Here is a 69,680-nt window from a genome sequence, read left to right on the forward strand (position 1 = left end):
TCACAGAAGAATCGTAAAGTGTAAATGTACTCGTTATAACATCAGGAGATGAAGCTTTCGTACGAGCTCAGATGGCGTAGGCTCTGACAGGTTCTCTAGCCTCAGATCAAACAATAGTGTCTTTAGTCCCTTTTTAACTACCACTCACATTTCTCAGATTTTTTGGAGGTCTACCTCGAGCTGAAGTGTTACTAGGTCTCAGATTTTGTACAATTTCTTGCTCGACAGATTCGAGGCAATCACGGATGAAATGGTCTAATAATCCACATTTGAACCAAGCCCGATCATACAATATACAATTGTCGGGATGTCTTTTACCACAGTGTTTACACTCGGGTCAATCAGATCTAACATTTCCAACAATGGCAATAGATGTAGCTAGAGCTCTGAAGCTCGAATGTGATCTTGCACGATCTCTACTCGAATGTCCCACATTAGCCTTTGAATGGCTATAATTATCTCGAAACTTCTTTGATGCAGATTGATATGGCTTGGTCGATGAACTCTTTCGCACTTTTCTAGCTTCTGAATCAGCTTTTATTTTCTCTTTCCTGACCTCTTCAGCTTTACATGCTAGTTCAACAAGCACTACAAATTCTTTGATCTCAAGAATCTCGACTAGCAAACGAATATCTTCATTCAGACCATCTTCAAATCTTTTGCACATTATTGCTTCAGTATATACACATTCTTGAGCATAGTGATTCAATCTTACAAATTCTCACTTGTATTCTGTAACAGACATACGACCTTGTTTAAGCTTAAGAAACTCTTTACGTTTCTGGTCGCTAAATCTCTGACTGATGTATTTCTTTCAAAATTCAGCTTGAAAGAAATCCCAGGTGATTCGCTCTCTCGGAACCATTGATATCAAAGTCTTCCACCAGTGATACGCCGTATCTCTCAGAAGTGAAAAGACACATTTTATGCATTCATCCGGAGTCAAAGATAATTCATCAAACACTCATACTGTATTCTCTAACCAAAACTCGACTTTCTCAACATCATCACTAGTTGTAGCACGGAATTCTTTTTCCCCCATATTTTCTAATTTTATTAACCGGAGGCTTATTTAACTAAGTTGGATTAGCTTGTGGCATAACAGGGACTTGTTGAGGAACAGGTGGAATTAGGGGTTGTTGTATAGCCGGATTAGTTCTAATGTACTGACTGAACCAATCATTCATCATTTGATAGAAGGCTTGTCTAGCCTTTCCATCATGGCTACTCGTAGCCAGTCTAGAGTCGGATGGAGCTTTCTCTTGCGTGGGAGCAGGCGCATTACTTTCGACATCGTCAGCTATGGCTCGTTTGGGATCCATTTGCTACATAAAAACACATTTTCATTGTTTAGGATTCATCACACTATTGCAGTTCATAAATATGACATGTATAGCTAGACACATATACGATACGTTAGTCCTAGAATTGACTAAATCATAGCTGTGATACCAACCAAATGTAACACCCCTAACCCGTATTTGTCGCAGACTAGGGTTAAAGGCATTACCGAACGAATCAAAATATTTTACGAACAATTCACAAACATCATTCACACATAATCATACATCATTATAAAATCTCTTGTATAAGTCATCGAGACCTTAAACATGCATTAGAAATGGGTGGAGATCAAACCGAACACATACAAAAGTTTTCAAAACTTAAATAAATATTCAAAGTTACAGAGGTCACACGCCCGAGTGAATAGGTCATGTGCCTCAGACAGCATTAGATACGGTCAAATCAGGGCATACATACTTACTTAATCACACGGCCACAAGACATGCCCGTGGTCGAAACTGACTTGGGTCACACGGCTAGCCACATGCCCGTGTGCCTTGGCCATGCTCAAGACTGACTTAAAATTGTAGGGTACCCCAGAGGACATATGGTCGTGCAACATGACCATGTGTCACACACGGCTGAGACACACGCCCGTGTCTCTACCCGTGTGGACAAAAATAGGTAATTTTAAAAGCTAATTTGCCACTGAATTTGGGTCAAACCTACAAGCATCAAACCAAGCACATTTGCACTATAATTTCAACCAATTTTATGCTTAATAGTCATACCAAATTATGCCAAAACATAAGACAAAATCATATCTAAACATTTGTTTCATAACCTCATTTTATTTTCATTCGATCACATGCTATAAATTTACCAATTTCACAAATTTGCACATATCAAAACTTACCAAAATTAACCATTTCATTTGGTCATTCATAGACACATCACATAAGCATAATTTGCATCACATAACATATACCAAAATCAAACCGTAAGTTCAACAATAATTAAGCCATATCACATGGCTAAATATACACATCACAAAAAATATTCAACTACCTCTAGCCTATACATGCCATACTCCAATATTTACACTTTCAAAATGTACCAAAATAAAGTTTGATAGTGTGGTGATGATCCTCGACGATCCTTGAGCTCGCAGTAGCTTCGATATCTATAAAATAATGCAAACACACACAAAGTAAGCTTTCAAAAGCTTAGTAAGCCATATACAAATAAATTTAACAAATAAGATCAATTCATTCATAAAATTTAAGGCAAAATACATTCCCTTAGCCATATATCTATTATAATTCATTTGAACATAATTCAGATATACATATCATGACTCATTCTCATAGTAACTCATACTTATATCATATATTCATCAAGGTAAATATACTTACCTTTTATTCTCAAACATAATATACATTTCAAACGTACTTGAATTGGATACACAATTCATATATTCATTCATTTCTGGGAGTGCCCGTTGAATCGTTTAGAATCATAAAATGATGTGATGTCTTGTGATAAGATTTATATTTATGATTGATCGTACTTGAAAACTAACTATTATCACGATGAAGGCAAGCGCACCTATCGAACAGTAGTATAGTTTATAGCAAGACCAAAATGTCAAACCCATAGGTACTAAAAGTACTAGTATTAACTTTCTTTTTATTATCTAGCCTAAAAATAAGGGGATTTGTTTTATCTAAACTAATTAACTAAACTAAGAATGCACAGGAAGAAAACTAGGGAAATACTTTTGGGAAAACTGATTGATTTGGACAATACCCAAGGAAAAATCCACCTAGACTTCACTTGTTACTTGACTCTGAACCAGACGATTTATTCACTTGACTTGATCCGTAGAAATCCCTAAGTTATATTATTGTCTCTCTCGACTAACAACGTCTAACCCTAGGTTGATTAATTGAAATCTCTTTTTAATTAAAACCCCTAGTGTTGCATAAACTCGATCTATGGATTCCCTTATTAGGTTTGACCCTAATCCGACAGATTTATGTCACCCTATGTCTAGGGGTGCAATCAAATTTGCTTAATTATGCTAGATCCACTCTTAGACTGGGACTTTTGCTCATCTGAATAAGCACATCAATACTTGAATCAATATCCTGGAATATTAAGACAAGAACTAAGAACACATAATTAAGAACAAATCAAGTATTTATCATATAATTCAGAAAATAATGACAAGATCCGTCTTAGGTTTCATTCCCCTTAGGTATTTAGGGGATTTAGTTCATATGTGTAAAAGAAAACATCTCAGAAGAATAATAACAAAACATAAAGAAAACCACTTAAAGGAAATTGAAGGGAGATCTTCAGTCTTGATAGAGAATCTGGCTTCTGAGATGGATCAATCGGCTTTCTTCAAGTAATTCCTTGCCTTCTACTCCGTATGTCTTTTCTAGGTACTCCTGGGGTGTTTATATAGGCTTTAGAATACTTTAAAACCCTCAAGAGTGGCTTTTTCGAATAGGACTAAACTTGGGCTCGATATGGACACGCTAGTGTAACACACCCATGTGAGGTGGCTTAGGCCATGTTGCAATCTGTTAAATAGACACGGGCGTGTGAACTACCCGTGTGAGGAAGTCCTGGCCGTGTTGATTTCCCACGTTGACCCATTTTCTCTGTTTTTGGCCCATTTCTCGCTCTTTTTACTCTCCTATGTTCACTTAAGTATAAAAGATGAAATTAAAGGATTAGGAGCATCAAATTCCACAAATCTGATGATAATTCATCCAAAAATATGCTAGGCATGGAATACAAATATGTATAAATTACGACTTATCAAATACCTTCACACTTAAGCGTTTGCTTGTCCTCAAGCAAAATCCTCAACTCACAATCAAAATAAATTCTTCTCAATTTATAATTCTCATCAATAGTATCTTAAAATAATCCATAAGTAATCATGCATTGAAAATTCAACTCGAAGAACATCAAATTTTCAAACATTCCAAGTTGAGCATTTTATCACGAAAACATCATCTAAGTAATCACCTTTGATTCAAAATATCACAGAGTTTCATAGCCTCACTAAAGATTCACTCAAATCACTTGAGGTGTTTAAGGATAAGAAATTTAGCACTCAATAGTCAATATGAAAAGTTTTTACCTTAGGCTTGCGTGAACATGAAATCTCTACCACTATATATTGAGATGATACATCAATCAAAAGGTCTTGAGAAGGTTGTAACGTGGCTTTAGTTAGGGGGTGTGGTCACAAGCTAAAAGAAAAGGTTAGAATCGAGATTGAATTGAGAAATTACCTAACTTGAAAAAATACTAAAATTAACAAATTACATTCCTAATTAGAAGATCCTAGAATTGAGCTTTTCTTCATGGAATATGGAATTAAATACTTAAGCTCAAAAACAAAGAATTACTACTAATATGTACGTATGTAATTTTTTTTAAGAACTAATTATCAAAAATAAAACATAGCTAAGCAACTTATTCAAATCAAATCTCGACAAAAATAGGGATCAAATGATGGGATTTCAACAATAATGGGTTATGGATTAATATTAAGGGTAAATCAATGAATGGCTTGTTAGGCTCAAGTGGGTTCACTAAGGGTTAATTATGAAGGTAGACTTTTATGGAGTAAGTGGGTTAAACCTAAGTGTCTTTATCATCTCGACATATCAAATCAAATGGTGTGGTCTTGACATGCATAATCGAAGCAAGTTCTAGAATAACAAATCAATATTGATGCACTCATAGCAACAATAAAAGTGAGTATCAAAGAAATAATATATGCTCTAAAGGCTTAAGATCTCACATACATTATGGCTTTTTGATGTTAAACATGTGAATTTCAACTCAAGATAATACCTAAACTTGGGGAAACAACTTAAAAACTTTTTTTTTCTCAAAAATCAACTTATCATGCTTGATTCTCTAGTTTCTTAAAGTTTAAACAATCAATGCATAAAGTCCTATGTTTTAATTCAAGACATATCAATAAAAATCATAAATTAATCAAAATTTATTCTAATAGCGATATGAGTGAGTCACGTGAGAGTAAGACAAAATTCAGGGATTTTTCTGATAATGATATAAATAACCCCCCACACTTAAGATGTACATTTTCCTCAATTTACAAAGATAGATTTACTGAAAAATATAGATATAAGATCATAAGATAGGGAGAGAAGTGAAACTTCCTAAATGTTAAATGGAATCCTTGAATTGGATTCATGGAGAGTAGTCGGCTAAGGCAAGTATGAGATTGGAGGAGGATACTCTGGTGGTGGTAGAGGTTCGTTAGTCCATAAGTCCTTCTCCAAAAGAATATTATATCTGGTGGTAGCTATGGCCGTGGTCGAGCAAGACATGGCACTCGTGGAGAACCTTTTCTAGTAGAGTTGCAAATTCCTAAGTACTAGTGGGCTTTAGAGCTCTACATAACTGCGATAGAATCATTAACTCTTTAAGAAATATAAAGTAGCATGATTACTCGTAAAGAAATGGCCAAAAATATAAATTACTTAATATAAATTATAAAACCTAAAGATAAAGTAAAGTGGTCTTAAAAATAAAATAAAAAGTAATTTACAAAGGTAAATAAAGATAAAAGTAAACAAAAAAAAATAAAGTAAAGTCTTTAAAAATCCTCATCGTTGGATGGTTCGCGAGGTGGGGGTGGCGATGAGATGTGAAGGTGCTGACAAATCTGATGTAATGTTGCATCAATGTGATCGAAGCGCTGAAAACATTACTGATCAAATCGAGTTAGGCCCTTAGAGATGTCAGAGAGAGAAGCAGCCGCATGAACTGGGCGATGAATAGGTGGTGGCTGAGAGGGTGGATCCTCGTGAGGTGGTGGGACATCATCAGTAATGTCCTCTGGGTCTTCCTGCTCAGCTGACTAGATGAGACGGTACGGGGAAGGATCAAATCCACGTAGTCACTCTATCATCCTTATATGAGCATACTCAAGATGCCCTGTGGGGACATCTGACCAATGAGGGTGAGGGAGGATGCTTGCGCCACCGTGTTGAGGAGGCCGAAGTACCACGCCAGGTGAGTCACATAAGGGCCGATGGAAATGACTCCCTTCCTATGCCGCTCCGTCTGATTGCGAATGGCGTGGGCAATGAAATAGGTGAGGTTGAATACGTGCCCATGCACCATGCTCCATAAAAAATAGGCGCGTTAATGTTGACGATGGCGGTGCTCTCTCGCCGTCCTGTCAGGGTGTGGGCTAAGATGGCTTGTAGGTATCTTAGGGATGGAGTGAGAGCCAATGCCTTGGAGTGACTAGGGTCATAGGTGGCCGAAATAGGGACGAGGGCCCTCCAGCAGTTTGAAAGAGAGTAGTGGATGTGGCGGTGGAGGCTGGCGAAGTCGTCGTTGTCCATGAACTCCTCCGTGTATAGTCCTAACGCGACTCTGAACTCAGGCAAACTAAACTGCTGAGATGGAACTGGACCATTCAAGGATCATCGAACTCTATCATAACAACTTGAAGATAGAAGGTCGAACCGAGTTCGAGTGTGAGCTCGAGGTACATCGGCTCGATGATCTCGAAGAAGAGTCCTCACGGGTCAGTAGTCAGGAGAGCCCAGACTACGTCAGTGAGTTAGATTTGCTCTAGGAAGGTCTAATCAATGCAACGGCCCACACCTAGGGGTGGAGTCCGTAGTATCTGGAATAGTTCCTGTTGTCCCGGTGGAAATTGGAGGAATGGGTGTCTGATTTCGGTGGTAGGACCCGAGGAGGATGCTGCTCCTTTTCATTTCTTTAAGGAGGGGATGGCGGTTTTCTTACAACGTCGATTTGACATGGTATACCTGCAAGAAGAAAAGATTAAGTCAACAATAATTCTCACATCTTTAAGCAAAATCTGAATAATCCCAAAAATAATGACTTGCTAGTAAGATAATATGGATACACATTGAAGCATGCCAAAAACGTGATGATATCAATAGGCTAAATATGAGATGGTCAGAGTGCTAAGGCTAAACCAAGAGAATGCTAAAAGATCAATGAAGTTATATTAGCTAATACTAGAAATAGTGATTACTAAAAACTTGATGAATAAAACAATTGAAACATAAATAAGAATTATCAAGCATGCATTTTACTAAGAATAAAACAAGTATAAGTCAAGAATTAGAAAGAAATAAAATATAATCGGGTGAGAGGAAGACAAACAACAAATGAACGATGGTGATGTTTGACGGAGGAGGAGCGCGGCTTCTATGTGCAGCGGATGGCGATGGTGGTAGGGCTGGTGCGATGGCCACGGGCGTGGACAGTGAGGCCGTGGGGCACGCGAGGGTGAGAATAGAGGAGAGGGGAAAGAGATATGGGAGAAAATGGAAAAGAAAAGGGAGCTAGGGGTGGCCGGTTGGTGAGGGGAAAGAGATTTCGGCGGTTAGGGTTAGGGGTTTTGGGGAAGGGGATGATGAATAGTGGGGGTTTATATAGATTTTGGGGCACACAGCCATGTGGCAAGCCCGTGTGCCCTTATTTCAGCCTGTGTGTTTCGTGATTTTCAAATTTGGGCGCGTCTGAAATTTGGCCCACGCCCGTGTTCCTTGGGCGTGTTGGTATACACGGTCGTGTTCTACTTCGTTCACTTCTCCCATGCCCGTGTTATTTTGACAGTTTCGACCACAGGTGGTGGGCACAAGCGTGTCGCACGCTCGTGCTAATTTCTCAGTTTCTACCACGGCTTGTAGACACGGGCATGTCGCACGCCCGTGTTGATTTGGCATAATTGCCCACGGTCATGTCACACGATCGTGGCAACGTATTGAATCCCGTGTTTTAGGAAAAATTTACTCTATTTTCATACGGCCGTATTGCACGACTGTGTCTCTGCTCGTGGTACGCGCACAGCCTCAAGCACGCTCGTGTGCTTGACCGTGTGGATTTGGACCATCTGTGTTCAAGGATTCAGTTAATGATTTAGATCTTGAAAACTAAAATTTTAAAGAAATCAACACTGTTAGTGCTCGGGTTACCTCCCGATAAGCACTTATTTATAGTCTAAGCTAGACTTACCTCTCAGGTGCGTAGTCATGGTGGTGCGAGGAGTTTACACTCCTCATTCCTGTTATCAATCTCATTAAAATAAGGTTTTAGACGAGTATTATCTACCTTAAACGTGTCAAATTTGGAATGAGTTACCTCGACTGTACCGTATGGGAAAATGTTGAGTACTGTAAAAGGGATTGCTCCATTAGGTTCAGCAATGGCAATACGAGGGTCTACTGCATCCAATAGTACTTTGTCTCAAACCTTAAGTTGATTTGGTAAAACATTGAGCCCGTCATGGCGTGGTTTTGGTTTATTGTGTGTTCTCGATTTTTGTGTCCACCATTCATCTAGTTCCTCAATTTGTAGCCTTCGTTCTTCATAGATGGGTCCTTTGTTGTTACCTGAATATGGCTCATATATGCTCTTCAAATGTTTTTCCTGCAAAGAAGGTTGCACCACATGATCAGTATTAGTAGCATAACTTATACAACCACCCTCGATATCAAATGTGTTACTCGAATTACGAGCTTAAAGAGTGATTGTTTCATCACCCACACGAAGTGTGAGTTCACCTGTACCAACATCAATAATAGTTCTAGCAGTTGCTAAGAAGGGTCTTCCTAAAATTAAAGGCACGTCACTATCCTCTTCTATATCTAGAACAACAAAATCAATTGGGAATATAAATTTGTCAATTTTAACGAGTACATCTTCAATAATACCCCTAGGAAATCTGATTGTCTTATCTGCCAATTGAACGCTCATCCTAGTTTGTTTGGGTTTCCCAAGACCTAGTTGTTTAAACATTTTATAGGGCATGCCATTAATACTAGCCCCTAAATCAGTCAAAGCATTTTTAACTTTTAAACTACCAATTAAACAAGGAATTGTAAAACTTCCTGGATCTTTCAACTTGTTGGGTAGCTTATTCTGTAGAACGGCTGAGCAAACTGTGATTAACTCCACATGCGATTCCTCATCCAACTTCCGCTTGTTTGTTAAAAGCTCTTTTAAGAATTTAACTGCGTTCGGCATCTGCGAAAGAGATTCAATAAACGGTAAGTTAATACGTAATTTCTTTAATAGTTTAAAGAATTTACCAAATTGTTCATCCGTGTGGTCTTTCCTTGTTGCATTGGGGAATGGCACACAAGGTTTGTACTCTTTACTTACCGGTTTCTGCTCACTGTGGTCTACCTCATCCTTACCTTTACTTATCACAATTCCTTGCCTCGATTCTGGTTCAGGTTCAACTAACCCTTCTTTTTCTCGAACAGTAATTGCATTAAGTTGTTCCTTTGGGTTAGATTCAGTGTTACTTGGCAAGCTACCTTGTGGTTGTTCAGAAATCAATTTGGCATGTTGGCCTATCTGAGTTTCGAGCCCTTGGATCGGCACTTGTTGATTCTTAAGTGCTATTTTGGTATTCTGAAAACGATTCTCTGACACCGAGATAAATTTCGTTAGCATCTCCTCAAGGTTCGACTTCTTTTCCTGCTAGTAAGGTGGTTGTTGAAAACCTGGGGGATGTTGTGGCCTTTGATTTCCTTGACCACCCCATGAGAAATTGGGATGGTTCCTCCAACCTGCATTATAAGTGTTACTAAATGGGTTATTTTGAGGTCTAGAATTATTGTTACCCATATATTGAATTTGTTCCTCCTCGATGCTAGGGTTGAAGGATTGATATTCTGTGTGTACTCCTCCATTTGAATCGCACCTCATCATGGGATGTACCTGAGTAGAACCACACAAACCATCAATCTTTTTATTTAAAAGTTCTATATGGAAAGACAACATAGTAACCGCATCGAGGTTGAAAACACCGGCTGCTTTTGTCAGTTTTATTCTTATGACTTGCCACTGATAGTTATTGAGTGACATCTCTTCAATAAATTCGTAAGCCTCTTTAGGTGTTTTGTTATTCAAAGTTCCATCGGCGGTTGCGTCGATAAGTTACCTTGTTGAGGGGTTCACACCGTTGTAAAACGTCTGAACCTGTAGCCATAAAGGTAACCCATGGTGAGGGCACCTTCTCAATAGATCCTTTTATCTCTCCCATGCATCATAGAGTGTTTCTAGATCCATCTGTACAAAAGAAGAGATATCATTCCTCAACTTAGCCGTTTTAGCCGGCAGAAAATATTTAAGTAAAACTTTTCGGTCATTCATTCCCAAGTAGTGATTAACCCTCGTGGTAATGAGTTCAACCACTGTTTAGCCTTTTTCCTCAATAAAAAGGGAAATAACCGAAGGCGAATGGCATCATCCGAAATGCGATTAATCTTAAATGTGTCGCAAAACTCCAGAAAATTCGCCAAATGAGTATTTGGATCCTCATCTTGCAAACCATCAAACTGAACAAACTGTTGTATCATTTGAATTGTGTTAGGTTTCAGTTTAAAATTATTTGCAGCAATAGAAGGTCTAACTATACTCGATTCGGCTCCTGTTAAAGTAGGTTTATCATAATCGTTCATGGTACGAGGAGTAGGATTCTGATTTATTGGATCTACAGCAACCACAGGAGGAAGCAGATTATTCTGGTTTTCAGCCATCTCCTCGGTTGTATTATGGATATCTTCCTCTTGTCCTTCCTCTATGTTTCTTAGGTTTCGCCTTATTTCTCTTCAGTTTTTGCGAGCTATGCTTTCAATCTCACAGTCAAAAAGTAATGGTCCTGACGGGTTTCTTCTAGTCATAAACTATAAAAACCTGCCAGAAGAAAACTAAAGAAAATTTAGTAAAATTAACAAAACTAAAATAAAATTTAAATTGCAATAAAATAAATGGCTAAAGTAATAAAAATTAATGGTTCCTAATATTTTACTTCCCTGGAAACGGCGCCAAAAACTTGATGTGATGTCTTGTGATAAGTTTTATATTTATGATTGATCGTACTTGAAAACTAACTTTTATCACGATGGAGGTAAGCGCACCTATCGAACAGTAGTATAGTTTATAGCAAGACCAGAATGTCAAACCCATAGGTACTAAAAGTATTAGTATTAACTTTCTTTTTATTATCTAGCCTAAAAATAAGGGGATTTGTTTTATCTAAACTAATTAACTAAACTAAGAATGCACAGGAAGAAAACTGGGGAAATACTTTTGGGAAAACTGATTGATTTGGACAATACCCAAGGAAAAATCCACCTAGACTTCACTTGTTACTTGACTCTGAACCAGACGATTTATTCACTTGACTTGATCCGTAGAAATCCCTAAGTTATATTATTGTCTCTCTCGACTAACAACGTCTAACCCTAGGTTGATTAATTGAAATCTCTTTTTAATTAAAACCCCTAGTGTTGCATAAACTCGATCTACGGATTCCCTTATTAGGTTTGACCCTAATCGACAGATTTATGTCACCCTATGTCTAGGGGTGCAATCAAATTTGCTTAATTATGCTAGATCTACTCTTAGACTGGGACTTTTGCTCCTCTGAATAAGCACATCAATACTTGAATCAATATCCTGGAATATTAATACAAGAATTAAGAACACATAATTAAGAACAAATCAAGTATTTATCATATAATTCAGAAAATAATAGCAAGATTCGTCTTAGGTTTCATTCCCTTTAGGTATTTAGGGGATTTAGTTCATATGTGTAAAAGAAAACATTTCAGAAGAATAATAACAAAACATAAAGAAAACCCAAAAACCCCTGAAGGAAATTGAAGGGAGATCTTCAGTCTTGAAGGAGAATCCAGCTTCTGAGATGGATCAATCAGCTTTCTTCGAGTAATTCCTTGCCTCCTACTCCGTGTGTCCTTTCTAGGTACCTCCTGGGGTGTTTATATAGGCTTTAGAATGCTTCAAAACCCTCAAGAGTGGCCTTTTCCGAATAGGACTAGACTTGGGCTTGATATGGAGACGCCCGTTAACACGCCCGTGTGAGGTGGTTTAGGCCGTGTTGCAATCTGTTAAATAGACACGGGTGTGTGAACTACCCATGTGAGGAATTCTAGGCCGTGTTGATTTCCCACGTTGACCCATTTTCTCTATTTTTGGCTCGTTTCTCGCTCTTTTTACTCTCTGCTCACCTAAGTATAAAACATGAAATTAAAGGATTAGAAGCATCAAATTCCACAAATTTGATGATAATTCGTCCAAAAATATGCTAAGAATGGGATACAAATATGTATAAAGTACAACTTATCATAAAGATACGCGGATAGCTCGGAAAGCTCGTACAATGCCAACGTCCCAGATGTGGTCTTACATGTAATCAAATATCGATGCAATTGTCCTAGATAGGGTCTTACACGAAATCAAATACAATACCAACGTCCCAGACGTGGTCTTACACGTAAATCATAAGTCGATGCCAACATCCTAGATGTGGTCTTACACAATAACACATATCGGATCATATGTCATGACATATGTATCCTAACTATTCCTAAGGTTTGTACGGGGCTTTACGAAAGTCAAGACTTTGTTGATACTTTCTCGAATACCTCATTTTTCTCAACTCATATATTCATTTATCATAGTTCAATAACATATAATCGATAATAATTTAATTCAAAATGTATTTATTTGTATACAGACTTAGCTCGTACGAATTCAGATAGACAGAATCGGCTACTCGACGACTTTCGACTTTCCCCAATCTAATTCCGTTTTCTTAAATTCTTGATCTATATAAATTGAAATTCAATTCTTTTATACACCAAATTATTCAAATCAATCCATAAACACACATTTAGGGCATTTTACAAATTAGCCCTCATATTTTCATATTTTGACAATTTCGTACCTAATCACAAAAATCACAAAATTTGCATATACTTATGCTTAGCTGAATATTCATATCACTCATACAAGTACACATATTTCATTTATTTCACATTTTAGTCCCTCAATTTTTAAGTTTCACAGTTTATTCCAGATTACTTTAATTCATCAAAATTTCAAAGACAAAACTCAGTAATCTATCACATATCTTCCATTTACTAACATCAAACTCCATAAAACTCATAGTTTCATCAATGGCATAACTCAAAATCTTCAACAAAATTAGAAATTGAGACATTTGCTTGATAAAACTCTAAGAAACGATCACAAAAACATAGAAATTATTAAAAATCGAGTGAAAACCATACCTTAATCAAGCTTGGAAGTAGCCGAATATCTAAATACAAGAACCTAGCTTTTCTTTCTTTAATTTCGGTAACCAAGAAAATGAACACAAATTACATGTTTTGTTATAATTAATAACATTAATTTATACAATAACTAATATAACCTTATTAATATCATTAAAACTTCTATTAACTAATGTTGTAACACCCCTAACCCGTATCCGTCGCCGGAATGGGTTACAAGATATTACCAGAGGAGACATAGCTTTTAGACAATCACAAACATGCCCATATTGTAATTCCATTTCAAATCAAATATATAAACTTAAATAATCAATTTAATCTTTTTACGAACAATTTATAACATATTAATCAACTTGTATCTAATATTGCATCGTAAACAAATAATGTCAACTATATCATTTTATCACAAATCATATGCACATATCAAAGTCTTTATAAAATATCTTAAATCAATTATTATAAGCATGAAATATTAAAGAGTACATAAACCAGATTTGCATGCAAACCATTTAAACCTTATGAAACTAAAATCACTATTCATTTGATCACTTTTATAATCATTAGCTGATTACTAACATTCTTGACATATATTTATAACATTGCACAAAACTTGACCAAATCAACTTTTAAATATATATATCATATATATATAAGTTAACCCAAATATTTATAAAAAACTATACCATTTCAATAAACAAACCGAATCACCAATCTATATACAAGTTTTAACCACAATAAGTGATACACCTTTCACTAATCACAACAAGCAATAATCACATCTAACTATGCACATACATATTTCATAATCGAATATGCCAAACACATCCAAAAAATTTAGACCACATCATTTAATCAAAACATAAACCCATATTTAGCAAATGAACAAGCCATAGTCAGCTCAAACAAAACTATTCTTATCTATTAACACATAAGCGAATGACCTTCTTCTTTTATAGATATTTAACTAACACATATACGTTTATATTAATAATATATATATTGCCACCTAATTAAAAACCATATCATGACAAAATTATTTCATGTTCGACATAATAATCAACCTGTAAGCATTGAAACAATTATAATTCATTGACTTAAAACAACCACCTCAATCACTTATAACATATTCTATGAATACCTTAGCCGAAGCACTCATATATTCATTCAAGATCATTAACCATTTCCAAAACATAAAAATACCCATCATGAATAATATCATTTTATATCACATAGTAATATAACCAAAACAGTTTCAAGTCACAACCAAACATAATCAAAATCAAGCATAGAAAATTAAGCCATTTTCGCATGGCCTTTATACAAATTCAAAATCAACATTTCAAAAGTATGTTCCAGCCTATACATGCCATAGTTCAGGTTTAACTATATAAATAAAACAGTAGATAGTGTGATGAACTTTTCTGACGATCCCCGAACTCGTAACTTGCTTCAAAATCTATAAAACAGAGTAAGCTAACTTAGCTTAGTAAGCCTTAAGCAAATTAAACAATTAATGCATAATAACATCTCAATTACTAATCATTTCAATTAAATAAATCAACTTATGCATTTGTAATCACATTTAATTTCAAGCTTTTAATTCCACACATATATAACATATACTTTCATAGGACAATTTCTCTGTGGTCGAATATATATGTATATATCATCAATATATTCTCAAATTTCAAAACCATATTGTCTTATGTAATCGAATATACATATATATTTATAGACATATATTCATCACTCAAACTTTGACATTACATTCAAATACAACTATAAGGCCAAAAATGTTTCTCATATTAGCACATGTACTACATCAACTTCATATATCTTCTTTTTTTTTTTATCACATATCATGAAATCAATTCATCCTGTTTTCAAATAGGTAGCCAACTATCACGTACCTAATCATTTTAGCTCGTTTAATGTATTCAATTACCACATCAACATAAAGTCTTTTAAGCATAAACTTATAATAATTCACCGGCATAAAGCCTACTAGGCCTAAGCCTGTATCACACACCGACACAAGGCCTGCTAGACTCAAAGTCTGATTTTTTACACCGACAATAAGCCTGCTAGGCATAAAGCCCGATTTAATTCACCAGCACAAGGCTTGCTAGGCTCAAAGCCCGAATATCTCAATTATAAAGCTGTCTCATAAACAAGTCATATATCGAAAATTCCAAATATTCCATATAGTTCATACTGACTTTCAAATGTTATAACTCAGTCGAATTAAACTCAAATACGTTATTTCTATGCTTATTCACATTCGGCTACTCTACTATGAACTTATGAATTCTAAATCAACATATTAAACTGAGTTACATTCAAAATTAACAATGTTTAATTGCTTAAAGACTTACCTCGGATATCGACAAACAGTATTAATCGATTATTCGACTATTTTGGTCTTCCCCCGATCCAAATCTAATTTTCTATTTTCTTGATCTAAATTGATATAAATTAAACTTATTTAATCAAATTTTCAATCAAATTCATTCAAAAACACATAAATGGAAAAATTACACTTTTGCCCTAGACATTTTACACTTTTAACAATTTAATCCAAAATTCACAAAACACAAAACAAGCATAATTTACCCATGCCATGCTTAGGCTGAATACTCCCCATACACATACAAGTCCTCACATTTTGTTTATTTCATAATTTAGTCCTTAATTAGACACTTTGCAATTTAACCCTGTTTACTCAATTTCATCAAAATTCCAATACAAAAACTTGTTAATCCATCACATAACTTTTATTTAACAACATCAAACAAAAAATTCACCAAGCTATCAAAAATGGTAAAACTGAAAATATACACCAAAATCAGAAATTCAAGCATGAGTCAGGTAGTATTCGAACCAACGATCTCATAAACATAAAAATCATCAAAAATCAAGCTAGAACTTTCCTTGAATTAAGCTTTCAAAGTGCCGAACCCTAAGCTTCTTTATTTATTTTTATTTTCTTTAGTATTCGGTTGATAAACAAAGTGAGAAAAATGAATATGATGGCTTTATTTTAACTATTATATGTTTATTAATTAAATTACTTATATAATCTTAATAATATAATATAAAACCATTATAAACTTTGGCTATTGCCGTCCACCCATTATGTAAATGGTTTAATTACAACATAAAGCCTCCATATTAAAAGAACAACCACTATTCAGCCCTTTCACAACTAACCACCAAATTTTCATTATACGCGATTAAGTCCTTTTATTTAATGGGACACTCAAACGAAAAAATTAAATCATGAAAATTTCACACATACTAATTCACACATAATAAACATAGGAAATAATTTTAAAATATTTTTCTGACTCGGATTCGTGGTCCCGAAACCACCGTTTTGATTAGGGTCTAAATCGGGTTCTTACAAATGTCCATCAATGTCATTTATATAAACATGGTCTATTTGCATCATAAGGACCTTACATCTAAGAAGACACATCAATTAAGCCATCAAATAGTAGGCCACTTTTACACTTTATACGATTAGGTCCTTTTATCAAATTAAGCACACAAATGATCGAATTTTCATACGAAACTTTCACACATGCTAATTCACATATTATAAGCATGGAAAATAATATTAAAATATTTTTTGACTCAGATTTGTGGCCCCAAAACCACTATTCAGCTAGGATCTAAACTGGACTATTACAGCTTGTGTGAGCAGGCCCATTTCACAGCTCATGTGAGCATTGATGTAAAGGAAATGTTATGATTATATGTAAAGGCACACTATGTGTGAGCTTTCCTGAGTATTCGGTGTAATTCTAGATGGTTCACCGGGTAAGAAAAGGAAATGAAAATGGTAAGTATGCTAAAGGATTGAATCATGACCTTATGAAAAGATTTACGAGCTAAATGATGTATTTACATATGGAAATTTACTTATCTTATGGTTGATTTTATTTATATCATGGACAAGTATACCAACTTGTGAGCTTGATGATGTTGTATAGGCTTTTACTAAGCTTATGACATTGGTAATGATTTATGCTTAACTTATGAATTGTATAAATAACATGGTGGTTATGTTTAAGTTTGTACGAGCTTACTAAGCACTCGTTGCTTATGTATTTGTTTTCTTTTTTTTTATAGATTATCGGAAGATTGATCGGTTGGAAGCTTGTTGGAGACCTATCACACTATCCATCAATCCATTCGGTAATTTTTTAGTATTTTGGCCAAGGTTAATAATGGCATGTATAGGTTATTTTGTAATGGTATTTTGCTATGTATATACTTTGAAAATATGATGGTTTGGTGCATTTTAATGCCTTACCAAGTTGTGTCAAATTTGTCACTTTTAAGTACTTGTAAATAAGGTTCTTTTGGTATGTTGATGATGGCATGTATAGGTTCTTTGAAGTGCATATTTGAACTCGGTCTTTATGCATGAAATGAGGAAATGTTAACTTGTTTTGGTAAATGATGTTTTGACACAATTGTGGTGGCTTTGGATGACATATTGGTTATGTGATTTAGGATGTTTGAAATGGTATGTTTATGTGTGTTTGAATAATGTTTAAACCACATGATTGTGTGCCCAAATGGAATAGTTAATTATGCATGAATTGGACTTGAAATGGTTTGATTTAGGTAAATTTTTGGGTTTACATGGCTTGGGACACGAACTGTCACACAGCTTGGTGACACAGCCATGTGTCATTTGAAAGTTCTTAGTGTTTCAAGTCAGTAAGTTACATGACATGGCACACGAGCGTGTGGGGCAACTCAGTGAGTTACACGGGTGAGGATACGGGCTGGGACACGGTCATGTGTCCCTTGTTCAAATGTTACACGGCCTGGCCACACAGCCGTGTGACCCCTGTTTTCCAAATTTTGTAACTTTTTCTTAAAACTTCTATTTTGTTTCAAATTAGTCCCGAATTGTTTCAAAGCTATTTTTAAGGCCTTGAAGGCTCGATTTAAGGACAAAATGCTTATGTTTGATATGTTTTGAATGAGATTAATTTATTTAATGTTATTTTGATAAATGTTTTCTGATTGTATGCTAATGCTCTGTAACTCTAATCCGGCGATAGAGACGGGTTAAGGGTGTTATAGTTTATACCTCAGGGATCTTCCAAAACCGGCTAGAGTTTCTTCTTCCTTTTTGATCTTTTGTTTTTGTTCAATTCATAAACATGATTGCAACTGAATGTTTGATTATCAATATAATCATGGTTGCTTAAATTCGTTGGTGTTAGAATGATCTGATTTCCATAGTTTGTTTTATTCAATTATGTTAAAAAGTGTTCTGTGCTTTTGATCTTTTTACTCATGCTAGGAAAATCATAATTAAGTTTCTTATGCATGTTTAATATGAAGAAATGTATGAATAATTAATAAATTTAAACAATGTTTTAATTAATTGAGAAAATACTTGTATGGTGTATGTTTAATCAATTAGGGATTAAATTTGTAGTAATGTCAAAACTATTATTACCTTCCATAACCTTGTAAAATGTTTTGTTTATGAAATTATAAGTTTATCAACCATAGAAATATGCTAGGTAAACTTAGCAATTAAAATAAATTTAACATCTTTACCCAATTAAATGAAGGTTAGTAAACGATCAACTTGTCACGAAATCTCGATTTCATATAGAAAGTATAGATAGATTACTATGTATCGACTGAACCAATGACGATTCATGATTCCACGATTGAATCAATGCTCCAAACTAGAGGAATGTTATGGTAAAACTTCGTTTGAAACGATGTGGTAGAAAGCAATGTGCGACTTGAAGGACATGATCAGCTATGGATGTCAAAACCCACCACTTTTAGTTATGAAGAAATGAAGGTGCTTTTTGCTCGACATCCTTTGTTCTATTATAATCCGTCTTTTTGTTGGGTTGTAATGCAAATAGTATAGGATGAAGCTCGAAGAGAAACATCCATTTTTTAGAGGCAAGGATCTAGGGTTAGTTAATGGAAATCAATAAGTTGGAACAACTTCGTAAGTCTATTTGTGATATAGAAATCGAAAGGATCCTATTCAAACTATTTTCAAATCAAAAAGAAAAAGTATATTAGTCCACTCCGATGCCTAAGAAAAAGTATATCCCTAATTGAACTTAATAGACGGCATATTAGTCTTTCAATTGGTTTTCTCATTTCCAATTAGAATAAGGACATGTTGAGGTTCATCTACTAATATAAGTTATCTTTTCGTATTACGATCCGACCACATAATACCTCTTAGTATTAGTTTAAACATTAGACAACCAAAAAGCTAATATTTGCATCTATTTTTCTTTGAATGCAAAAACCACATAATGACAAATATATAAAGTATATAATGTAATCCTTGAATTTTTTTATTAATCAATCTATTCAAAATGATTATAGGTTTACAAACAAATATACTACACTCAGTGCATCAGATCCAACAAGGCCTAGCTAGAAAAGAAAAGTACTCTTTTATCTTTTGTGTGTTATGAATCCAATATGGTTGTTGTTTCACATAATGATTGGTGGATTAATTCTAGTTCTACAATCCATGTTTCAAACACTATGCAAGGTTTTTTCAATCTAAAGAAACTAATGGGAATTGACCGCAACATTTATTTAGGAGATAAGATGCCATCACATGCAGAAGGCATTGAAACATATCAATTATAATTAAGTACTAGTTTTATTTTAAATTTAGAATGGACGTTTTATATTTCTATTTTTTCAAGAAATTTAATTTCAATTTCAAGACTTGTACCATTTGGATATACTTTCAACTTTCTAAATGGTTCTTTTAATTTAATAAAGGATAACATTGTTGTTGGTTTTGGTGCAATGCTTGATGGTTTGTTCAAAAGTCTTTTACCTGATGATGTTCTATAAAGTTTAATGACTTTATATACTGGTGTTCGTAATAAAAAATGTCATTATGGATTAAAACTCACATCTTTTATGGTAAAAAAGATTAAGACATATCTCCATTGAGGTAATCAAATGTCTGGTAAATGAATGGGTTTTTGAAATCCTTTACTGATTTTAATACTTGTGTAGGTTGCATTATGGAAAAACATACTAACAAGAATAAGAAAGATGTTGAAAGGAGTTATAAAATTTTATAAATTATACAAATATGGATATCAACAGTTAGAAGTATCTTATTACCTTTATTGGTGATCACTCACAATAAATGTGTCCCTACTTGCTTCCTTATAAAAGTGAGACATTAAATGTTTTTTAGATATACAAAGCAAAAGAAGAGAAACAATACAGAAAGCAAATTAAGGTTGTGAGATCAGATAAAGGTGGTAAATATTTTAGTAGGTACACTTGTATAGGAGAAGCATGAGACCATTTGTTTCCTTTCTTAAAAAGCAAAGTGTTGTGGTTCAATACACCTTGCTTGGCACACTATTATAGAATAATGTTGTTGAACAAATAAATAGAAAGTTAATAGATATGGTAAGGATATGCTTAATAACATTAAGTTATCCCATTCCTTATTGTTTGAAGCTCTTAAAACATCAATGTATATCTTAAAATGAGTTCTGACTATGATGGTTCTCAAAACACCATTTGAGAAACGAAAAAGTTAAAAATCAAGTTTAAGACATTTACATGTATGGGGTTATCCATATGAAGTAAGAGCTTATGTTCAAGAAGAGAAAAAAATAGATCCTAGGACATAAGTTTGTATTTCATTGGATATATGGAAAATTCAAAGGATACAAATTTTATTATCCCAACCATTCCAATAGGATTGTGGAATCAAGGAATGCCAAGTTTCTTGAGAATGAGTTAGTTAGCGAGAGTGCTTCCACTAGAGACCAAAGTCGGATTCGTCAAGAGGGATTCGTCAAGCAACATTGAGAGATACAAGGCTAGGGTTATTGCTAAAGGATTAACTTAGAAAGAAGTGAGTGATTATACGGAAACATTTTCTCTTATTTTCAAAAAGGATTACTTTCGTATTATCATGGCATTAGTTACCAATTTTGACTTAGATTTTCATCAAATGGACGTGAAAATAACATTCCTCAATGGGGATTTAAAGGAAAAGGTTTATATGAAACAACCTAATGGGTTCATCTCAAGTGTTGATGAGTATTTACTTTGCAAGATTAAAAGGTCTATTTACTTACTCAAGCATGCTTCCAGTTAATGGGTAAGGCCTTTTTCGGCAATCTTAACTATATTTCCTCTTCCTTTGTTAAGTAGTAGATGGCTCTATTGGTTTTGTTGTTGTAGTCGGGTTGACTATTACATGGCAGAGTGCTACAACATCTGCTCTTTGAAGGATAGGCACCAATTTAATACAACCTCTGTAATATCCCTAAAACCCCCCTTGATCGTAAGTAGTGTTACTTTGGGAAAATATGTGTTCATTTTTTAGAGTAAATAAAATGCAATTTATCAGTGTTAGAAGAAAAGGTAATTGGATATTGGACAAAGTTGAAAAGGCTGATATGTTAAGAGATATTAATTTGGGATATGGACTAAATTGTAAAAAAAAAAGAAAAGTGAAGGGAACAAATCTTAAATATTCAAACGTTGAGGGATTAAATGGAAAATATGAAAAATTTGGACAAATTTGAAATTTTTCCAATAGTGTGAATGGTGAAATTGTAAGTATTAAAAAGTATCAAGGGCAAAATGGTTAGTTTGGAAAAAGAATATTTTTGGTAAAATTACCAAAATGCCTTTGGATATGTGTATTTAATTGGAGTCCTTGGATTTACTTGACAGAGATGGAATTAGTATAGGTCATTGGATCAAAGATATTATATTTATTCATGAAGTTGTTGGCAAATAATGACCCTTAGATCTTGATGAAAATAGTGAAGAAATAATGACTATTGGATTAAAATCATGAAAGTTAAGATTTTTATTGATATTTTACATATATTATAATAAATATTTAAGATGAAAACATGAAGAAATGTCTTCATATTCCATGCCACCACCGTGTAAGAGAAAAAAAGGAAGAAATAAATTTTGTATTTTATTCATTTTAATCATTTGTCATTAAATTCCACTACTTTACCCTAAAACCTTGGGAAATTTTACCAATGAAAAAAGTGAAGCAGAGACCTTAGGGAGTTTTTTTATCATCTTGAAAGCAAGATATTAGAAGTTGGAAGTGAAGAAAGTTGAAAGGAAAGTGAAAGGAAATGATAAAGGTATGAAAGGAAGAAAGAGAAGTAAATAAGTGATGTTTTTTTTGTCAAAAAGAGGTAAATACTCTTATGAAATTTTCCTACTATGTTAGATTTTGGTGAAAATAAAGACATGAACTAATGAACTATTGATGAATATGATAAAGAGTTGAAAGGTTAAATTATATAGAAATAATATGAATTAATTGTAAACTATAAATATAAAATGTTGTAAATATCACTAAAACAGATTCTAGGCAACAACAGTATTGAAACATGAAATTTTATAAAAAAAAATATTGTAAAGTTTGAGTTAAATGTTGAACTAAACATGAAATTGAAGCTCAATGAATCTAATTTTACATAGGAGAAACAATGTAAGCAATTGAATTGTAATTAATGAGAATATTTAGTTTCGGTGAGATAGGGTCAAAATAAGTTCAGGATCTCCTATTTCAACTTTAAAAATTATTAAAAGTTCTACAAAAAAATTAGAGATTTTAGGGATTTAGTAGTGGAGAGAGATCAATTTATTTTTATATAATTTTTTTATAAAATAATTCATTTCCAAAAATCTTGTGGGTTATTTTCAAATTTTTTGGGATCATTTTTAAATTTTTTTGTGAGATAAATTCACCAATTATATTATGTATTTTTCACTTTTTCTTTTTGGGGTCAATTGATCGCACAATCTTACATTTAGCTCCGTCCATGATTATAACCATAATTTGATTCTAAAATAAATTAAAGACAATCATTGGTGATTTGATTTTATAAAAGCTTTAGTGATTTAAAAAAAAGTTTTAATTATTTTTTAATTAATAAAAAATAAGTTCAGCTATTATAATTATTTTAATACATACATTTAAAATTTTAATAAATATCATAATATAATTAAAATTATATAAAAAATAAACCCTATTAAAAGTTTTTTTTACCAAATTCTAGTAAAATTTAAAGTTGGAGTTTTAGGCGAGATACTATAATCTATGTATCCATTTTTCTAAGAAAAAAAATAGCTAGGGGTGCATATGATCCATGTCTAGTTAATTTTCATAAGTAAAAAGAAATTCAATGTAAGACATTCTAGTAGACTGTTTCTGTTTTGGTAGTAACAAAGTACAATTGAAATACAGACATTTCCGACAAAGATCATTTGGATTTTTTTTTTTGTCTATAACACATAAGAGAGTTATGAAAATCAACCCCATACCAATAAGTGTTAATTATGCGTGAAAAGTGTGGTAAGAAAGTGTTGGGAAATAATAAAGTTGAAATTTTTAGTATTTTCATTATTAAAAAAAATTATTTTTTTGAAGGTTATTATGTAATCTTTAAACATGATAGAGAAAAGTTAAAAATTATTTAAATTATATAATATTTAAATAATTTAATATAATGATACATGAAATATAAATTTTAAATATCTTTTAATTAATTAATATAAATTATTTATAAAATTTATCATACTAAAAATATGTTAAAAACTTAAATATAATTTTTTTTTGCGAAAATGAGAAGAAACAACAGCTACACAATAATCATACGTTACCTCCCTATGCCATCCAAATCCTCATGTACAGCAAACAACACCTCAGTCGGTGGTTGCTACAACCCCCAATATCCAATCAGCTGGTGGAGAGCCTGTGCAGCCAAAGCATCGATTTCCTTTTCGGTAAACATGTTGCACCTTCACCTCTCATTGTCATCGTAGCAACCGTAACACTGCCCGAACAATTGCTCATCTTAGTTTTGTTTGTCGGAGATCCCCCCCCCAATACCTATATGATAGCTTTGCTATCTAGTTCAAGGATAACTCTCCAAGCCCCCATTTCCCATGCAAGTACCAACCCATCATGCACCCCCCCATACATCTGCTTCAAGGATTGAGCACAAACCAATATTACGCATAAACCTAGCTAGCCAATGACCCTGGTGATCTTGAACAACACCTTTGGTTGTCACACCATCTGAATGCAAACTCCGAGCACTATCTGTATTCATCTTTACCCCGCCCGCACTCGACTTGGACCAAGCAATGACCTGAGGTTCTTTCAGCACCAGTTGTTGTTCAATAGCACAAAGCTCCAAAATTGAGCTACCATTTCTAGCACTAAGTTTGCGTGCTTGCTCAACTATACATCCCCCAATATCGGAGCCCGAATTGAAAACTGCGATGTTACATCACTTCCATAAACACTAGCATAGCATTCCAAAAAACTGTCCCGCCTGATCGAATTTTTCATAAATCGGCTTGGCTCAGTGAGATCAGCGTGCATCTTCACCAAATGGCAAACTTAGGCCATGTTTGGTTAAATGTAATGCCATAACCATAAACAAGTATTTGGTTCAATGGAATGCCTTATTACGGGCTTATTCCATTACGGGTCTATGCAATGAAATGGTCTAATTTCTATTCCGTTTCCTCACCACCAGTTACTGATTCGATGCTTAAGGAGGCCATCACCATAAAAACGCTCCCGACTTTACCCCTACCCACTTTCTCACCTCCAAAAAGCTATCACATAGCCAGATAGTCACTCATTTACTTCTTTCGACTCCGGCTATAACACTCTCCATCTTAATCACAATGTCCTTTAGGTAAACATTTTCTCCCTCTATTCTTTTCATTTTCCTCTTTTCCAATTTTTTCCCTCTTTCTGCTTTCTTTTTTCTTTCTCTTAATTTTTCTTTTCCTCTCTTCCATTTCTTTCTCTTGATCTATAAAGTTCCATCGATTGTTGGAAAGAGTAAGAGAGGAAAATTAAATCAAAATTCTAATTCCTAATTTTATTTGAAAAACCATTTAAATCTCGGTTTCATTTTCTTATCTACTAATTATTTTGATCTATTTCTGTTTTAGATAAAAATGATTATTAGCAATAAATGACAACAATGAAGAACTGTGAAAGACTCGCCAATTTAGCTTTAATAGGTTTACTTTTCTTTTTATTATTATTTATTATTGGTTCATTTTAGTTTATTATTTAAACTTGTTTTGTTTTTAACATTTTTTTGGATAATTTATGTTCAATTTCATTATTCAGTTGTTGAATTTAGTTGAATAGGAGAATAGAGGACTCAATTAGCTACTTAGCTATAGTGGATGGGTTTTATTAGCAAAGAAAAGAAGAGAACTGAAGGGATAAAAGTGATTTGGGTTGAAATTTGACTTCCTTTTAACCCTGATATCTAGAATGTGTAATTTTGGGTAGAAATGTGATAGCTTTTTTGTTTTATGGTATGAATGATCAATTCTTTCTTTATGAAATGATGGATTATGTTTGTAAAATTTAGAGAAATTACATTTAATTGGTCTCTAAATCATTATTGATTTCAAGGGAAAAAAAACTTAAAAAGAATGTAAATTTAGTCTTTGGTTGGTTGTTGCTTTGGACATAAAGCCTAATAAATTTGAAGAATTAAGAAGCAGCAAATATAAGAAGAAAAAAAGGGTAGATAGATATGATAGAGAAGATTCTTGAAGCAGTAGAAAACACTGATGCAAGGTTGGAGGCAATGAGTTTGGTAATTGGTGGTTGTAATTTTTTCTTCTACTCTTTCATTTCATCATCAAGTCTTAACTTTGTAATTGGGTTCTAGCTTTACCATTCACCAAAACAAGTTAAGCTATAGTCAACTACCACCTTTACTTGATTATACATACAGTTTTGCTACCTTGCCCTTCTTTACGTTTCTTGTGTCACGTAGTAAACCAAAAAAATGTCACCTTTTCTTTCTTTGTCTCCCTCTACCGCACTACTGCTAGCTGTTGGAGTTGTCGACAATTACAACTAGGTACTCTTCTCTTTACTAATATATCTATTGTAACTAGCTTCTCTTATTGTTCTTTTCTTTATGTGATATCAATGTGTTTATTTTTGTGGTTTTACTTTTACAGCAACACATCAATTTTGTTTTGAAATCCCATTCTACAAAACCAAATATTGTTTTCTATATAGAAAATTGTCAAATAAAGAGAAGGAAACATTATGCTAGGTTTCTTATCTTCTTTGTACTTTCCAATTTCCAATTTGTTTCACCCAATTTTCTGGATCTGCATCCCTTGATTTCTTAAAAATAATTCAAATGCCATATAGATATGGTTGAATTCTCTTAATTTGATGTGTGTTGATATTTTATAATTTCCAGTGCTTCAAAGTGCTTATATATTTGTTTGTATGTATGTATAGTTTGGTAAGACTTGGGAAGGCCTAAATGTGCTGGAAAAACTGTGTAAAAAAAGTAGTTGGAATATTTGAAGTCTTGAGAATTTAGATATGAAGAAAGCTTGTTCCATTCAGGGACCAGTTTGAGAGGAATTCTCCTTTTCCACTACGTCTTCTCCATTCAAAACTTTTCATTCCTTGACTATTGTTAAGGTCATGCCTCTACTATTGACATTATATATTTATGTTATCAGATGAAGATTGATTTTCAATTCAGTGAGTGCATTCTCTTGGCATCAATGGTATAATATGTGTATGTATCTGTTGAGTTGGACCTTGCAAATCAAGTATTGCAGCACCAAGGCATCTTATTCTTTTTCCTTGAGATAGGCAATGTAACAGCTCGATGTAGACCCTAATCAGAATGGTGGTTTCGGGACCACGAATCAAAGTCAAAAAATATTTTTAAATTATTTTACATGTTTATTTTGTGTGAATTTATATCTGTGAAATTTTCGTGATTTAATTTTGTCGTTTAGGTGTCCGTTTAGATAGAAGGACTTAATCTTGTAAATTAAAAACTTGATAGTTTAAAGCATGAGGGCCAAATTGTTAGTGGCTTTCTAAGTTGGGACATTTATGTTGTAAATATCCTATTAATAAGTAAGTGAGATGGCATAAGATAAATGTTACATGGTTTTTATATTATATTAGTAAAGGTATATAAGTAAATTAAATATAAAATTATTATATGTTATATTATAATATAAAACATAAAATAAACAAAGTCATTTAAGTGTTCATATTCTTGGTAGCCGAAACTAAACAAAATAAAAAGAAAAGAAAGCAAGCTAGGGTTCGGTCAATATTCAAGCTCATTCAAGGTTCGTTTTTGTTCGGTTTTTGATAATTTCTACGTTTTTGAGATCGTTGCTTCGAGTACTACAAAACCCAAGCTTTAATTTTTGATTTTGATGAATATTTTGAGCTGTGCCATTTGATAAATCGTAATTTATACATATTTTTATCCCATGCTTGCACATTTATGGATGGTTTCTCCTTAGAATTGGTGAATTCGATGCTCCTAATCCTTTAATTTCATGTATTATACTTAGGTAAGCATAGGAGATTAAAAAGAGCGAGAAACGAGCCAAAAATGGAAAAAATAGACCACGTGAGAAATCAACACAGCCTGGACTTTCTCACACGGGCATGTCACGCGACCGTGTCCCTTGGTAGGATTGAAGCATGATTTACACGGGTATAATACACGCCCGTGCCTATTCAATAGCCTTGGCCACAAGCTGGAGTAATTGCACACGGGCGTGTCCTTACTGAGCCCAAGTATAACCCTATTCGGAAAAAGGCCAATTTTGGCAGCTCTGAGGCATCCTAAAGCCTTTTTAAACACTTGATGAGGCACTTAGAAGAGGGGTTACAGAGTAGGAAGCAAGGAATTACTCAAGGAAAGCCGATTGATCCATCTCAGAAGCAAGATTCGTCATCAAGGTTGAAGATCTCCCTTCAAGTTCCTTCAGGATTTTTGGGTTTTCTTATGTTTTGTTATCTTTATGCTTTTGAGATGTTTTCTTTCATAATTATGAACTAAACCCCCTAAATACCTAAAGAGAATGAAACCTAAGACGGATCTTATTATTTTTTTCTGAATTGTATGATAAATATTTAACTTGTTCTTAATTATGTATTCTTAATTCTTGTTATGATATTTCAGGATTTTGATTCAAGTTAAGCTCTTATTCAGAGGAGAAATAGACCTTGTCTAAGAGTAAATTTGTCATAATTAAGCGGAGTTGATTGCACGCCAAGAGATAGGGTGATAAGATTTTGCTAGATTAGGGTGAAACCTAATAAGGGAATCCATAGATCGAGTTAAAGCAATTCTAGGATGTTAATTAGAAAGAGATTTCAATTATTCAACCTAGGGTTAGACATTATTTGCCTCGAGAGAGATAATAATATAACTTAGGGATTTCTACAGATCAAGTCAAATGAATAAATCGCCTGATTCAGAGTCAAATAACAAGTGAAGTCTAGGTGGATTTTTCCTTAGGTATTGTCTTAATCAATCGAATTTTCCCAAAAGTATTTTCTCAAATTTTCTTTCTGTGCATTCTTAGTTAATAATTAGTTTAGATAACCAAACCTCTTAATTTTTAGGCTAGATAATAAAAAGAAAGTAAATAATAGTACTTGTAGTTCCTTTGGGTTCGACAATCCGGTCTTGCAAAACTATACTACTGTTCGATAGGTACACTTGCCTCAATCGTGATAATAAGTTAGTCTCAAGAACGATTCATTCATAAATCTTTAAAACCTGTCACGAATATCACGTATCAAGTTTTTGGCGCCATTGCCGGGGAACTAGAATGTTAAGAACACTCGATTTTTATTACTTTAGCCATTTTACTTTTATTGCAATTTAAACTTTTATTTTCTTTTCTAAATTCTTCATTTATTTTCTTCTGACAGGTTTTTCTAGTTTATGACCAAAAGAAACCCGCCAGGACCATTACTGTTTGATAGTGAGCTCTATCGGATAGTTCACAAAAATTGAAGAGAAATAAAATGAAGCTTAGGATACACAGGAAGATCAAGAGGATGATACTTCAACCACAATCGAGGAGATGGCTGAAAACCAAGAAAATCCGTTACCTCCTGCGATTACTGTTAATCAGAATCCTGCTTCGCGCACTATGTATGATTATGCTAAACCTTCTTTAACAGGAACGGAATTGAGCATAGTTAGACCTACTGTAGCTGCAAATACTTTTGAACTGAAACCTAACACAATTCAAATGATACAGCAATTTGTTCAGTTTGATGGTTTGTAGGACGAAGATCCCAACACTCACTGGGAAAATTTCTTGGAATTTTGCGACACTTTTAAAATAAATGGCATTTCTGATGACACCATTCACCTTCGGTTATTCCCTTTTTCATTGAAAAACAAAGCTAAACTATGGTTGAATTCGTTACCAAGGGGGTCAATCACTACTTGGGAACAAATGACCGAAAAGTTTTTATTAAAATATTTTTCGTCGGCTAAAACGGCTAAATTACGTAATGATATCTCGTCTTTTGTGCAGATGGATTTAGAAACACTCTATGATGCATAGGAGAGATACAAAGACCTCTTGAGAAGATGCCCTCACCATGGGTTACCACTCTGGCTACAAGTCCAAACGTTTCACAATGGCCTGAACCCTTCGACTCGGTAGATGGTTGACGCAGCTGCTGGCGGAACCATCAATAATAAGACACCTAAAGATGCCTATGAATTTATAGAAGAGATGTCACTGAATAACTATCAGTGGCAAGTCATGAGGACAAAGCCAACGAAAACAGCCGGCGTTTATAACGTCGATTCAGTCACTATGCTCTTTAATCAGGTAGAACTCTTGAATAAGAAAATTGATGGTTTTCTTAGTGGAGGTGGATCAAGCAATTCAGAATACCCATCTTATGGCCACAACATAGAGAACGAGCAGTTAAATTATATGGGTAACAATCCTTGATCTCAAAACAATCCTTATAGCAATACTTCCAATGCAGGTTGGAGGAACCAACCAAATTTTTCATGGGGAGGCCAAGGGAATCAGAGACCACCACCTCTAAGCTCCCAACAACCACCTTACCAACAAGAGAAAAAGTCGAACCTTGAGGAGATGCTAACAAAATTCATCTCAATGTCAGAAACTCATTTTTAGAATACCGAGATAGCACTCAAAAATCAACAAGCATTAATCCAAGGGCTCGAAACCTAGATTGGACAGCTCGCCAAGTTGATTTTCGAAAGGCCATAAGGTAGCCTGCCAAGCAACACTAAATCTAACCCAAGGGAGCAACTCAACACGATTACCATTCAATATGAGAAAGGGTTAGTTGAAATATTAAGGCCAAAAACGGTGGTAAGAAAATGTAAGAATGAGGTAGGCCAAGATGACCCAAAACCGATGAGTACAGAATATAAACCTCATGTGCCATACCCTAATGCGACAAGAAAAGACCGACCAGATGAACAATTTGGTAAATTCCTTAAACTTTTAAAGAAACTACATATTAACTTACCGTTTATTGAAGCCCTTTTGCAGATGCTAAACGCAGCTACGTTTTTAAAGGAGCTTTTGACAAATAAACGAAAGTTGGATAAGGCGTCGCATGTGGAGTTGAATGCAGTTTGCTCAGCCATATTATAGAATAAGCTACCCAAAAAATTGAAGGATCCAGGGAGTTTTACGATTCCTTATTTAATTGGTAGTTCAGATGTTCACGCATTGGCTGACTTAAGGGCAAGCATTAGTGTTATGCCTTATAAAATGTTTAAACAGCTAGGTCTTGGGAAACTCAAACAAATTAGGATGAGCATTCAATTGGATGATAAAACCATTAGATTTCCTAGGGGTATCATTGAAGATGTTCTTGTTAAGATCGATAAATTTATATACCTAGTAGACTTTGTTGTTTTAGACATGGAAGAGGATAGTAACGTACCTTTAATTTTAGGATACCCTTTTTAGCGACTGCTAGAACTATTATTGATGTTGGTACAGGTGAACTCACACTTCGTGTGGGAGATGAAACAATCACCCTTCAAGCTCGTAATTCGAGTAACACATCAAAAATTGAAGGTGGTTGTATAAATCATTCTACTAGTACTGATCACGTGGTGAAACCTCCTGTGCAGGAAACAGTTACAAAGAACGTATATGAGTCATGTGCAAACAACAACAAGGGACCTATTTATGAAGAACGGAGGCTACAAATTGATGAGCTAGATGAATGGTAGACACAAAAATCGAGAACACTCGATAAGTCAAAACCGAGCTAGGACGAGCTCAATACCTCACCAAATCAACTAAAGGTTAGAGACAAAGTACTACTAGATGCAACAGATCCTCACATTACCATTTCTGAACCTAATGAAGAAATTCCTCTTACGATACTCAGTATTTTCCCATATGGTACAGTCGAGGTAAATCATCCCAAATTCGGCACATTTAAGGTAAACAATACTTGTCTTAAACCTTATGTTGATAAATTTTATAGCAGGGATGAGGAGTATAAACACCTCGCTCCACCTTGACCATGCAAAAGTGAGGTAAGTCGAGCTTAGACTATGAATAAGCGCTTCTCGGGAGGCAACCCGAGCATTAACAGAGTTAATTTCTTTAAAATTTTAGTTTTTAACATCTAACATACTAACCAAATCATGGAACACAGACTTTCTAAAGACCACACGGCCAGACACACGGGCGTGCATTAGGCCATGTGAAAATAGGGCAAGATTTTTTCCCCAACACGGGATACGATACGTTGTCACGGCCATGCGACATGGCCGTGGGTGAAACTGCCAAAACAACCTCGAGACCGTGGTTGAAACTGAGAATGTAACACGGGCGTACAACACGCCCGTGCCATCCACCCGTGGTCTACACTGTCAAACTAACACGGGCGTGGGCTACCATACACGGGCGTGGGAGAAGCGAACGAACCACCACCACCTCGTGAACCAACGGGCGATGATGATGTTTAAAAACTTTTTATTTATTATTTATTATTTTCACTTTTATCTTTATTTATCTTATTTAAGTACTTTTTATATCATTTTCCTTTATTATTATTTTAATTTTAGTTTTTATAATTTTTATTGAATAATTTATAGTTTCGACTATTTCATTACGAGTAATTATTCTTTTTTATATTTCCTAAAAAGTTTCTGATTCTATCACAGTTATAAAGAGCTCCAAAGCTCATCATCGTATAGGAACTAAAAACTCAACTGGCAAAGGTTCTCCACGACTGTCATGTCCTGCTCGACCACAACCATATCTACCACCAGATATAATATTCTTTTGGCGCAAGACTTATAGACTAATGAACCTTTACCACCACCAGAGTATCCTCCTCCACTCTCATCATTGCCTTGGCCGATTATTCTCCATAACTCCAAATCAAGGAGTTCATTCATCATTCAAGAAGTTTCACTTCTCTCCCTATCTTATGATTATTTATCTATATTTTTCAATATATCTATCTTTGTACATTGAGGGAAATGTACATCTTAAGTGTGGGGAGGTCTTTCATATCATCATTAGAAATCCCTGAATTTTGTCTTATTCTCACGTGAATCACTCATATCACTATTAGAATGAACTTTAATTAATTTATGATTTTTATTGATATGTCTTGAATTAAAACATAGACATTTATGCATTGATTGTTTAAACTTTAAGACATTAGGGAATCAAGCATGATAAGTTGATTTTTGAAGAATTATAAATTTTAGGTTGTTTCCCTAAGCTTAGGTATTATCTTGAGTTGAAATTCACAAGTTTGAGCATCAAAAAGCCATAATTTTTGTGAGATCTTGAGCCTTTAGAGCATATTTTATTCCCTTCATGCTCACTTTCATTATGAGTGCGTCAGTTTTGATTTGTTATTCTAAAACTTGCTTGATTATGCATGTCAAGATGATAAAGGCACTTAGGTTTAATCCACTCACTCCAAAAAAGCCTACCTTCATAATTAACCCTTAGTGAACCCCTTTGAACCTAACAAGCCATTAATTGATTCACCCTTAATATTAACCCATAACCCATTATTGTTGAAATCCCCTAATTTGATCCCTATTTTTTTGTTGATATTTGATTTGAACTAATTGCTTAGCTATGTTTTGCTCTTCTAAATATTTGACTTGATCTTAAAAAAACGAATGTACTTCAATACATATTAGTTGTAATGCGTCGTTTTTGAGCTTGAATGTTAATTCCATATTCTGAAAAGAAGCTCATTTGTATTCAATTGATGACTAGTTATTTTTCTAGCTAAGTGATTTTTCAATTCAATCTCGATTCTAACCTTTTCTTTCAGCTTATGACCATACTCCCTAACCAAAGTCACGTTACAATCCTCTAAAAGGCCTTTTTGATTGATGTATCAGCTCAATATATAGTGGTGGAGATTTGATTTTCAAGCAAGCCTATGGTAATAACTTTTCATATTGACTAATGAGTGCTTTTATTGATGTCCTTAAACACCTTGAGTGATTTGAGTGAATCTTTAGTAAGGATGTTAAACTCTGTGATATTTTGATCAAAGGTAATCACTTAGATGATGGAGACACCTATGTTTTCGTGATAAAATGCTCAACTTGGAATGTTTGAAATTCTGATGTACTTTTAGTTGACTTTTCAATGTATGAATACTTACGGATTATTTTGAGATACTATTGATAGGGATTATAAATTGAGAAGAATTTATTTTGATTATGAGTTGAGGATTTTTACTTGAGGATAAGCAAATGCTTAAGTATGGGGGTATTTGATAAACCGTAATTTATACATATTTTTATCCTATGCTTAGCACATTTATGGATGGTTTCTCCTTAGAATTGGTGAATTCGATGCTCCTAATCATTTAATTTCATGTTTTATACTTCGGTGAGCATAGGAGAGTAAAAAGAGCGAGAAACGAGTCGAAAACAAAGAAAATAGACCCACGTGGGAAATCAACACGGCCTGGACTTTCTCACACGAGCGTGTTACATGATCGTATCCCTTTGCACGATTGAAGCACGACTTACATGGGTATACTACACGCCCGTGCCTGTTCAATAGCCTTGGCCACGGGCTGGAGTAATCGCACACGGGCGTGTCCCTACTGAGCCCAAGTATAACCCTATTCGGAAAAAGCCAATTTTTGGGGCTTTGAGGCATCCTAAAGCCTATTTAAACACCCGATGAGGCACTTAGAAGGTGGACACAGAGTAAGAAGCAAGGAATCACTCAAGGAAAGCCGATTGATCCATCTCAGAATCCGAATTCATCATCAAGACTGAAGATCTCCCTTCAAGTTCGTTCAGAAGTTTTAGGTTTTCTTATGTTTTTTATCTTTATATTTTTGAGATGTTTTCTTTCATAAGTATGAACTAAACCCTCTAAATACCTAAGGGGAATGAAACCTAAGACAGATCTTATTATTATTTTCTGAATTGTATGATAAATATTTGACTTGTTCTTAATTATGTGTTCTTAATTCTTGTTTTGATATTCCAGGATATTGATTCAAGTTAAGCTCTTATTTAGAGGAGGAATAGACCCCGTCTAAGAGTAAATTTGTCATAATTAAGCGGAGTTGATTGCACGCCTAAAGATAGGGTGATAAGATTTTACCGGATTAGGACGAAACCTAATAAGAGAATCCATAGATCGAGTTAATGCAATTCTAGGGTGTTAATTAGAAAGAGATTTCAATTATTCAATCTAGGGTTAGACGTTATTAGTCTCGAGAGAGATAATAATATAACTTAGGGATTTCTATAGATCAAGTCAAATGAATAAATTGTCTGATTCAGAGTCAAATAACAAGTGAAGTCTAGGTGGATTTTTCCTTAGGTATTGTCTTAATCAATCGAATTTTCCCAAAAGTATTTTCCAAAATTTTCTTTCTGTGCATTCTTAGTTAATAATTAGTTTAGATAACCAAACCTCTTAATTTTTAGGCTAGATAATAAAAAAAGTAAATACTAGTACTCGTAGTTCCTTTGGGTTCGACAATCCGGTCTTATTGAACTATACTACTGTTCGATAGGTAAACTTGCCTCAATTGTGATAATAAGTTAGTCTCAATAACGATTCATTCATAAATCTTTAAAACCTATCACGAATATCACGTATCATCATTGTTGATATTTTGTGATTTTTGTTGTTTGATGATGAAAAATGGAAGATATGTTTTAGATTAGCATATTTTGTATTGGAGTTTTTGATGATTTTAAGTAATTAGGACTTAATTGAAAAATAATAATTTGAGGGACTAAAATGTGAAATTGATAAAATATATGGACTCGTATAGGCATGGGTACCACTTAGCCTAACATGGGTATTTGGAAATTTTGTGTATTTTGTGTTTTGTGCAATAGGGACTAAATTATGAAAAATTGTAAATGTCAGGGGTAAAATGGTAATTTTCCTATTTATGTGTTTTTGGACTAAATCGAATAAAAATATGTTTGAATGAGCTTAATTTGAATATTTTTAGATCAAGAACCAAAGAAATCGGATTTGGATCGGGGAACAACGAAAGTTGTCGACTAGCTGCCCGATTCCGTTTTGTATCGTCCGAGGTAAGTTTATAAGCAAATAGACGTGTTTATTGATAATTTAATGCTATATTTACATGCTGTTATGAAAAGTTAAGATTAAAGCATGCTATGGCCGAATGTATTTGAATATGGTTACTATACTTCCGAGTTCGATTTGACCGAGATACGACGTCCGAAAGCCCCGTATGAACCTTAGGAATAGCTAGGATACATATGTCATGACATAGGATTCTGATATATGTGTGCGAGTAAGTCCATGGCATCAATTTGTGATTTCGATATGTGTTTGCGAGTAAGAACCTGTCTAGGATAGTGGCATCGATATGTAGCTACATGTAAGACCACGTCTGAGACGTTGGCATTGTACGATTTATGTGATTATCTGAGTGTCCTATCCAATTCCGAGATTCACCGGGCAAAGGTAAATCGTGTACGAATTGTATAATACGAGCTAATGATCATTTATGAGTTAACTTGATAATTACTTGAGATTAGGTAAGAAAGTACTATGTATATGTGCCGTAAAATCATGTACAATGCAAATAAAGAATCCATGTGTATTTGATATGTGTATTCGGCTTGTGAATGAATAGTTTGTGTAGTATTGAAATGATACTTAGTATGTATTTATATATAATTTGAGTATTCGACAACCTAGATATTAGTTATACATGAGATGTCATTTGATGATTCTGATGTTGTATAAATGAGTAAATGGATGTGTGGTTTATTATGACTATTAGGTTGGAAGTTGATTTATAAGTGTTAAATGGTCATATGTGCATTCGGCTTAGGTGGATTATAGTCTATGAAAAAAAGACATCATGTATAGAATTTATAAGTTTGAGGTCAAGCATAAAAATGTTAACGTATTTTATTTGGTTAACATGAGTCAATTATGATAATGAGTTGTTAATTTTCTTTTGACTTACTAAGCTTTGATAGCTTACTTTGTGTATTATGTTTACTCTGTTTTATAGATTTTGAAGTCAAGCTACAAGCTCGGGAACTGTCAGCCAAGCTCATCACACTATCTACAGCTTCGGTATTTAGATAATCAAACTCGTATTATGGCATGTATATGCTGGAACATACTTTTGAGATATTGATTTTGGTTATGTATTTAAGCCATGCAAAAATGGGTTGCTATTTATGTTTAGATTTGGTTTTATGTGTACTTGGTTACAAAGTTTAGCAAGCTTGGTATTGATAACTTGGTTATGCTTTACTGTGCTTGAAATTCGTTAGTTTAAAGTGTCTAGTATTATGCATGAATGACTTGTGGTAAGAGTTTTATGCATTGGAAATGCCTTAACTTCATGTTCGAAATTTTAGTCATTTTGCTTATGGATTATGTATATCTTAGTTATTAAGCTATGTACCAAGATGCATAGTAAATGTGGTAGTTAATATATGATAGAATTGGTAAATAATTTTAATTATACTTGAGTATAATTTGGTTAAGGTTATGCATGAGTATAAATGCTTATAAGTTCGGTATTTAATTATTATTATCATGTGATATATTCTGGAATTTAATTGATGAATCAACTATTGCTTATATATATATCTAGGTATTTGATATACCGGTTATGGTATTAATATACGTACATGCTTATAGGTAATTTAGTTGATTTGGCTATGGTATTTATGTATATGTAAGAGTATTTTCAGCTTGTTAGATATATGGTATGGCGTATGGCAAATTACACAAATTTGATGTATTGAAAATACCTTATATGACCGAATAGGTAATTAAATTATTGGTTGTGTATATGTATTTCTATTCATGGTAAATTGGCAAGTGAAATGGGTGTACTTTTAGTTGTTATGTGCTTAAGGTGATGAGATAAAATAACTAGGTATATGGTTTGGTTTGGTTATTGAGCATACAGGTCAGATACTTTGAAATGTCTTTGATGTTCGAAATGATTAAACACAAAAAAATTAATTAGTGAAATAAATATGTGATATTGAAGGCTGTAAGATAGATGTTTGGTATTATATATGAACTGAGATATGTTTTGTTTTAATTTTGTATGTACTTAAAATTTTATTATATATGACTTTGAGTTTTCAATGATTTTATATTATGATTTAAACTACGTGTTAAATGATTAAACAGAATTATGTTTTAGTTATGTGAATATAACATACGTGTATATGTGAACATCCTAAATTTTGTGTCTTGTTCGGTAATACCTCGTAACTCCATTCCGGCGACGGATACGGGTTAGGGGTGTTACAGGCAACATACACTTAAATGATATATGACTAGTTTATCATTTCTAAGGGGTTGTTCCCTGTATATCACTATAGCTTGGATATTGAAAACCTCTTCTTTAATTTCTGGGGATATATATGATGTGAGAGGGCCGAAAAAGGTTTTTGTTGTTAATGTAGGACATTGTTTTGAATGTTATTTTGCTTTTTTGTCTTGTTGATATCGGTCCATGAAGACTTAACAATAAATCATTGAGAACCTTAATTTTAGTATTAGAATTTTCTTTCCTTTTTGCATTTTTTATTGGTTAATAGATTTTTTTTCCCTCTTGATTCTGGAAATTGCCAAATTGGAATAAATTTGGTTGGTCTACTTTTTTAATGATTTTTGGAGTGTATTTTCTTATGTAAGAAAGAGTTTGTTTTTCCTTAAAACTCCATGTAGGACAAAAAAAAAACTGGAGATTAGTTAGGTGTGGGTTGCATTTAGCTTGCTCCTCTTATTTATTTTCTTTATTGTTTCCAATACATATTATCTTACATCCCTGTCCAACATATTTATATAAGTAGCTGCAAATTGCTCATGGTTGTAATTTTTAATCTTTTATGCATATTTTCAATGTTGAATTCATTGTCCTCTATTAAAAGTTATGTGAATCCCTTTTTCTCTTAGAACTTTTGACTAAGTACATTACATACATTTCAAATAGGTTTCTTTTGCAAAACCTCAAGACTCTATTGCTAGAGCCGATAGTGGATCACAGGCATCTAATGCTCCACAATTGGGATCCAAAACTGTTTCCAAAGGTTTAAATTCATCACTATGCTTCTAATGAGCAATTCTTTTTTTTTATTCTTTAACATTTTTCATAGTGGCATGTGCATTTGAGTGTTTGGGGTTGGAGCAATGAATGGATTTGAGCAATAGAGATAAGAATGGGGTTTGATCTTCACGAAGTGAGAGTCAGGAGACTGAGAATAGGTTTTTTATTTTTTAATGAACTTTTTTTTATTTGTTTGTGATATATTATATTGGGAAATTCTTTATTTGTTAGAAGAAATGAGGAGAAGCCAAATCTTAAGCCTTTAGGGGTTATATCATTTTGTATAATTTGTTTAATCCTTTCCTTTAAAGCAATCATTAATGCAAAGTTGTCTCATTAACATGATATTTTTCAATTCTATAATGTAGACAAATAAGCATTTTTGTTTCTTTTATCGTAAAAAGAAAAATAAAAAGATGCACTTTTTCTTTTCAATGCTTTGTGACTTTTTTTTTAATATAAGTTTTGTGTTTAATACAATTCATTAATTTTAGATTATAGCACAGTAAAAAGTTTTATATAAAAATTATGTAAATAACAAATGAAACTTTAGTTGAAATCATAAAATTGAGATAACTTGAGAAGCAATAGATTCAAATAATAGTGTATTATTTTAAAATGTAGTAAATAAAAAATATTTTAATATAATTTAATATAAAAATAAAAAAATCTTTTAATATAAAATTAATTATATTAAGAATGTTATTAAATTATGTTTAATAATAATTATATTAAAATATGATTAAATTATTTATTTTTATTTTTATTAGATTGTCTTTAATAATAATCTTATTAAAATTTAAAAACAATAATCTCTATCTAAAAATAATTCTACTAAGGGTACTATAGTCATTTTAGTTTTTTTCCTTATGCTATTCTAGATATATTCCATTCAACCGAACACAAGAAAATTATAACAGTTCTATTCCATTACATTCAACTAAACAATTAAATTAATGATTATACTCTATTCGATTGCAGTTTTATTCCATTACAATCTTATTTCATTCTAGTAAACCAAACATACCGTTAAGAACTCAATAAATTTCTCAGGTTTGATAAGTTGTTGCCAAACAATAACTACCGGAAACAGAACCCCAAGACATGGTTGGGAGACTCAACTTGATAGCCACACACCCCACAATGGCCATCCATTGTCATATATCGACGAAGACGTACCTCATTTGTCAATAAGCGATCCTGAAGAAACAACCAAAGAAAAACTTTTACACATTTAAGGCAATGTATATGCGACACCTCAACATCACATGCATGCCAATGCTATTCGAGGGCGCCAAATGCTCATAAGCCGACTTTGTGGTGAAACGAAAATGCGTTCCCCATCGCTACCCCGGAAATCCTCCACGTCACACCCACCTGGAGGTTGCTTACCAGCTATCCATCCAATTATCTCCTTAGGCAGCAAGGCTCGGAGACGAATTCCAGTCCCACTCCCTATTGCTACAAGTGAAAGGCACCAATGAAACAAACCCCAAAGGTACAGCCTGAGGGTTCAGACAATGCTCGACAAGCAGGCCCCACTCTGGTAACCAACAATCAGCCAGAAATCAATTGTTAAACCATTGCCAACATTCCAAACCAGGCTAGCTCGTACATCATCCCAAACTTTACTTATACCCTTCCATAATCGAGAACAGTTTGTGGCGTGCAAAGGACGAGACCCCTTCCAACGCTATTTTGCTCGGAGAACTTGAATCCATAATTGATTCATTCGATCGATCGATCAAATTGAAGCTAACTTTTATCAATAATTTAATATAATAAAATATAAAATTTAATTTAATTTAAATTTATATGCTTTTTAAATAAACAATATAAATAAAAGTATTTTTGATAATTACCACTTTTAAATATATAAACCAAGAAACAAAAGCACTTAAATGCTAAATTTTTGTGCTTGGACCCGGTTGACCCAAAAGCAGGGTGTTATTATTTTGTTGTGTGGTGGACAAAGGAATTTGCAAAAAAGCTGCGGACATCAACCTCTTATTTACTAGTATCAGGGTTATAACAGAGTTGGAAAAGCATGGAGTCATGAGCTTAATAATAATGCCCCTTCCCTCTTTAAATATCACAGCGATGTCCCATATCTACTCTCATGATTCGCACAGACACAAACCCACCCATCTGAACTACCTCCTCAACGCCACCGCCCAAACTAAATGCCTCAAACATGCAACTCAAATCCACTCCCAAATCATCACCAACAGCTTCATTTCCCTCCCTTTTCTCTTCAACAACCTCCTCACCTTGTACTCCAAGTGTGGCCGCCCCTCTCTCTCCCTACTCCTTTTCTCGACTGCCCATAAACTAACCAGAACCGTTGTCTCTTGGACCTCTCTCATCTCCCTACTTTCCCATCTCCCCGCACCCTTTCAGGCCTTGTCCTGTTTCAACCAGATGCGGACCGCTGGTGTATGCCCTAATCACTTCACCTTCTCCGCTGTTTTGCCAGCTTGCGCTAGTACTTCCATTCTCGTTCACGGGCAGCAGATGCATTGCTTGATTTCCAAGCACGGGTACGAGGGTTATGTGTTTGTTGGCAGCGCGTTGGTGGATATGTACGCTAAATGCCACGATATGGGCCTGGCAGAGAAGGTGTTTGTCGCTTTGCCTGAAAGGAACATTGTTTCTTGGAATTCCATGATCGTTGGCTGCTTGTTAAACACCTTCCATGTCAAGGCCCTTTTTCTGTTTAAGGAGGTTATAAGGGAGGATCTTTTTAGTCCTAATCAAGTGAGTTTCTCGACCGTGTTAAGCGCGTCCGCTAATATTGGGGCTCTGGAATTTGGAAAACAAGTGCATGGGATAGTTGTTAAACAAGGTTTACTTACATTGCCTTATGTGAAGAATTCGCTTATGGACATGTACTTTAAATGCGGTTTGTTTGATGAAGGTGCTCTGTTGTTTAATTCTCTAGGTATAGAGAATAGAGATGTTATTGCATGGAACGTCATGTCGATGGGTTGTGTTTACAATGAAAACTTTGAAGAAGCTTGCAACTATTTATGGGTCATGAAAAGGGCAGGTATAACGCCAGATGAGGCGTCATACTCGACAGCCCTTCATGCATCTGCCCATCTTGCTGCACTGGATCAAGGGACTTTAATCCATAATCAGACTATAAAATCAGGGTTTTCAACGAATTCATGCATTGCCACTTCGTTGATCACAATGTATGCAAAATGTGGGAGCTTAGATGACGCTTGTCGGGTGTTTGAAGAAATTGACAATCCTAACGTTGTTTGTTGGACGGCACTGATTGCTGCTTGCCAACAACATGGCAATGGAAACCACGTAATTAAGTTGTTTGAAAAAATGCTTGCAGATGGCTTAAAACCTCACTACATTACTTTTGTTTGTGTAATATCAGCTTGTAGTCATACAGGACGTGTTGAAGAAGGGCATGCTTACTTCAATTCTATGGAAAAGGTGCATGGTATAATCCTGGACATGAACACTATGCCTGCATGGTTGACTTACTAGGTCGTTCAGGTCAGCTAGATGAAGCTAGGAAGTTTATAGCACAAATGCCGATCAAACCTAACGCATCTGTTTGGGGAGCTCTGCTTGGTGCTTGTGCAAAATACGGTAATCTTGAAATAGGAAGTGAAGTTGCAGGGAGACTCTTTGAGTTGGAGCCCGATAACCCAGGTAACTATATTCTCCTTGCCAACATGTATGCACATAAAGGAAAGTTAAGGGAAGCCGATCATGTAAGAAGATTGATGGGTATAAATAGGGTTAGGAAAGAACCAGGATGTAGCTGGATTGATGTTAAGAATAAGAGCATTGTGTTTACAGTGCATGGTAAATTGCATGTTAGAACGGATGAAATTTATGAGATGTTGAAAAAAGTGAAGGAGTTGGTGACGAATAAAGGATATGTGCCTCAAACGCAGTTCGCTGTTAATAGTGCTGAAGAGTTGAAGGAGGAGAGCTTGTGGTATCATAGTGAGAAAATAGCACTTGCATTTGGGTTGCTAGCACTCCCTGCTGGGGCTCCAATTAGGATAAAGAAAAATCTAAGGACATGTGGTGATTGTCATACAGTTATGAAGTTTGCTTCTGAAATTTGGAAGAGAGAGATTATTGTAAGGGATTTAAATCGGTTTCACCATTTCAGGAATGGTTTATGTTCCTGCAGAGACTATTGGTGATTGGCCTCCTTGAATAAGGTTTGTAGTTACCTTTCAACATTATTGTCAGTTTAGTCATTGTTATTGTTATCTTTGAGCGACAAGACATAGTGGGCTAATCCTTGCCATGTCGAAGATCGACACAAACTGTTCTTCCAACCATGTCAAGCTCAAACGCCAATACGTGTAAGGTGTTCAGTTTCGCCAATTCTTATCCACATGCCAATGGGGAGCAGAATTGTTAAGGCAGGAACAGTATGGAATTGCATAGCAACAGAAACTTCTTCTCATGGGAACTGGCAGATTTTGATGGAGGAAGCCAAATACCTTGACTAGAAGGTGATCCAGATGACATTAATTAAATGGTCCGAATATCTGAATGCCCCATTCTTCCTAGGAACTATTGTATCCTTTCAAGCTATGTACAATGAATATATAAACCACAAAAATACCAAATACTGACGGGTTAAGTAACAAACAGTTGACCAAATGCCCGCTTGGTACAAGATTTTAATATTTTAATTTTTTTATTCTTTTCTAATTAAATTTAACAACAAAATATAATTATTATATTAAGTTATTGAATCTAATTAATAATTTAAAATTTATATTTGCATAAAATTTACATTTCCATAAAAATTTATTTATATGTATATTATATATATTTATTAAAACGCTAAAAATTAGACATGATATATTTAAATTATAATATGATAAATTAAAGTAATAGTTTCATAAAATATAATTAAAATATATTAACATGAAATTTAAATATAATTCAATATATAAATAAAATTTAAAAAATTTAAATCTTTATATCAATAGAGAAAAAAATATAACTTTTCTCTATCTTCTTTTTTTTTTCTTTTGGCTGTATTTGAACGTGAATTATTTAAAATAAGAATTAAATAATATTTCATAATGAAATGATATTAATTAATTTTATATACTATTAAATTAGACTTAGTTTTACATATAAATATATATTTTCAATTAGCTATTATAAAGTTGCTTATATTTGTAAAAATACACATTTTAATTAATTAATAGGGTATATACATTTTCACAGTTATTGTAAGAATTTGGTTTTTAGTGGTGTCGGAAAATATAATTTCAAAACCCCATATTTATAAACCAAGTCTGTAAATATAAAATAAAAATATTTACAAATTTAATATAAAAATATTATAAATATTGGTTAAATAATTTAGAAAAAAATAGTTAATTAAAGTTCAGGAATTAAATTGTAAAAGTTCAATCGCTAGTGAGTTTTAATTAAGAAAAAGGTTACTAACTTAAATAGCAATTATCCAAAGGACTAAAATGGTTATTTAACTATTATTTAACATAACTTAGTGGATAATGATGATAATTTCCATTAAGTTAATATTATAATTATATATATAATTGTCTTAATTATAATTAAATATCTATAATTGTCTTAATTAAGTTAATTTGTAATGATCTAACTTTCAGTGGTATCGAAAAATACGGTTTCGAAACTTTATTTTCGTAAATTGAGCCCGTAAATATAAAATAGGAATATTTACGGAGTTAAAATAAAAATATATTGAAGTAAATATTTACGGAGTTAAAATAAAAACATATTGAAGTACGGTCGAGTAATGTCACCGATAAAATAATTAATTAAGGATCAGGGACTAAATTGTAAAAATACAATCACTATAGAGTTTTAATTAAAAAAGACTTGAGGATTTATATGATAATTGACAAAAAGACCAAAATGGTTATTAAACCATTTTAAATCATAGGATAGTGGATGATGATGTTATTTTCCATTAATTAAATTAATAATAATTAAGGTACAATAAATAAAAGATTAAGTTAATTAACTAAAGTTAATTAAGATTAATTATGGTATAAATAGGGAGAGATAGTGGAAAATGCTATCATCTTCCTCCCTTTTTTCCATCCACCATTGAAAAGGTTGAAGAAAACTTCAAAAAATTTCTAGCATTTGGACATTTGTTAGGCATTTAAATTTAGTCATTTTTCTTATAATTTTTATAGATTTATGATCATGGGAGCTTGATTTAGCTAGCTCAAGTATCAATTTGATCAACTGTTAAAGTTTCAGTAGGTTGCCATTGTTGATAAATTGATGAATTAGGCTTGAAATTGATAGATATTGAGCTTAGATTATGAAAAGGACTAGATTGTAAAGTTAATCTAGCTTGTTTGTTAACTTTGTTACATTAGGGACCAAATTGAATAATGTAAAACTTATCATGAAATTATGTTAGAAATATAAATTATAATGTCCTTAATGAAAGTAAGTGAAATCAAATTTTAATCCGAAGTTAGGAATCGAAAGTAATGCTTATCCCGAGTTTAAGGACTAAATTGAATAAAATGTAAAATATGGGAGAAATCGAAAAATGGACTTATTTAGGATCATGAATCTCATGACAATATTTGATACTTTTTAGTATTGATTTGATATATAAAATATTTTTATGCATCAAGAATTGGATTAAAGTGGAGCTAATAGGGGAAAAGCCAAAATTGTGGATTAGTCCTTGAAGAATCTACTCGTTTTGTGTTTCGAATAGGTAAGTTCATGTGACGCTCTATATCTGACCCAATCGTTAGGTTTGGGTACCAAATGTCACAATCAACCCGAGATACTCAACAACAATTTTGTATTGATAAGATAGGTTTCTTATTTACACATAACTTCACTCTAGTCTCTTTAGTTAACAACATGTTATAAAATATCACTATAGATAAATTCTCTACTATTTCTAAAGTTCTTACAATCAATTTTCCTTATTGAGCAGGTTTAAGTTTATAAGTATACAACGACTTGGGAATTAAAACTTCAATAAAAAGCCTTCTTATTTGAACCTCGAGGTGTAGTATCTAAGGGTGCCCCTCTATATGCATGGTACAATTGTGGCGGCCATTTGCCTAACTTGGAGTGTCTGGCTTGGTCCCTCCATGACCTTTGAATCACTCATTAATCATGTGTACAAAGTAGTACAATCATAAGTTCAGAGGAACTTAGTGAGATTTTGTACAGTAGAAATCAAAGGCTCTCAACTTTTGGGTAAGAAAGAGTAAGAGTATAGAATTTAAAACTCCATGACAAAACATAGGAGATTTTGCAGTAAGACTGGTTGAGCTGACGCTCATGCGTCCTTTGAACCAATTGTTGGTAGATATACCAATTGATCTAATCATAGACATACTCCTTCAAACAACCCCTTTTTAAGGCCCAACATTGTCTAACTCCATCTTAGGCTCTCATTTTACCTTTCTGGCTCAACTCATCAAGGTACCATATACACGAATATGCGGTTTGACGACTACTTTTGGCAGACTATCAAATATCTTGCCACAACTGCGGATCCTTACCCTAATCTCTTTGTTTCAAACTGAACTCAAAGTAGACTTACTCTATTACCCCGACAATTTTGTTCTTATGACTTAGTCTATGCTTAAAGTCTTCTTCTAAGGAAGACCCATTTATTGACAATCTAATTTGCTATCTTGAAATTTGAGATTTTTCTGATACATGATCACGCCATTCTTTGCAGACTTGTAATCGTAATGTAACACCTTGCCTGACCCGAACATCGAATTCGGGTATGAATTGTCACAATTGGGTCGAATTGGTCCTAACCACAAATTTTAAACTTCACTACCTTAATGATGGACTTTATTACTTATTAATAAACATTCTTATAACAGGAACCTTAAATAAAAAAATTTTACTATCTTGAAATTCCAAACTCTAAGGGAACTATCCAGTTACAATATATTTGACCTCGAGGCGAAGCCTTTAAAGGTACCCCTTCCTATTTGCATAATGTTGGAAAAATCTCAATTTGAAAACAGTTTTCTTGCACAACGAAAAATTAAAATTTTGAAAATTGATAAGATTTGTAATATTATAGCAATAAACCTTAACTAAATTCATACATGTGTTTTTAGCTTAGCGGATGTTCGTTGTTTCTAGATTTCAACCAAATGATCTTCTCCACTATTCTTGTACCATGAACTACTTCAAGTGTGGGCTTGAACCAACTGAATCGAAACAAAAAACTAGAAAAAGTTTTCTTTCATTTTGGGGTGAAAACAAAAATTCTCTCTTTTTAATAGAAACTGATAGAATTGTTACTTTAGAAAAATATATGTAATATTTGAGAATAAATTCTCTCTATTTTTCGGCAGTATAACAATCTCTCAAAGTTGTGTTAATAGCTTTACTAGTGCCATTTATTTATAAGAAGAGAAAGTAGAACACTTTTTGAGTTGTAATGGTTTATTTTATGAAACACCCCTTAGTCGTATCCTACGCTGGGACAGGGTACGAGGAGTTACTAGACTTAAACATAGGCATACAAACATTTTCGGGTCATAAAATTTTGCTCAAATTTAAAACTTTCAAACTTCCTCTTAACGTCCCTAATATGGACCTATGAGGCCCAAAACACGTTTTGGAAATGGTTCAGAAATAAACCGAACACTTCAGATAACTTTGAAAATTTTCAATGCAAGTAAGGGCACAAGCCCGTGTGGAAAGGCTACACGCCCGTGTGTCCTCTTAACATGGCCATGTTGAAGGCCCGTGTAGTTTGCACGGCCTGGATATATTGGAACACGCCCATGTCCCTAGCCCGTGTGGATTTATTTCTCAATTCGAACCTACAGGGGTTTTCACACGGCCTGGCACACACCCGTGTCTCTCACATGGCCATGACACACCCATGTCTCAGGCCGTGTACTAAACCTTGACATTCTGTTTCTGACGTCATCAACCATTTAGGGGCACACGGCCAAGGGACACACCCGTGTGCTAGGCCATGTGGCGAATTTAATTTCGCATTTAAGGTGCAGACTTTACACGGCCTAGGCACACGCCCACTTGCTATGGCCGTGTCCTCCGCATGGTTGAGACACACGGCCTTGTCTCCACCTATGTGGTTACTACTAGGCATTCTATTTTGAGAAATTGAGGTGCAGGGGACACATGGCTGGACCATACGCCCATGGGGTAGACCGTGTGGACAAAAACGAGGCTATTGACCAAGCCTTTTTTGTCACCCTTACTTACACCAACCTACAAAACCTCAAACAATACTAATAATACATAGACACATGACCATATCAGCCAATACCAAGGCATCTACACATCATTTCCAAACTATTTTCTATCACGTACAACATCTCTTACTTATCAGCACAAACCATGCAACAACCACATCCATGAAAATTCTCATCAAATGCATTTAGCAATAATCAATATTAGCCAACATCAATGGCCTATACAAAATGAATATCACATCAATATGAGCCAACACTTATGGCTAAACCAACATGACACTTAACAAAAAGACCAAGTCCCTATAATGCCATACTCAAAATGATAAATCTAACTATACCCAAATGTTTCGATTGATAGTATGATCGAGCCTCCAACGTCCTTTGATCACTGAGCTAGCTTGGCGATTCTATAAGAAAATGGAAAAGAGAGAGAGTAAGCATAAAGCTTAGTAAGTTACATGTATATAATTAACAACACTTTACCAAGTAATATCATACTCATAATGTATTGTACACTTGCACAAGATTCTTGAATGACCATAGACATAACTTACTCATTTTAATCCTTACTAGTCATATACACAACCCAAGCTCATTCTCATGAGTTTCGTGTAGGTACCTGTACCACTTGCAACATAATCATAACTTTTCTCAATCGCGACATAATCTTTAAATCACCTGTTGAACCAGTTGGAATACTAAAGGATACCCGATAAACCTCATACAAAAGAGTAAGATGCCGATGCCATGTCCCAAACATGGTCTTACACTAGCTCTCATATATTGGTGTCGATGCCATGTCCCAAGCATGGTCTTACACTAGCTCATATATATCGGTGTCGATGCCATGTCCCAGACATGGTCTTACACTAGCTTTCATATATCAGTCCCGAAGCCATGTCCCAGGCATGGTCTTACACTGGCTCTCATATACCGGTGCCGATGCCATGTCCCAGACATGGTCTTACACTAGCTTTCATTACGATGTCGATGCCATGTTCCAAACATGGTTTTACATCGACTCACATATTACCCTAGTATCATGGCATGGATATCCCGATCTATTCCTACGGTTCAACCGGGGGTTTAGTACTAATTGGCTAAACCAAAATTTTGGAAATTTTATGGGAGAAATATATATGAATCTAGTTTTAAGGAAAATTAACAAAACTAAATTTTGAGATTTGTAGCTTCAGATATGAATGATTTAGTAACTGTAACTCGATAACACATCTTAACCTGAATATGTGTAATTGTACAATTATAGTGTTTTATCTTGAAAAGCATGGTAGTAATTGCTTATTATTTTCATATGAACTTACTAAGCGTAAAGCTTACCCATCCTCTCCATTTCTTTAGTATTGGCAGGTCGGCTCGGGGTTGGAGATCGTCGGAGGCAAAATCACACTATCAAACTATCATTTTTGGGAAAATTAATTCAAATATTAGAAATATCAAGTGAGTGGCATGTATAGGAAGTTGGTTTGTGATATGTATTTTTATTATGATTTTGACCTTACGTATCAGTCTGCATTGAGTTATCGTATATGATCATGAGATGTGGTCCTTATCCATTATGGTTTATAAGTTTAATTAATCGTGCCATGTCCTACGTTTTGATGTGATGATATAGTTAGCTTTGTTTGTTATGCATGTGTTCGAAAAGTTTTGAATTAAATGAAATTTTATGGCCCCGTTTTCGTCTATGTGTATTGTTAAGTCTGGTAATGCCTCGTACTCTGTTCCAGCCTTGGATACGGGTAAGGGGTGTTACATTAAAAATAGCTCATTATCACATTGCTTATTATTTTTCATGCGAGCTTACTAAGCGTAAAGCTTACTCCCTCCTTTCCATTTCCTTAGTGTTTTCAGGTCGGCTCGGGGTTGGAGATTGTCAGAGGCAGCATCACACTATCAAGTCATCATTTTGGAAGTGTTGACTTATATATATATGTTAAGCTTTTACAATTGAGTGGCATGTATAAAGACTTAGTTTTTATGTTAGATGTTATCATGAGTAGCCAAATGTTTTGGCTCATGTTGATTCATTGTATATAGCCATGGGATATGGCTTATAATGTTTTGGCTTATAAGCCTAATTATCCTTACTATTTGTTAATGCCTTACAATGTGATTATAATTGTTTATTATGAATGAATAGTATAACATATGTGCATGAGAATGTCTTAGGACCATTCGGGGTGGTCATGGTTATGGAATAAACGCGTAAATTGGCATTAAGTTGATAATGATTGAACATGGACATTTGTTGAATAAGTAGAAATTAATTATTGGGTAATATGTTATGGTTGATTGTTAAAAACGTGCCTTAGTAAGGCATGCTAAATCATTAAAATGATGCTATGATATGTGTCTTTATAGTGATTAAGTTTGCGAAAGATTAAGGCAACCAAAAATGCTTGGAAAATAGTATAAGTGCTAACCACACGGACGGAGACACGGCTATGTGTCTCATCCATGTGGAAGACACGGCCTAGCACACGGGCATGTGGCCTGGCTATGTGGTTCAATTTGTTTTGCTGACGTCGTAAACAGAGATTTACACGGCCTGAGGACACGGGCATGTTGAAGACACAAGGGTGTCCCTGTGTCCACACGGGCATGTGACCCAGTTTCATGAAAATTTTTCCAAGTTTTCCCAAAATTTTCCAAAGTTCTCGGTTTAGTCCCAACCCGCCTTTAATGCATGTTTAGAGCCTCGGTAGCTCGTGTAAGGGACATTATGCATGTGATTAAATGTTTTTAATTTAAATGAAATTTTATGGCCTGGTTTTATGAAATCGTGTACGTTCAAGTCCGGTAAAGCCTTGAACCCTGTCCCGGCATCGGATACGGGTAAGGGGTGTTACAATTAACACAAATATTAAAATTTTACAAATAAGATCATTGGAGGACTTGCACTTGCAAAATTAGTTTACCCACTTTATGTATATTTCATATTTATTTCTAAATTGTGCCAATCAATTTAGTTCTTCATAAAATTTTAACAAAGAATTCACATCAATTAACAATTATGCACTTATCAAGCTATCAATTCATTTAAACATACTCATATGTATCAATCATTCCATCACCTACAACCATTTCGAAACATTTCAAATTCATCTACTATATATATATATGCATATATTTTTTTCTCCTCCTCCTTCTCTCCATTCCACATTCTTTATGTATATATTTGTTAGAATCTTTAGCTTTTAGTATATAACATGCTTATATGTAACATTATCTATAATTCCACTAGTTACTTATGTGTTCATATCAAAGTTGTTCACTTGAGTCATAGTCACATTATTTACATCTTGAGCTAAAGAATTCTAAATTAAGATCCGCTTAATGTTTTTGAAACTAGACTCAAATATTTTTTTACCATAAAATTTTCAGAATTTATAATTTAGCCAATAAGTACAATAAAAATCTTCAAATTTATTCATGTTCTGCTGTTTGACACCTTTCTTTACTAAAAATTAATTATCTCTTAGTACAGGATTTGGATGATGTTTCCATTTGTTTATCTTTAAAATTGACTCATCAAGAATTTAAGAATATAAATTTAAACCCCTAATTACTTTTTTACAATTTTTGACGATTTTCTAAAGTCAGAACAGAGGAACCCAAAATCAATCTGACCTTGTCTTACAAAATTTCATATATCTCATAATAAGAAATTCTTTTGCTTACACCGTTTCTTCTTTGTAAAACTAGACTTAATAAGATTTAATTTAATACTTTAATTAATCTCTAATTAAATTTCTACAATCTTTGGTGAATTTTCAAAGTTAGACTACTGCTACTGTCCAAAACTATTTTAGTGCAAAATGTTGATAACCAAGTTTATAACACCCTCCTTTCCTTTCTCTATAATATTTCTCATCACTTCCTCTTATTTTGCTTCACTAACATATCAATAACATAAAACCTTATATAAGAAAACTCTACTTTAACATCATTTTCATGTTTTTTCAATAATATCAAACTTAAAAATATATTGAAATCTTGATGTTCTTACCTTGTCCTATTGATTTAAATCTTTAATTTGATTTTATCTCGCCTCCAACTTCCATTTTCTTTAATCCAAGGTGATTTTCTTGTTCTCCATAGTCTCTTTATCACTTTTCTTTCTTGGTGATTATGAAAATTCCTTGAAATTCTAGGTGAAAATGGTAGATTTTTTGTGGAAGGACCAAATTGTAAAGACAACAAATTTTTCTTCTTCTCCCCCCCTCACTCACATTGGAAAGATGGGAGGATCTTCTCTCCTTTTTTTCATCTTCCTCCCCTTTTATACTAGCTATTTATAATAAAATATTGGTAAAATATCTCATTAAAATATTAATAAAGTAACATTTATCTAATTAAATATTTATAAAATATCATCAAAATATCTCCAACATCATCATTGCCTTCTAGAGTTCTCTCTCTTTCTAATTGACCATTTTGCCCTTCATGATATTTTAAAATTCCCTTGTTGAATAATCACTTAATTTGGTAAAATTACGATTTAATCCCTCATAATTCTTCACCTATTCAATTTGGTCCCTGCATGCCAATTCTATATCATAAAAATTGGATTATTTTCACTTTTGGTCCTTCAACTTTCTTATTTTTACACTTTGATCCCCTAAATTTTGAATATTTACACTTGAGCCAAAAACTTTTCACATATTTATGATTTAGTCCTTATTTTAACTCAATATACTAAAACCTACTTCTTAATTATTATTTTTAATACTCCTCAATATTCTCTTTTATCATCTTCATATCATTTTTTTATTTTATTGAGAAATCAATTATACATCATGTCATGCTTCTTACTTTAACTCTCTTTTGATATCTTGTAACTTTCATTTTCTTTGATCTTATACCTTATTTCACTAAAATTTTGTCTCATATTATTTACGACCAAGAGGGTTTTGAGGATGTTACACATACAGCGTTTCCTCAATTTTTCTCTCCTTTGGAGCAACCAAGGAAGATGATGGAGAAGGAAAGAAAGTAAAATGAAATTAGGGAGAATTCTGCCTTCAAAATAATCCTCATCTCCCATGTATAAATAAATCTTCTTATGTACGGTTCAAGGCCCCAAGTAACCATCCGTCAATCATTTTGTCTCCCACTAAGGAAACAGTTGGTTCTAACTTAATCGAACCAGGATTGAACCCCAAGTATTTGACATTCAATCACCTAATTTTCCTAATTTCTCAGTAGAGTCCACTAATCCCGTAATTCATTCAATTTACACCCAATTTTCCCTAAATTTTGGACTTTATTGAAATCCAGGTGTGACAGTTCAATTGGAACTTACTACCTTTCCTTGTTTTATATGTATGTGTGTTTATTTCATTATTATTATGCTTGGATATAATTTAATATGTTAATGGAAATTGGCATACAAGGCTATTGAATGAATTGGAATTTGAAATGAAATGAGATATATGGTTGTTATGTTATAATACATTGTATAAGGTATGTATGTAATTGAAAATGATTAGAAGGTATGATATGTAATTGTAAATGATTAGAAGGTATGATATGTAATTGGAAATGATTAGAAGGTATGATATGTAACTATGAATGATTATAGGGTTGAATCCACAAATATACATAGTTAATGCCCATGTGAACTTAGTAAAAGGTTAGGATACAATTGGCATGCCAATAAAGTCTTATGCAAGCTTGTACGTGATATATGATTGTACGGAGATTGTTACGGGTTATGTCAAGATCCAGCATCTATTGCGAATCATCGAGTATTATATGTCTCTATGAAGACTTTGGTGAATTAGAGGAATGTATTTAAAAATGTTTATACATTTTATGCCTACGGGCTTTGCACTTCAGTGCCTTGGTGTTGTGTAATTTAAGCTCCTACGAGCTATTTGGTGTGGTGTAGTTTACCTGTGTATTTGAGTTCATTTTACTAAGGTTCCATTGGGTGAAATACTAAAATTGGAATTGGATTCGAAACAAGTGATATGAACTAATTTGATATGTTATAATGATTTGTAATTTATATTGAAATGGCAGGATTTTGTATCTTGATAAAGATGTATGCAAGTGAGATGGTATAACATGATTTGGTATGAATTGATGATATTCTTGATATGTTATAATGTCTAACCTATTTGGATGTCAATATTGTCATGTGTCTAATTATGACATTATGTGATAAGGTTAGCCAAATGTACGCCAAAATTATGGTAGTTAGTATGCTTATATATGATCAAGGTAAGCCTTGTGTTTTCCATTTGAACTTACTAAGCATTTGTATGCTTACTTTAGTTGTTTCTCTTAATTAGATCTTCAATTTGTGGAACTCTCAAAGCTGGATCTTTGCGGACGTCACACTATCATTGAAATAGTAGAAAAATGTTCATTTTGGTTCCAAAGGTTGTGGCATGTATATAAGGTCTTCATGCTATGGAAATGATTAATTTGATGTAAATGATGAAGATGTAATTATGGCTAACATTGAACTTGTTGATAAGTTTGGTAAATAACCTATTTGATGCATGGTTTTGGGACATGTTTGGCTCCATTAAATTTGATGATTGAGGCTTGCGTAAGTTATATATATTGTGGATTGCATAGTGAATAGATTTAGCAAGTTAGTAAATGGATTGAAAATGGTTATGTTTTGGTCATGAATTTTATGCCATTAGAATGATCGTCTTCAAAAGTGATATTGACTTGATTTGGCATGGATTGGCATCTTTTTGTATTGGTAACATTAGCATATGCATATGTGAAATGTGATGTATTTGTTGGAAGCGTGAAAATTGTACCAAATGAGATTCCAACCAAAACAGAAGTGACGTCGCAACCATCTATCTTCAGTGTCACTGTAACACCCCAAACCTAGCCTAGACGTTATGGTTGAATTTGGCGATGCCACATGGAAGGGGTTTTGCAAACGCCTATCTTGATAAAAACCTTAACTCATAAACCCTTTGTTACTTTCGTTAAACTCAAAACATGTTTTCAATTAGTCCATTTGCCTTGAAACATATCCTTTAAGCGGAAGCTTATTTTCAAATAAAATCATTCGTGTTTAAAAAACCATTCAAGTTTTTAAAAAAAACTAGCTTTTGATAAAACCTGAGTTATGTCACGCTTTGCAGTTATAAAATCATAAATTTGCAGTCTAACCCAAATTAAAACCAAGCAGTCCGTAAAGTCTAATTACATAAAATAAAACCCCAAAATAAACTAGATCATAAAAATTAAACCAGTTCGAACATGTGGTCACCGAGGGGCTCCACTGCATCAATCCGCCTAACACTGTGGGTTACTTGTACTAAACTCAGTGTGAACCCCACGGTATTAAGCATGCACACAACTAGATAATCAAAGTCAATCATATACAGATTCGGGCTTAAGCCCATCACAGTTACAGATGCATATTCGGGCCTAAGCCTATCTCAGATGCAGATATACAAATCAGAATCAGAAACCAGATATCCTACCCCCATCCGCTACACACCATCTCTGACCATCCCTACACACTATGTGAGGTTAAAAACACCCACCCAACCCTACACACCATGTTGTACCGATGCGGCACATATCAGATATAATGCAGCCATGCTGCGAGATAATAGGCATAATCTGCCTTTTAGAACACTTCCTCTAAAAATATATATCATCCCACCCCAATAACAGTAACAGATCATACATACAAAAATGACAGATAATTATGCTTAACATGCTTTTATTAACAGATAACAGATAGTTGTACGGATCAGTAATCAAACATACTCAGCGTTAATATGCTCAGTGTAGAACACTAGTTAATTAGATCATACAGTTTAGGGTTTAATTAGCCCTTATCGTCCCTACCGTAGGCCTACAGTCGTTTAGGACAACCCGTGCAACCCTAAGGAAGAATTTAGACAAATGGGCCCACATGCCCGTGTGGCTTACCCGTGTGGCCCACAAGCCCAGATTGGCCCTGCCCATGTGCGTCACATGGCCTGACCCAATAAGTGACACGCTCATGTGGGCCCATACGCTCGTGTTGCCCACACGGCCACACTCGAGCCACCACACGGTCTTGTGCTACAGACGGTCATGCCTTTGTCGATCACACAGCCGTGTCCTCTGGCGTCGATAGTGGCCTTTTTCGACTTTTGTCAAAACCTCATTTTCTGCGTTTCGGGTACACACCTGGTATCGATTCGCTGCAAAACAATCCCAATATAATGACCCAAAAATTCACGGGCATCGAAAAAGTGTAGTATCGAGCCTCCGTCTTAGTAAACCAAGTTCGTAAATAATTATTAGAAATATTTGTGAGTCTAGTAGTGTATTTAATTAGGCTTTAATTAAGTGAAATTAGCTTAATTTAGAGAAAATAATAAAAGGACTAAATTGAATAAGGGGTAAAAGTTGAATTATAGATTAATAGAAAATAAAAAGGATTAAAATGGAAATTAAGCCATTAACAAGAAATGAGGCGGCATATATGTAATAAAAATCTAAGATTTTTATGTTATATTTTAATTATATAATTAATTATTTAGATATAAATTATGTTAAATTAATTTAAAATAATTATATTATAAGATTTTTTATGATAAATAAATTAAAATTATGACAACTGGATGGTGATGATAATGTACAAATGTAAAATACATATGTTTACATTTGTAATACATATATTTTTATTAAACAAATATTTATTATTATTATTATTATTATTATTATTATTATTATTATTATTATTTTCACTATTATTATATTATGGAATAAATTAAGAAAAGATAAATGTAAGGTGTAAAAATTATATATGTGTCATGCATATATTTATACACTTGTAAAATAAATATATAATTACTTAAAATTTAATTATAAAGATATTTATAATTATTAATTAATTAAATATAAAATAAATAAATCAAATGGTGCCAAATGTAGGGTGAAAAAGTTGTACAAATGTAATAAAATATGTATATACACTTGCATTATAATTAAAAGATATTTATTAATTAAATATTATTATAATATAAAGTAAAGAAATAAAAACAAAACAAAAGAAAAAAGAAAGAAGCAGAGAGCATTTCGAAACAGAGCAGGGAAAATGAGAAAAATAAAAATAAAAATAAAAGGAAAAACTAGGTTTGAAGGTTTAAAGCTTTAATAGGCAAGTCAATTAAGTCCTTTTCTTTAAAATTTGATGTTTTAGAAGCTTTAGAACAAAGTTTTGTTGAAATTAAGTTGAGGTTTTGGAGGTTTTTAGGTTTTTGAACATAGTTCATGTTGAACAAAATAATGAATTAGGGATTTAATTGAATGAATTTCAAGATAGAATTGAAAAAGGGGATTGAATTGTAAAGTAGGACTGAATTGTAAAGTAAGTTATTAGTTTTACATAGTAGGGATTAAATTGAAAGAAGTTTAAAATTAGGGTTTTAATATGAACATTGAATAGTTAAGTTGAATATGATAAGATATTAAGTAGAAATGAAGTGTGAATTGAGTTAGAAAAGTAAATGTGTTAATTAGGATTATATTGGAATTAGGGTATAAATTGAAAAGAAATTCAATTAGTTATTGTAAATTAGTGCTGTCATTAATAGTGTAAATCATTATTATTTTCGTAGCTAGCAAAGAACCCGAGGCATCGGCACACAAAGGAAAAGAGAAAGCTATCGAGGACTAAAACGAGAAATTCACGGTTTATATTACTATAATTCAAACTACTATTTATTAAATGTTATATTTAAATATATGTGTATGGTAAGTAAAATTATAAGGTAAGTATCAATATTGAATTGAATGAAATTGAGATGAAGTATGATTATGTATGAATATTTGATAGTATATTGTTGGAAAGTGGAAAATTGTATCGAATTGAATTGTACATTGAAGGTGAAATTGAAATTGAGAAATGATTTGAATACCCTATTAACTAGTTGGGCTGAGTCGGATATAGTTGGCATGCTATAGGATTAGAAGAGTACGGGATTTATCGGCTTTGCCTATCAGGCACTTTATGTGTCATATCAGACACCTTGTGTGTCATAATAGGCACCTCATGTGTCATTTTAGGCACTTTATGTGTTGTATACTGCTTCTCATATATTGATCAAGTATTGAGTACCGTTTTAGGCACAATGTGTAGTACTGGTGTGTTTGGGTTAGAATCCGTGTATCCGCCAAAGTCCAGGTTTGTTAATAAGGAGAACAACTGAAATGAGAAATTTAAAATAAATTGATTGATTATACTATTGAAAATATTGAAAAAAAATGAGAAAGTTGAATTATGGATTGAAATTGAGGTTGGAAGTGAAAGGCATGAACTCAATGTTCATGTAGTGATTGAAATTGAGGCATATGATATGTGAATGAAATTGAAGAATAGCTAAAAAAAAATTGTATTGTTATTGTTAATAAATGAAAGTTTAAGAATGAATTGATATTTAAGAAATTTAATCGTTACATGCTTGATAATTATATTCTATTATTGTTATTATAATTTGAATAATGGTAATACCACTAAGTATAAAATACTCAGCGTACGATTGTTTCCGTGCCTAGGTGGAAAGGAGTCCAGAGTCCCGGTCCAGCATCCATAACGATCCCGACTCCAGCATCAAACTTTGGTGATGTATTCTTCTTTTGGTAAAAATGGCATGTACATAGGTGTTGTAATGGTCACTTTAAAATGTTTTATGATTTTAGTTGTAATAAATTATTTTGGTGTTTTGGTACTAAGTTAAATGAAATGGTTTGACAAATTTGGTAAGTTTGGTATTAAACTTGGAAAGAAAAATGAATAAAGCTAGTTAGTAAAATTTTGAATGATATTATGAATGTTTATTTAATTAAAATATTAAGTTAATGTTTTAGGTATAGTTTAGGTGTATTTAAAGGTAAATTGGATTGGTTGTGATTTTTGTTTGGATTGGTCTTGATTTGAATTTGCAGGGAAGGTTAGGTATTTATAAAGGGGTTATATTGAGTTTGCACAAAAAAAAAAGTTAATAATTTTCGAAGTACCTGTACAAGTCACGATTCGATTCTAACATGTGATTTGGACCTCGAGGATCCATTATAGGGACTTTATGATTAAATCAAGATATGTATGTCATTTATTTTGAATTAATTGTAAATTGTCCAATAGGTCTGGTAATGCTTCATAACCATGTTTCAGCGACGGTTTGGGGTTAAAGGGTGTTACACCCGAGACCATCAGAACCTATAATCAGAATACCAAAGCTCAGAATTAGACTTAAAAACATGGTTAAACTGAGAAATCGAACCCAACCATAATTCAAATCAACTCTTTTCGCTTACCCCAATTCTCTGAGTGACTGACTACGATTCCGTAGGAGAAGAAACACGATCTTCCTAATATGCTGCTGCCCAAAACAACCAAAGGACCCTAATCAACATTTTTGAAAAACACAAGTTACTTGATATCAAACCTTCACTTACCAAAATCTAACGACGAAAGCAAAAACAATGAGAACCCAGGCGTGACGATTGATAAAATGAAAATAAAATCGAAAGGGAGATTGGAAACAAGAAAAACGACAGAGAGAAAAAAAACAGAAGACTAACGTCAGTTTTTTTCCTTGGGAGGAGAGGAGGAAATTTCAAAAAAGATAAAAATGCTAATTTTGATAACCCCTAAATCCCTTATTTTCCCCCCACTCTCAGACTTTCAAAAAAAATGAAACTCCTCTAGGCAGCAAAAGAAAATTAATACACACGCCAATGCAAGGATTCGAACTCAAGACCCCCAACACACCAACACCCTTACCACTCGAACCAGCAAGCTCATTCTGATATGGAGTTACAGACATTTAAATATAAGCCCACTGAGCAAGTATAAGGCTTAAGTCGAAAAAATACCAAATTTGCCAAAGCTAGGTCTTAAACTTGGGACCTCTCACACACTCCCAGAATACTTAACCACTGAAGCAGATACACAATTGTGCCAAAAACTTATAGAAGCATAATTATAAAATTTGGGGAGATACAGTCACAACATAGATAAAAAATGGGAGGCTTTGCAACATCAAGATTTTTAAAGTTGCGACGTAACTCACTGACGGACAATGTTGCAACAAGAAAACCCTAATGTTGTAGCATTAACTCACAGGTTTTGAAAATTTTTTAATTAAGTATTTAATCGACCTCGATTCAATAAAAGAGCTTATGTATAAGACCCGTAAATGATTTTACATCATATCTAAATATGTTGTATACAAATAAGCATATTGTATTGTTTGAAATGTATCAAAATTTACTATAATTGCTCTGGTAACGAATGTAGCATCCTATAACTCTCGGCAGTCAGGTCAGTAAGGGGTGTTACATAATTAAACATGATTAATTATTTAATTAAACCTTAATTAAAGTATATATAGCCAAGTTGGTGGATGAAATATGAAAACCTCATCTTCTCCACTACCCACTATTTGAAACAAAAGAAGAAAAACTCCACTTTTACAAGTTTACATTCGACCATCAGTTTATTTAAGGTAACCATGTATTTTTCGTGTAATTTATAGATTTATGATCATGGAAGCTTGATTTAGCTAGCCCATGTATCAGTTTGTTCAATTGTTGAATTTTTGGTAAGTCGCCATTGTTTAGAAATTGATGAATTGGGCTTGAATTTGATAGATATTAAGCTTAGATCATGATAAGGACTGAATCGTAAAGCTAAATAAGATTTATAGTTAACTTTGTAACATTAGGGATGAAATTGAAAACCTGTCATGAAATTATGCCATGAAAAGCAATGATACGGTCCCTAATGAAAGAATATGAAAATAGATTTTGATTTGATGCTAAATATCAAAATAAATGCACATCCCGAGCATAGGGACTAAATTGAATAAAATATAAAATATGCTTGGATTTGTACTTGAATGTGCATCAAATGAAATTTGATATCAATTATTTGTTGAATTAGTGTGTGTAGCTAAAGATAACGTTGGGCCATTAAGAGGGGAAAAAAAGCGAGAGTTGTCGACGAGTGACACAAGGATTCAGTTTGTAATTTTATGATTCGAGATCAATATATATTTTTTTAAATATTCGTGTTAATTTTCATGACTGAGTATCGATGTGAGTATATAATTTTCGTATAAATTGATTCATTGTGATTGATATTAAATATCGAGATATTGGATTGAATTGAACAAAATAGAAAGCAGCATGATTTAATTGATACAGGGTATGTAATATGAAAATGGATTAAACTATGCTATGTTGTATTGGTTATATACATGTGAATTGATAATGAAATGAATTGATACTAATGATATACGATTTGGTTATATAATGAAATTGAAACGTTGGTTACCCTATTAGTTGTTTGGGCAGAGTCGGATATAGCTGGCATGCCCTAGAGTTAGGTAAATTTTTAGAAACCATCATCGCTAGGCAACTCGAGGTGGTAAAATGTACATATTCTAGTATTCATTATTGTCGAGCAACTTGGGATGATAGAATAATTGTGAAAGCCATCATTGTCAGGCAACTCGGGATGAGAAAGTCATAGATCCGCCTATATTCCCTAAGTTCATGTTTGGTTAACAGGGTTATAAAAATATGAATTGATTATATGTTAATTAAGATGAATGAGATTGAATTAATACACATGTATATAAGTTATATGTGTAAAATGACAACATGTGAAATACCATGTGAACTAGTTTAAATGAGCCATAGAGGCATAATCGAATTTGAACGAGTCAATAAACTCAAGAAAAAGAATTGAATTGTAAAAATAAATGATCGAATAGCCTTGAATGAAAATAATTTTGAATATCATATTGTATATGTGTAAAAGTTGAACTCAACAATGACAATATAGAACGATTGCAAGGAAAAAAAGAAAGAAAAATAAGAACACAGATTTTACATGGAAACCTTTTTGAGAAAAAAACCACATGTAGAGAAGAAGAAAATTCACTAATGTCAAATTCGAATGATACAAGAAGAATTTAAACTACATCTATTTATAGGTTGAAAAAACCTTATCCTAATCAATGTTAAATAGAAGCAGTTTAGTAAGGTTGAAACACCTTATTTCAATCAATATCAAATAGAAAAAGTGTACTTCTATATGGATTCCACTTGTACAGCCTATACTGTACCACGAGGGCTAAAGGCCCTTGCACCCCCAGTTGCGACCCTAGTCCAGTTTTATGCTTAATGGGGGTCTGCGACGGCTACGGCCTTCACCCCTACAGATACCCTTATTTTGCCATTATTTTTTTCTTTAACAAGAATTTGGGTCACACAACTCTGACAATATGTATGAAATTGAATTGAATATGTTTGCATCTTTTTTACTAAAAAGGATGATGATAGTCGTGTAACTAACTAAAAATTCGACTTAAGGCAAGCGCACCTATCGAACAGTAGTATAGCTATGGTAAGGCCGGAAATATCATATCCTCGAGGACTAAAAGTACTAGTAATTACTATATTTTTATTATCTAGCCTAAGAATTAATGTGTGTTTTTAAACTAAACTAATTTTCTAATTTAACTAAGATTATGACAGATATGAAAGTTGGAAAATAATTTAGAAAAAACCAATAGAGAAGACAATACCCAAGAATGAATCCACCTAGACTTCACTTATTGCCTTTGACTTAAACGATTTATTCACTTGACTTATTCCGTAGAAATCCCTGATTTATGTTATTATCCCTTTCGAGACTAAAAACAACTGACTTTGAATTGATTAATTGAAATCTCTTTCTAATTAAAACCCCTACTGTCGCATTAACTCGATCTATGGATTCCCTTATTAGATTTGACTCTAATCCGGTAGATTTATGTCGTCTTATCTCTAGGAGTGCATTCAACTCCGCTTAATTATGGACGATTTACTCTTAAACAGGGACTTTTGCTTCACTGATTAAGCACATCAAAACCTGAATTAAAATTCTGGAATATTAAAACAAGAATTTAGAACTCACAATTAAGAATAAGAATAAGTCTTTATCATATAATTCAAATAGTAATAAGATTCGTTATAGGGTTCATCTCCCTTAGGTATTTAGGGAGTTTAGTTCATAATAATAATGGAAAATATCTCAAAGTTTGGAAAACAACAAAACATAAAGAAAACCCAAAGAACTTCTAGGAAATTGGATGGAAATCTTTAATCTTGATGTAGATCCTGGCTCCGAGGTGATTCCGATGGCTATTCACAGTATTTTCTGCCTCCAACTCTATGTGTCCCCTCTAAACCTCTTCTAGGGTGTTTATATAGGCTTTAGAATGCTTCAAAACCCTCAAAAATGCCCTTTTCTGAATAGAACTAAGCTTGGGCTCGGCAGAGACACGGTTGTGTGCCACGCCCGTGTGAAGGTGCTTAGCCTGTGTGCAATATTGAGTTGGTTCTTAGTCAACACGGCCATGACACACGGGCGTGTGGTTTATCCGTGTGTCACACACGGGCGTGTGGATCACCTGTGTGGAAGTGCCTAGGCCGTGTGAAACATTGATTTAGGCCCAATTTGTCTGTTTTTGGTCCGTTTCTTGCTCTTTTTTCTATCCTAAGCTCTCCTGAGTATAAAACAAGAAATTAAAGAATTAAGAGTATCGAATTCACTAAAACCAAGGAAAAATCATTCATAAATATGCCAAGCATAAGGTAAAAATATGTATATATTACGGTTTATCAAATATCTCCACACTTAAGCATTTGCTTGTCCTCAAGCAAAACCATTAACTTACAATCAAAATAAATTCTTCTCAACTTATAATTCTCATCAATAATATTTCAAAATACTCCACAAGCAGTCATACATTGACAATTTAACTAAAAGAACATTAAGGTTTCAAATAGTCAAAGTTGAGCATTTTAATCATAAAATTATAGGCATCCCCCTTTATCTAAGTAATTATCTTTAATTCCAAATTGACGTTGATTGACATTCTCACTAAAAGGTTCACTCAAATCACTAAATGTGTTTAAGGTTCAATGATTAAGCACTCATTAGTCAAACATGAAAAGTTATTACCATAGGCTCGCATGAAAATCAAATCTCCACCACTATAATTGAGATGATACATAAATCAAAAGGTCTTTGAAGGGTTGTAACGGGGCTTTGGGTTAAAAGTTGTGGATAAAGGCTGAAAAAGAAACGGTTAGAATCGAGATTAACTTGATAAATTACCTAGCTGGAAAAATAACTAACATCAATTGAATAAACATGAGCTTCATCTCAAAATATGGAATTAAATACTTAAGCTCAGAAACAAAGAATTACTACCAATATGTATGTTTTTTTAAGAATAAGAATAATTACAAAAATAATAGAGAATTATATAATTCGAATGAAAGAAAATAGTTAGGCAATTAACCAATTCAAATCTCAACAAAAAGGGAATCAATAAAATGGGAAAAATTCTCAACGAATCAAAAAGTATGATAAAAGGGTTAAATTTTAGAGTAAATTTAAAAAAAATAGTTTCTTAAGCTTAAAGGTGTTCACTAAGGGTCAATTGTGTAGGTAGGCTTTTTATGAGGGAAAAAATGGGTTAAAACCTAAGTGCCTTTATCATTTTAGTATATCAAATCAATGGTGTGGTCTCGACATGTATAATCGATGCAAGTTCTAGAATAACAAATCAATGTTGACACCCTCATAATCAATAAAATCAGTGAGAAACAAGGATATATGCTCTTAAAAGGCTCAAAATCTCACAGAAATTATAGGTATTTGATATCAAACTTGTAAATTCAAAACTTCAAGATAATACCTCAATTCAGGGAAACAACCTAGCAATTTTAATTCTCAAAAGTTTCAACTTATTATACTCGATTCTTTAATGTCTTAAAGTTTAAACAATCAATGCACAGTTACCTATGATTTAACTCAAAACATATCAATAAAAATCATAAATCAATCAAAATTTACTCCAATAATGATATGAGAAAATTATTTGAGAACAAGATAAAAATTCAGGGATTTTCTGATAATCACATAAATAACCTCCCCACACTTAAGATGTACATTGTCCTCAATGTACAAAGATATATAATAGCAATATAAAGATAATATCAAAAGAGAGGGAGAGAAGCGAAACTGCCCTAAAATTTTGGATGAGATCTTTGGATTAGCGAGAGTGAGAATTGTAGGTGAGAGCCGAATAAAAGGCATGATTCTGAGGTATGAATAAAAAAATAAACACTATTGTGAAAGAGAATTAAGGGATAATTTGATAATAATCACAAAGATAAGAAGAGTTTAAAATATAAAACATAAATCTTCAAAAATAAAGAAGAGAAAATAAAATTTAAATAAAGATAAAAATAAAAATAAAATTCATAGTAAAATAAAGGGACTCAAAAGTCCTCATCATCAGAGTTGTGAGCCGGCAGTGCCGAAGGAGAGATGTGGATGTGGTGGTAAATCTGTTGAAGAGTGGTATCGATGCTGTCGAACCTCTCAAACCACTGCTGCTCAAAGCGAGTGAATCACTCGGATAAATCTGTCAAGGTGGCAGCAAGAGGTTGGTGACGCGGTGGTGGTGGTGGGGGTGGGTCCTCGTGAGGGGGAGGGACATCGTCAGTAATGTCCTCTAGCTCATCCTGGTCAATAGACTGGACGAGTCTGTACTGAGGTGGGTTGACTCCACGGCGTCACTCTATCATCCGCATGTGAATTATACTGGAAATTCCCTGCGAAGACATCTAGCCAACTAATGTGAGTGTCGATGACATCTTTGGAGTGCCGAAGAGGTCGAAATGTCAAGCTAGGCGAGTCACGTAAGGGCCAAGGCAGATGGGGCCCCTCCTATAGCGATCCGTCTGGTGGCAAAAGGCGAGGGTTATAAAATATGCCAAGTTGAATACATGGGCAGTCGCCATGCTCCATAGGAAGTACGCGTCTGTGGTGCTAACCACTCCTATGCTCTCTCTCCTTCCAGTCAAAGTATAGGCCAAGATGGCATGAATGTAGTGTAGTGCTGGAGGGAGAGAAGTCGTCTTTGGACGACTCGCGTCATATATAATCTGGCCACCTGTGAGATTGGTCCAATAGCATGAAGGGAAATGATGAATGTGTCGATGAACTTGGAGGAAGTTCTCGGCAGACATGAAATCCTCCGTTAGAGGCCCAAAACTGCTCCAAATTCGGGCACACTCATATGACTGACAAATCCACCAAGTCTGACAATGATAGTATCGGCCTCGTCATGTGTGTTCATCATGTGCTGCAAGTGGAAAGTAGTGCAGACCTCCAATGTCAGCTCCGAATATGTGGGCTCGATGATTGCAAAGAACCGATCCCATGGCGCGGTATCGAGATAGAATCGAACAAGGTGAGCAAGTTGAACCTGCTCCAAAGCGGCCCAGTCAATACATCGGCCCACTCCCAATGGTCGTACTCGTAGAAGTTGAAACAGATCGTCCTGTGGGCTGGAGGAGAATCGGAGCAGTGGGTGACGAGCTTCGGTCGAGGCACTCGATAAGGTTACACCAGGACTCTTCCGCTTATTCAAAGCGGGGATTGCAGTCTTTTTACCTCGTGAGTTGGTCATAATGTGCCTGGAGAAGTAGACTATTCAAATATCAGTAAAAACAAGACAAGAATATTACCAATCAAAAACGTTGAAGATTTCTTTGATTAAGATGTGTAGAAGACAAAATATGATAGACTTGGGTATGATAAAATTGGCTAATCTATATGATTTATTCTTAAATGCACTAATATGCACCCATGAATCCTAATAAGCTAATTAACAATAGTAAGAGAGATATTAAATGAATAGAACATGATGAAGAAACAAATGAAAAGGAAATATCTTTGCTTAATCAACTACTAACCAAAGCTACAAATATCCAAAAGCACTGATTATGAATAATAAGAAGCAGAATAAATAAAAAGAATAAATAAGAATAATAAGACTAAAACTAGCAAAATATCAATAGAAAATGACAAAAGTTTCAAGAATTAATAAAGAAATAAAATGAAATAAACTAAAAAATAAAGCAAAAGATATAAAGAACAAGAGGAAACCGACTGGTATGGCTATGGTTGGAGATATGGACGGTGGTGAGCCGGTGATGGGTAGCGGGGGTGGGACACGGTCGGTGTTAGGGGAGGCATAGGCGTAGGGACTAGGCCGTGCGGCGCACGGTGGTGAAGAGAGAAATTGGAAAAAGGAAAGGAAGCGAAAGGGAAGAAAGGAGGGGGAAAGAGAGAAAGAAAAAGGAAGAAAGGAAAGGGAGGGGTAAGGGAGAAGACAAGGTCGGACGGCTATGGGTGGTGGCTGGAGGAGGAGGGCTGAGGAATTGCGGCGGCTTAGGGTGGGGAGAGTTGGGGAAGAAGACAAAAGACAAAGATTAGGTTTTGAGGGGTTTAAAAAGGCACACAGTTGTGTGAAGCTCGTGTTGGGCCACACGGCTATGTCACACGCCCGTGTGTCCAGGCCGTGTGGTGCACCCGGTCTGGTCGAATGCCCATGTTCTAAGTTCTTTGCTTCTCCCACGCCCGTGTGGTACTTCACACGTTCGTGTGTCCAAACACACGACCGTGTGCCTTGCCCATTGGCTCCCTGGCTTAATTAAAATTTGAAATTTTTAGCTCCAGTTTTCACACGGCCTAGGACACACCCGTGTGTCCAGGCCGTGTGGCTCGATACTTGGGGAATTTGTACCCCTGTTTCCATACGGCCAAGGACACGCCTGTGTGTCCAAGCCGTGTGGGCCACTGTACCTGTACAAAAACATTAAAAATAGCAAAAATGAACTAGTTAGTGGTGTTAGTGCTCGGGTTGCCTCTCGAGAAGCGCTATTTACCTTAAAAGTGCTATTTACCTTAAAAGTTTCGAATTTAGAATAAGTTACCTCGACTGTACCATATAGGAAAATGTTAAATACCGTAAAAGGGATTGCTTCATTAGGTTCAGAAGTGGCAATACGAGGGTCTGCTGCATCTAATAGCACTTTGTCTCTAACGTTAAGTTGATTTGATAAAACATTGAGTCCGTCATGGCATGGTTTTGGTTTATCGTGTGTTCTCAATTTTTGTGTCCGGCATTCATCTAGTTCCTCGATCTGTAGCCTTTGCTCTTCATAGATGGGTCATTTGTTGTTACTTGAACATGGCTTATTTATGCTCTTCGAACGTGTTTCCTGCAAAGAAGGTTGCACCACATGATCAGTATTAGTAGCATGATTTATACAACCACCTTCAACATTCGATGTGTTACTCGAATTATGAGCTTGAGGAGTGATTGTTTCATCAACTACACGAAGTGTGAGTTCACCTGTACCAACATCAATAATAGTTCTAGCAGTTGCTAAAAAGGGTCGTCCTAAAATCAAAAGCACGTCACTATCCTCTTCCATGTCTAAAACAACAAAATCAATTAGGAATATAAATTTATCGATTTTGACAAGTACGTCTTCAATGATACCCCTATGAAATCTAATGGTTTTATCTGCTAATTGAATGCTCATCCTAGTTTGTTTGGGTTTCCCAAGACCTAGTTGTTTAAACATTTCGTAGGGCATGACATTAATGCTCGCCCTTAAATCAGCCAATGCATTATTAACATCTAAACTACCAATTAAACAAGGAATAGTAAAACTCCCTGGATCTTTCAATTTGTTGGGTAGCTTATTCTGTAGAATGGCTGAGCAAACTTCGCTTAACTCCACATACGACGTATCATCCAATTTCCGCTTATTTGCTAAAAGCTATTTTAAAAATTTAACTGCGTTTGGCATCTGTGAAAGAGCTTCAATAAATGGTAAGTTAATATGTAATTTCTTTAATAATTTAAAGAATTTACCAAATTGTTTGTCCGAGTGGTCTTTCCTTGTCGTACTGGGGTATGGCACACGAGGTTTATATTCTTTACTTACCGATTTTTTCTCATTGTGGTCCATCTCATCCTTGCCTTCACTTACCATAATTCCTTGCCTCGGTTCTGGTTCAGGTTCAGCTAACCCTTCTTTATCTCAAACAGTAATTACATTAAGCTGTTCCCTTGGGTTAGTTTCAGTATTACTCGGCAAGCTACCTTGTTTTCATTCAAAATTAACTTAGCAAGATGTCCTATTTGAGTTTCGAGTCCTTGAATCGATGCTTGTTGATTTTTAAGAGCTGTCTCGGTATTCTGAAAATGAGTTTCTGACACCAAGATGAATTTTGTTAGCATCTCCTCAAGGTTCGACTTCTTTTCCTATTGGTAAGGTGGTTGTTGAAAACTTGGGGGATGTTGTGGCCTTTGATTTCCTTTACCACCCACTAGAAATTTAGATTATTCATCGAACCTGCATTACAAGTATTACTGTATGGGTTATTTTGAGGTCTAGAATTATTATTACCCATATATTGAACTTGTTCCTCCTCAGTGCTAGGGTTGAAGGTTGGATAATCTGTGCGTGCTCCTCCTCCACTTGAATCACACATCATCACTGGGTGTACCTAAGCAGAACCATACAAACCGTCAATCTTTTTATTTAAAAGTTCTACCTGGTTAGATAGCATAGTAACCGCGTCGA

At 34.0% G+C, this 69,680-nt stretch overlaps 2 non-coding genes and 1 pseudogene across 2 annotated transcripts; 2 read left to right on the plus strand and 1 right to left on the minus strand.

The window, feature by feature from the left end:
• The first annotated feature begins 10,336 nt into the window (after positions 1 to 10,336).
• On the plus strand, positions 10,337 to 10,443 carry LOC121212903 (small nucleolar RNA R71). Its single transcript, XR_005908276.1, has one exon. It is a non-coding gene; the product is annotated as a small nucleolar RNA R71 (small nucleolar RNA).
• A 19,391-nt stretch (positions 10,444 to 29,834) lies between these two features.
• Positions 29,835 to 29,941, minus strand: LOC121213305 (small nucleolar RNA R71). Its single transcript, XR_005908688.1, has one exon. It is a non-coding gene; the product is annotated as a small nucleolar RNA R71 (small nucleolar RNA).
• A 10,964-nt stretch (positions 29,942 to 40,905) lies between these two features.
• On the plus strand, positions 40,906 to 43,667 carry LOC107904396 (pentatricopeptide repeat-containing protein At5g40410, mitochondrial-like; annotated as a pseudogene).
• Positions 43,668 to 69,680: the final 26,013 nt, after the last annotated feature.

The sequence above is a fragment of the Gossypium hirsutum genome, chromosome A13 (genome assembly GCF_007990345.1).
Source record: "Gossypium hirsutum isolate 1008001.06 chromosome A13, Gossypium_hirsutum_v2.1, whole genome shotgun sequence".
Taxonomy (NCBI): domain Eukaryota; kingdom Viridiplantae; phylum Streptophyta; class Magnoliopsida; order Malvales; family Malvaceae; genus Gossypium; species Gossypium hirsutum.